Here is a 72,089-nt window from a genome sequence, read left to right as displayed (position 1 = left end):
CCATTTTGAGAATGTACTTTGCTGGCCCCAAGTCTTTCATTTCAAATTTCAAGGACAACTGAGATTTCAAATCTGGGATCATACCTTTACCATTTTCAATGAATAACATGTCGTCTACGTATAAAGCAATGATAAGAATCCTATCACCTTCATTTTTGTAGTACACACAATGATCAACTTTAGATCTCACAAATCCTAAAGATAATACATAGGTATCATATTTCTGATACCACATTCTGGGAGACTGTTTCAAACCATAAAGAGACTTTTTGAGTTTACATACCAAATGTTCTTTACCTTTTTCCACAAAGTGCTCTGGCTGGAGCATATATATTTCTTCTTCAAGATCACCATGAAGAAAGGTTGTCTTCACATCCATCTGCTCAACTTCCCAATCATACGCTGTTGCGAGTGACAAAAGAAATATAATAGATGTCAACTTAGCTACAGCAGAGAATATTTCTCCATAGTCAATACCTTCCTTTTGAGAGTATCCCTTCGCAACCAGTCTCGTCTTGTACTTATCAATGCTACCACCTAGACCATACTTCTTCTTAAATACCCACTTACAGCTCACAAGCTTCCTGCCTTTAGGAAATGGTACCAGATCCCAGGTTCCATTCTTTTCCAGTGACGTCATTTCATCATTCATGGCTTCCAACCAAGAATCTGAATCAGACATGTTGATAGCCTCTTTCACAATCCTAGGCTCATCAGCATCCGTAAGCAAAGCATAGGCACAATTAACATTCAGCATTGAGTAGTTAAACCTTTCTGGTGAATAACTGTACCTAGTGGTTTGCCGTCTCTCCCATGTGGGTCTCCTTTCTACCTGTGGTGAGACTTCATGAGGTTCAATAGGAGGTTCATCATCATGTTCTTCTTCTGAATTTTCAGAGCTGCTTGAACTCTCTACATTTTCAAGTACATTTGGAGTTTGTACTTCCTCTCCTAGTGGAATTTCAACCACATCTTTTTCTTTCTTTTCTATTTGTCAATCTATTGGCATAGGTTTTAGCTCACAAAAGATTACACTTCTACTGTACACAACCTTTCCAGTCACATGATTTCAAAGCTTGTATCCTTTCACACCAATGCCATAGTCAATGAAGATACATTTGACATCTTTGTTATCCATCTTAGATCTATTTACTTCAGGCACATGTGCATATGCCTCTGAACCAAAAGCACAAATGTGTCTTAAAGAAGGCTTCTTACCAGATGATGCTCCCATAGGTGTCTTGTCAACCAATGTTGAAGTAGGGAAACAATTTAATAGGTAACATGTTATAGCAACCGCTTCAGCCCAAAAATTTTGTTCTAGACCAACACTACTCACCATGCTTCTTACTTTCTCCATCAGAGACCGATTCAACCTTTCAGCAACTCCTTTTTGTTGCGGAGTGTAAGATGTAGTCATATGCCTCTTTATTCCATGATCTTTGCAATACTGTTCAAATTCTGCAGAATAGAACTCACCACCATTATCAGTCCTTAAGCATTTAATTTTCCTGCCAGTCTGATTTTCAACCAAGTTTTTAAACTGCTTAAACCGACCAAACACTTCTGATTTACTTTTCAAAAAATATAAAAATGCCCTTCTCGAATAATCATCTATGAAAAAAACATAATATGTAGACTTTGATAATGAAGGAACATTTATTGGACCAAATACATCAGAGTGAATATAATCCAACAAACCAGAAGATCTATGAGGACTAGAATAAAAAGTGACACGGTGTTGCTTTCCATATATGCAGTGTTCACAAAATTCGAACTCAAAATTACAATCATCAAGCCCCTCTACCAAATTCTTATTTTTCAGAGCTTTTAAACCCTTCTTTCCAATGTGTCTGAGCCTATGATGCCATAACATTTTTTTCTCTACAGGAAGTTTAATTTCCATAAAATTTACATCATGTGTTAACATAGTAGTTTTTTCATATTTTACAAAGATATTATAATAGCACACAGGTTTAGCATTTAACTTATATAGAGTTCCAATGCGTTCACCCTTAACCAATACAATAGACTCTCTAGTCATCTTACAGCCACAAGACATAAAAGTTACCTAAACTCCAACATCATTCAGCTTACTAATAGAGAGTAGATTTCTAGTTAGACATGGTATATGAAGAACTCCATCAATTCCCTTCATTCTGCCATTAGGAAACTGGATTCTCACTCTACCTCTTCCTACGATCTCTAGTGTTGAATCACTTCCTAGGAACACCTTTCCACCAACATATGGTTCATACTTTGAGAACCACTCTTTGCGAGATGTCATATGAAATGATGGCTCTGAATCAACCAACCATACATCATTAGATGCAGGCACTGCTAGAGCTTCTACAAAGGTGTCTGCATCACTCTGAGAAGATTCTATTTATGGAGTATTCTTCTTCTTGTTTTTATTCTCCTCTTTGCAATCCTTTTGAATATGGCCTTTCTGTCCACAGCTCCAACACTTCACCTTGGACTTCTTTCCAGGAGACTTTAACCTCTCTTGTGACTTGGATTTGAACTTTTTGTCTTTCTTTTTGTCTTTCTCCCTTGACATGCCTCGAACAGAGAGAGCCTCTTTAGCCACCTCAGAAGATTTCCTTCTCATCTCTTCTGACAGAAGAGAAGCAACCACCTCATTCATTTTAAACTTGGCAGTAGTACTCCCAATGGCCATTATCAAGTGGTCCCACCTATCAGGTAGGGAACACAACAACAACATACAACGGTCTTCTTCCGTAATTGTATCTCCCACAGAAGTTAACTGTGCAAGGACCATGTTGAAAGCATTCAAATGATCTGCTATAGATGTCCCTCCATCCATCTTCAAAGAGTATAACTTCTTTCTCAAGAAATATTTATTCACCAAGGATTTGCCCTGATAAATATCTCGCAATTTCTTCCACAGAAGATAAGCAGTCTTCTCCTCATGAACGTTCAATAGAACTGAATCTACAAGGCTTAATCTTATCAGTCCTCTGTCCTTTCGGTCTTCTAAGTCCCAATCCTCTTGCTTCATGCCTGAAGGATTTTGTCCAGACACAACAACCCAAAAATCACGGTCAACTAGCAAATCTTCAACTTTAAGTTTCCACAACTCAAAGTTTGAGCCATTGAACTTCTCAATGTACATTCGCCCAGAAGTGCTCGCCATCTCAATTTGCAAATAGAACAAGTAGACTCTCTGCTAGACTCCCACTAAAACAAAACTGACACAGAAAACTAACCCTACGCAACAAGGATAACACAACTGGCCAAGCTCTGATACCACTTGTAAGGAAAGCACAGTGCGGAAGACGCTCTCCTAATGTCAATTTGCAGGGAAATAAAGCAAGTATGTATCAAATTCAATCTACATAACTTAAAGATGTGCACAGACAAATGAATAAAAAACCAAAATAGACAACAAGACAGAGAAAGAACACAAGAGTTACGTGGGAAAACCCTTACAGGAAAAAACCCACCACCTAAAAGAGATCACTTTATTTCAGTAAACATATGATTACAATAAAGTTTCAGATCTTTCATTCTAGACATTTACTCTCACAACTCTTTCCACAAACTAATAGAACAAAACTAGTATGCCATTCAAAAATGCAGAATGCAGCAAATAGCCCATACTATTTCGGTTCCCTCTGGGAACATATACTTCTGAAATGACCCCTATCTGTTCAACTGTCTGTTCGTTCAACCGTTGGGAAGCTCAACCGTCTATTCGTTCATAAACTCATGAGAACATATTATCCCACATTCACTAGGAGGCGAGTCGGTTCGTATTCTTATACACCAGTGCAACCACATTAACTATCCGCATGATAAAATTTTTGACCATTGACCCATGTGGACACTTGTGGTAAGTTAGGCAAACCTTAACAATAATCAAAGAAAGAAATCATGAATGTGAAATATAGAGATTTCTATATTCAGATTTAAATAACAAATAACCTTAGTATAATAGATTTGATTTTATAATGATGTCATGACGTGCCTTTAAAATTAAATAAAATGTATTTATTATAGTCCAAACAATCTGATTTTGATTGATTTAGTTACCAGTAAACATGAATATATAAATATGATAAAATATAAATTTAACTGTGTAAAGTTATTTTTCATTTAATTTTTATATGATTAATTGCAAACTAACTGATACAAAACAAATTTATATGATTAATTCCAAAAATATTAACATATAAATTTATAAATGTTTGTCTCCATCTTTAGACAATCTAACGACACAAGAAATATGCAAAAGCCAATAAGAATAGTAATACTGCAAAGAGTTTCCCGAACGATTTTTAGCAGTTTAAAAATGGTCTCAAAGGAGTCTGTATGGCCCAATTATAGCCAATGAAATCTATGTTTGGTAATAAGTAGAGATCAATCTCGCCTTAAAAAATATTGTATTCCCACGAAGAAATATTGGTATTGAAATCTCGGGCTTAAAAGAACTGGTCTAGGAAGATAAAAATAACTGGAACTGGTCTAGGAAGATAAAAAATATAGTTACTAGGAAATTAAAATGTGCAATGTGCATTCTGCTAAACAGAATTTATCAAACACAAGACACAAACTTTTGTTATTTTGTTGCTATTCCTTCTCTGATCGTACCGAACTATTCGATATAAGTGCATTCTATAGAAAAATATTAGTGAGTTCATATTTGTGTACTAGTTTTTGTTCAAGTGCTTAAGATTTGATTTGATTTTCATCCCCTTCTATGTTGAATTGAGCCGAGGCCTCGTCTAGTATTTGATTACAAATTTTTGGTCTTCTGTCATTACTTTTCAGGAAAAATAACGGCAATTTTCTGAAATTGGGTGCCACTATAAATAAAGTTTAATTGTTTTCTGAACCATTTTTCAATTCAAGTTCAACATTCAGGCAGGCAATGTACCCTACCAACATGTATAGACAAATTTTGAAATAGAAGGAATCAAAGAATGTTCACTCTGTCAGTAGAAAACGAAAATATAGAGTTGTTTCACATTTACTCCAGCAAAACAGTTGTGCTTTCCCTATTTCAATGTCCAGATTTTGCCCTTTAAACTTGAGCAAAATTTTCTGCCAAAAAGTATGCAGAGACCTGGCAAAACCAGGTGACACTGATATCACCTGATATAAGTCCTGGAAGGGTGGGTGAGAGCTTAAAGACAATTTTTGAATTTTTCCCTCAACCGGGGGTCAATTTCATTGACTCAGTCTCCAAAACGATTACAAGCTCAAGTAACCTACGCATTATGACACTTTTCTAAATATCTCATGAGAAATTGGTATAGAATCCAAATGAACCAATATGTGGCTAAAAGTTTGGGAATATGGGCCTGAAGCAGACTGAACAATTGATTGACTGTTACGCTATAAAAGCAACAATTCATCCTACTAAGGACGTTACGCTATGTGAATAGCACAACCATACTCTGAACTTTCCCATGACAACATCTGAGCTTACTAACCATTACATAAAAGTAATAATGGTAGGCATTACAAAAATACAAAGTGTGCAGTTTTAATCGACAGTCACAAGTGGAAGATGGAAGCTTTCGCAACCGTCAATCTGACTGTCATCAGCAATTAGCAATTTGTTATCTTTGTTTTGCAATACATTACATCAATGATAGACTCTAATCAAATGAAGAACTCATTGGACAACTGGTAACTTTGGATTGTGTTTTGATCTCTATATAATTCTCTATTTCTCCGCATCTATCTCTTTTTTCCTTTCTCTGAATCTCTACTTTTCCTTGTTCATCTCTCTTTTCTCTCTTTGTTCCTTTTATTTTTTTTTCTGTGTAAATACTATCTAATCAATATAGAGATATGAAGAAATCAAATCTGCAATGGTTTCCATGGAAGTAGTGGGAGTTATTTGTCAGATGACATTTATGATGGAGAAGTTTAAGTGATTGATTATCTTGAAATTCAAACATTGATTGAATCTCGTTTTTTTAAGAATGTATTAGTTTTGTGAAATATGTAGCACCTTTCACTCTCTTGAATACTCTACTTCAGATAAGACAAAGTCTTAACTAGTGTTATGTAAAATTGTTACATTGTTTAGTTTGTTTATTATATTTATTTATATATCTGTTTTCCACAGTTCATATAGCAATAGCATATAAGTCTATAATTAAAAATTGATTTTTTAATATTATTTATTTTTTATTTTTTCAAAATAAAATATAATCTATTTAAATTAGTTTATTTTATGTTGAAACTTAAATCCAAATTCTTCTATATATTATACAAAATCTCACCAACATCACCTACGGATAAAAGATCTCATTTCATACTTTTATCCCATTTAAAATTAATATATAAAATAGAACTTACATGATAATCACATTAATAAAAGAAATCTCTGAAAACCTAGATTTTAAAATATAATATATTATTCATAATTGATAAATTTCGTGAATGTCACTTGTTTGCAGCATATTTGTCACTTCATGACATGCGTATTCCTAGTAAGTCTAGGCATTCTACATACTATTCTTGGCAATGCATAAATGTTTGAAATAGACAATTTAATTCAAAGACGATATGAGAGCAGGTAACTTGATGTAGTTTGAGTGCACAAACAATAATCTCTCTAAAGATGGTTGGGACATATTTTGAGATGTTACTAGAGCCATTTATGAGCTTCACATGCCCGCTCGAGACCCTCACCCCTAGAGCCATTTTTAAGCTCCTTCCATATGTTCAAAGGATCAAAGAATGCATTTCAATTAATGTATGAGTCAGTACTCCACATAGAGCTTTTGATCTTGCACTGAAAGAGTTGAGCACAGATATTTTAGTATAAAAATGCAGGCATTTGGTTTAGAGAAGGATGTAAAGCCTTCAGCGAAGGCTAGGGCATTTTTGTTCTCGTGCAAACTGGTTTTTTTTTCTTCTCAATTTTCTTTAAAAAGAAAATAAGATGGTTGTGGTTTGGAGTTTTGAAATTTTTATTATCATCTATAAAAGATTAATAAGTGTAAAATTATGCAGCTATAGCTTCATAGCACAAGATAGATCTAGCTAAGAGAAAAAAAGACAAACTTGCAGATCCAATGCACAAAAGATAAAATAGAGCAGCTAAGAAAGGAACTGTAATAACCATCTTTTTCTTAGCTGCTCTGTTTTATCTTTTGTGCATTGGATCTGCAAGTTTGTCTTTTTTTCTCTTAGCTAGATCTATCTTGTGCTATGCAGCTATAGCTGCATAATTTTACATGGTATCAAAGCAGGTTGCTAAGAAAAATAATCGAAACACTTTTATTTGCAGGCACTGAAGATTGAGTTGTTTTCAAGTGAAATATTCATTGTATTGAAGGTTTTGTTTTTTGTACTTTTTTGGAGATAATTTAAAGAGTGAATCATGTATATGTATAAGGGTTGCAGATGTAGGTATTGTGGGAGCAATCAACATGGGCATGAATGGTGTCCTCATTTCTCACTTTCAACTCTTTTTTGGGAATGCATCAAAATCTCAAACTGCTCCTTTTCCACCTACGAAAATAGTTGATGTACCTTCACCTTTACCTGCGAGTTTGATAGAGATCTTGGCTTCTTTGAATGCTACTTCAGATTATTTTCAGCAGGGTCATTCTTCTCCTCTTGACGAGCGAGATATCATCCTATCAGACATTTATCATTTGTTTGTTGAATCTCTCTTTGATCATGATGACAATTTTGAAGACACGTGTCTTCTCTCTGATGTTGGCTCACATCAAGTTGCATCTTCTTTTGGTTTGGATTCTCTTATTTTCTCTCAACCTCTTCATGCTACTATCTTGACACATCCTGATTCTTATCCGAACAAATATCACACTTTAGTGGTCACTGTTTGGAATCTTGTATTGCAGAGTTGCAGTTCAGCATTGGATTGGAGAAACATGAGTATTTTTCAGAACCATTCATCTTGATTCCTTCATACATTTCACTTGAGTGGGAATCCAACAGTTTGACAGCTCGAGGTTTCTATCTTCCAAAAGGAAGAGGCATCATTTGTTGCAAGGGAACCTACTATAGTATTCGTTTTGCTACATTTTGTATTGACATTCTTTCTCTTCTTTGTGAAGGCACAAATAGCCACTTTCTGCGAGACCTTTTTTGGTTGCAAGACATTGTAGCATATTAAGTGTCATGTAGAGTTAGTGTTTATTGTGAGAGGGGGTTTTGTTCCCACTGGGTTTTCCTTCTTTCCTCTTTCCTTTCATTAGGCTTGTCTCCTTAGTTAGACTTAAGCGAGGGTGTTAGCACAAATCTTCCTGTTTGACCATATAACACTTTGTTTGCTACTGTAATCCACAAAGAACTCATGTTACATGATAGTCAAGGGCGCAGTTTGCTCTGCCTTGCATAAGCTAACTAATACGAACATGGTGTTAGGCTTGGTTTATCCGCCTCTTTCATTGCCAGTGGTTGCCTTTATTTCCACCATAATTTTAGCATGGAGTAGTTGTTATGAATTTGTTTCCTCCATTGCTAATGTGATGGTTCTCTATATTAATATGCATTTTTGCATAATGTAATTGACAAGATGGTTATTACAATTCCTTTCTTAGCTGCTTTGTTTTATCTTTTGTGCATTGGATTTGCAAGTTTGTGTTTTTTTCTCTTAGCCAGATCTATCTTGTGCTATGTAGCTATAGCTGCATAATTTTACAATAAGACTGAAAGAGAAAAAAAAGTTTCATTCTAATTTTTTCTAAAATAAAATAATGATTGTGATTTGGAATTTTGAAATTTCTATTATCATCTATAAAAATTAATGAGACTGAGAAAAATTATTTATTTTAAAAGAAAGAAAATGAAAAGAAAAGAAACATGAAGAAAAAATGTGATAAAAGTTGTTCTCTTGCTGTGCTTGACAAACTGTGATTACTTTATTTAAAAAAAGCTTCTCTCAAATTAAGGCTAAACTTTGGTCATACATGTTAACTTATTTTGATAAATATCGAAAAAAGACTGGGAGCTTATACTTAAATGGCATAAGCTTTCAACAATTCATGTAGTTTGATTAATAAGATTGTTTTTTAATTTATTTATATATATTTTTGTATTGAATGATTTTTTATGACACTCAATAATCTATGATTAGGAAAAAAAACGTCTTGACCTTTGACTTTGTTTTTATATATATATAGTCTGATCTTATTTATATTTTTTATGTATTTAAGTAGTGGTGTTTTATCACTATACAAAATTCTATTGACATTGTTCTTTCAATAGTGTAAGAGTTTTAAATGGTAGTTTAGTTTCTCTTTTTCAGATGGTTTCATACTACTGTAATTTGTTGCCAATTTCTATGAATTGAGACAGGAATCCCTTTCAAACTACTTTCTTACATGATGTCATGCTTCTGTAATTTGCTTTGTCAATACAATTTGATTTATTTATTTTCTACTTCTATTACATTAAAAAAAATATATAATATTTTATAAAAAAATATATATCCTTTCTTTTCCCTTATTATCTCATTCTGAATGTGAAATTAAGATTAAAAATTATCTTGTATGACATTTTTGAAATTGATCCAGGTATAGTGAATTGCCAAAAAGAATGTGATACAAGGTGTGCTTTAGTAGGGCGGGCAGACAGATGTATTCAATACTGTATGATATGCTGCGATAGATGCAAGTGTGTATCTTCTGGGAGCGTTGGATATTTCACTGGGGATTGCGACTGCTACGCAAACTTGAAGAACTCCAATGGAGGTCACAAATGTCCTTGATTTTTAAGGTATTTTATAATAAATTTACTTTAATGATTTAATGTTAAATTTTAATTATATATTAGTTGGCAGTTAATTTTTGAAAGATCGTTTAGGAAGTTGATGTTTTATAAGCATTTGAATAATTCATTATAAAATCTGAACAGTTCAATAATATATATTTTTTTTATTGTTTTGTCTATTACAATGGTTTGATCTTTCAATTAGTGTTTTCATTAAGTAAGTTGAGAAGGGTACGGACATGTCTGGTGTTTTCATTAAGTAAGTTGAGAAGGGTACGGACATGTCTACTTAACAGCCTTCAAGACGTTAGAGAGGGGTTTCACAAGGAATGAAACAACAAAAAAATAGAATTTTTTTATTGGAGCTAGGAACCCACGGGAAACAAATGTCCCGACCTTAGAAGAAGAACTACTCTTTCAGAATAGATGAAAGGGGGGAGATGAGGTACTAGGACCTTTCCTCTGTCTACTAACAATAGTCCATGCTATATAATATTCTGAACTCCCACAAGGGGGGAAGAGGAGGAGGAGGTCCCCCCTTGGGAGACAAACAAGCAATGAAGGGGGAACAAAAGAAAAGGGTGGGATGAGGCCAGCTACAATTGAAGAAAAAGTGATAGGCTAGGAGAAGAGACCGGTCAGAAGAAGGAACCACATAGAAGGGATAGTAAGCTCTCCATCAAAGCAATCCTTATAATCTTGGAAGAGACATCCATTAAAGAGGTCAAATCCACAATTGTCAAGTAATCATCAAAAGAATTATTCCACCAAGTAGCATGCCCCTTCCAATGGCCTAGAGAGAAATTTGAAGCCAAATGACAATTTTCAAAGTAATGGTGATAGAAAAATAGGATACCCCCATAGTCTAAAGTTTGAGACTAGGGCTGGTCTCCAACCATCAAAACCAACTCTCCATAATGAGGTAAAGAGAGATCAACATCCACCTAAAAGTGATCATAGTTAGAGTACCCCATAAAACAAGTTGACTCATCAACCTCTGATGATTGGTCAATAGAATATCAATGGCTTCACAACAAGTCATCTCTTAGAATTGGAGGGGAAGATTAGGAAGTTGCACCTATACTAGATGCACAAATTCTGTCCAAAAACAAGCTCCTCTCTTTGAAGGAAGAAAATGAAGTAGCTAAGAAGCCTTTGGCACAAGGATAAAGCTCAATCTTACCCACTCCAAGTGGTTACCAAGAATCCACCACCCAAACATGGACATTCCATAGGGATGACCAAAAACTAGAAAATCTATAGACCAAGGCCAAATCTGGTAGAACTCTTCATTTTCCACTTCGTCCTACCCACAGGCCACTAGAGCAGGGGTCTTAGCACAAGTAAGAGGTCATAATTCATATTCTAATTATTTGTGCTCCAATTTTCAACATGATATTAGAACAATTATATTCTTGTACTTGTGAGTTAAAATGCAGAGGTTGAAAGATGAATTATCATTTCAATGTCAAGACACTTTCTAAGCATGAGAAAAGGTATTTTTATTAATGCTCACAATTTGAAAATTATTATCTGAAGTAAAATTAATGCTTGAAGTAAAATATTGTTGTTTCTCAAAGTGTTTATTTATTTAACACATACAAATAAAATATTGATTTTACTATTGGACATGATTATCTATTATATATGTAATAAAATCAAATGAAACCTATTCTTTATCATCTTCTATGTGAGAATTGTGTGAAAGATAATCACACCAAAATTGTCAGTGCAAGAGGCATGGTGTGAAAGAGGAAAAGACACAGTTCTTGAGAAATGAAATGATTTCAAAGCCAATGAATGGAGTGCAATGCGTGGGGATTCAAAGTGAAAATTTAAAATATATTGAAGGAATTTGTTCAAAGTTTTAGTTTCCCGATAATCCAAAATGATAGATTAACGAAGTAAATGTAACCGAAGTGTGAATGCCTGCAAGTTCTTCATTATATTGTTGGGTGAAGTTTACAGTTATGTATTGATTTTTTGGACCAGTTTTATAGTTTGGAAAATGTGAATAAAAGAAATTAAATTTGTGATTTGAATTTTGTCATGTTGAATTTTGCAATGACCTGAGTCTCATTTAAATAAACAGAAAAAAAAATTTATATGCTTTCGAACAATTTCTGTGTATTTTATATTCTTCAAGCACATGGTCAAAGCAAACAATACGACATGTTCCCCAACTTCCATCACCAGAAAGATCTAGTGTGTCATACTCTAATATTAAGGTTGTTTTAAATTTTATTGTGTATGTTTTTTTATTTCAGGCCGGTATTCCCAAAATCTTAGCCACATATTGGTTCATTGGGTTCTGTACCAATTCCTCATGATGCATTTGGAAAGGTATCATAATGTGTAGGTTACTTAATCTTGTAATAGATTTGGAGACCGAGTCAATGAAATCGACTGCCAGTTGAGAGGAAAATTCAAAATTGTCTTATATATCAGGTGATATCAATGTCACCGGGACTGCTAGGTCCCTTTTGGCAGAAAAAGTTGCTAAGTTTGAATGGCAAAAATCGGTGGACACTGACATAGAGAAAAGACAACTGTTTGGCTGGAGTAAATGTGAAATAACTCTATATTGTCACCTTTTACTGATAGAGTGCACATTCTTTGTTTCCTTATATTTCAAATTTTGTCTATACATGTTGGTAGGGTAGGGTACATTGCCTAAAGTTGAACTTAATTGAAAAATGGTCCAGAAAAACAATTAACTCAATTTACAATGGAACCAAATCTCACAAAATTGCAGTGTTTTACTTTTCTGAACAAGAATGATTGAAGACCAAAAAGATTTCAATCAAATACTGGATGAGGCCTCTGCTTAATTCAACATGCAGAAGGGGATGAAAATAAAATAAAATCTTAAACACCTGAAAAAAACAAATGGTACACAAACATAAACTCTAATAAATTTCTGTAGAATGCACTGACAATTAGTTCTATTCCGTCTGCCTTCATTGTGAAGAGTTTTCCAATCTTAAAAATATCTTCAGCTCCTTTGATGATTAAAAAAAAACTAGATTAATCACTACCTTTCTCTTGTTCATCCTGATATACACCATCATACTAATTCAAAGCTCAAAAATTTTCCAATGTTGGATGACAGGTGCTCTTCTGAAGTGTTTTCCCAAATGTTTGATTAGCTCGCTCGGGATGTTGAAAATAATTCTCTCGCTCGGTTAAGGAGCCCCAGAATCATGTCTCTCCTTGTTAAGAATCTCTTGCAGTTAGAGCAAGATGTCATCAGAAAATAGTCTTATGGTGAGGGTCCAAACTACTTGTTTGTCAAGCTTTAGAGTTTTGTACTGAAAATTTGGGACAATATTTTAGTGGTCTGATACTTTGCATTGATACTATGGTGTTCTATTAGGGTGTGTTGTTATATGGTACCGATGTAATTTTTTGATTAATACAGTGAAATTCAAAAATTTTATGCTAATGGTATTTATTTTTTTTCCATAATGAATGGAAATGAGTAAGAGAGTTTTGGAATTAATCATATAAATTTTTTGTATCAATTAGTTTGTTCACACAAAAAATTAAGTGTAAAGTATCTTTACATGGTGAAATTTAAAAAAAACATATTTATATACTCTGTTTACTAGTGACTAAATCAACCAAAAATAGATTATTTGGATGATAAGAAATACTTTGTAAGAAAATTACGTTTTAACACTGCAAAAAATAGAACGATGAACATGTTATAACCTCATTTAGACATAATGATTAAACATGTTAGCCAACTCATGTTTTATCTTATTTTTGGATATAACTTAGAATATATTTAGAATTTTTAGTTGGATACATATAATCAGATGTATGTGTAATTTTCATTCTACATAGTTTTGATTTTAAAAATGCCATGACTTTATAACAAAATCAAGTACATTATACTAAGATTTAAATCTGAATATAGAAATCTATTTCACATTCCAAGATAACATCTTGAAAAATATTTTGTTTCTCTTAAAATATAAAATAAGGAAATTCCTTTTTCTATCTCATTAATCTATAATAGATGATAATAGAAATTTCAAACTTCATATCAATCTTTGAGTTATTTTTAAAAAAATGAAAAATAAAATAAAACAAAATTATTTCAACTGAAAAAAGCACCTATGAGAAGAACGCAACACAGGTTTGCAATGTCCTTGGTTGAAGAATTAATCCTTCTCTACAACAAGTGTCTACACCTACAAAAGGCAATAAACTTTAAGCAAATCCACAATAAAACAAACTTTAGCATTCCATCTAGTCTTTGTAGAAAGAAATTTCGTGCATGATTATGATGTAGAGGACCATCAAAGACATTATTTTATGGGATGCTTCCATTCTATAGTTAAATATCTCTACAAAAAGCCTATTTATATATGTTCATTCTATTTTATATGGGTGACAATATCCCCATTCATTGAAGAATCTCAACACCTATTTGAATGGTTGATGCTTCATATCTTAGATCTAACATGCCATTGGTCCCTTCTAGTTCTACATTGAAACCTTTGGTATTAAAGGTGAAATCAATAGTAAAGGCATTTGATATTTATATTCTAGATGCTCTGATCATATGTTAGGAAATGAGAAGTTATTTTCAACAAAGGATGAAAGTTTTAAATCCAAGATCCAACTTCGTGATGACAAAATCATCGAAGGTTGTTGCAAAAGGAACTAACGAAGTCCACGCAAAATAAGGTATGAATATTTTTTGAGACATTTATTACACTACACAGTTGAAGCATAATTTGTAAGTGTTGTGAAATTACATGAGAAAAACTATTAAATTATCTTTGAAAATAAGAAATGTACAAATTATGATAAAAATTAAGGAAATGGGGTGGTTATAGTTATTCCTTTAACCAAAAATATAGGATGTTTCCATTGAAGTTTGGTGAACATAACAATAGTCTTACCAATATGGCATATGAGGATACAAGTTGGTTGTGGCATCTCAAGTATGGATATTTTTTGTTTTTAGGATACAAGAAGGTTTTGGCCTTACAAGCATTAATTTCTCGTTTGCCCAAGGTTGAAAAACACAAGAATATTTTTGAAGAATGTGCTAAAGGAAAACACACAAGGGAGAATTTTTCAAAGGACAATGCATGGAGGGCCCATCGTCCACTTCAGTTTGTTCATTTAGATATTTTTGGTCCTATGCAAACAAAGAGTTTGGGTAAGTTATCATATTTTATCATTTTTATTGATGATTACTCACAAAAATGGTAGGTGTATTTTTTGAAGACTAAGGATGAAGCCCTTGATATGTTTCAAGAGGTTTAAAGCCCTTGTAAAAAATAAAAAAACCAAATGCTTAAGAATTTATCGTGGAGGAGAATTTTGTTCAAGAGATTTTTTAGAGATATTATGAAGTGAATGGCATCAAGAGGCAACTCACCACTACATACACACCTCAACAAAATGAAGTGGATGAAAGGAAAAATCGTAAAATGGTGTAAATGTGAGGGCTTCACTTAGTGAACCTAGGTTATATATCATGTGCATTCATGACATACTAAAAAATCCCCTTATTTTCAAAAAATATTGCCCTAAAATACTTTTTATTTACCCCCTCCCAATACATAGCTTGAATTAAAAGCTCCCCAATTTTGTCAAATATTATAATTTTTCATAGCCTAAATTGAAAACCCCCTTATTTTCACTAATAGGCAATATATTGTATCCTCATTTTTGGGATATTAAAGCTCCCAATATGAATGCATGTGATATAATATTGCCTAGCTAGTGAAGCCCCCATGGGTGAAAATGACAAGGAGCATGTTGCAAACCAAGGGCTTAAACAATATTTTTTGGGGAGATGCAGTTGCTACAATAGTGTGCATCCTCAATTGAAGACCCACAAGAACACTTGACAAGATGACTCCTTATGGATTCTAATATGAGAAAAAATCTGATGTCAATCAATTAAAATTTTATGGTTATTTAGCCTATGATAATGTATTTGATTTAAATAGACAAAATTTAGATAAAAAGTGAACCATGCATTTTTTTTGGATATAATGAGGAAAGTAAGTCTTATAGATTGTATAATCCTCTCACTAATCATCTTATTGTGTCAAAATATGTAATTTTTTATGAAGGGGGAGTGTATGGCCATCAAAAAGGATGCTGAGAAGGTAAAATCTATTTTGAATAAAGTTATTATTGATTAGATCATGAGCAACCCACTAATGTTTTTGTTTCAAGTGTTACAAATCCACCAAAAATCCCCTCATCTAGTTCTTCAATTCCAAGTGCAATTCTAGCTTCAACTCCAAGTTCTACAAGGAAGGTAAGAAGATTGAGTGATGTTTATCAAAGGAGAGAAAATCAAGCACATGATAAAAATCTAATAGGTGTGAAAGTAAATTTTTATTTATTTACCAAGGCTGATTTTGAACAATCATGTTTTGAAGATGCATGCACTAATGAGGCTTGGATGCAAGCAATGCAAGAAGAGATGGATTCTATTAATAGGAATGATGCTTGAGAGCTTAAAGATATTCCACATGATAAGAAGAAGATTTAGACCAAATGGGTCTATAAAATTGTTTAACAATGATGAGAGTGTTAAAAGGCATAAGGGAATTGTTTAAAATTGTTTGCCTCAAATCTGCAACTCAACATCTTTCATGTCTTGGGAATTCTTATCATCCTGATGATGAATCACGGAGTGTGATTCGAAACATTTTTAGATGGAAAAATATACACACAATCGAATCCAGAAAAAAAATACACTAGAAATGCAAAATGGATTGTGGAAATCTCATAGCTTTAATGATGAGAGTGTTAAAAGGCATAAGGGAAGACTAGTTGCTAAAGGTTTCACACAGAAGTATGGCATTTATTACGAAGACAATTTCACCAGTAGTAAGACAAGAGACTATCATAATGTTGATTTCATTAGAATCTCTGAAGAATTGGAGCATACATTATATGGATATAAAAAGTGCCTTCTTGAATGGGTACTTAGAAGAGGAAGTATATGTGGAATAGCCACAAGGTTTTGAAGTGAAAGGAAAAGAGAATCATGTCTACGAGTTGAAGAAGGTTTTATATGGCCTCAAACAACACCAAGAGCATTGTATGCTATGATTGATGGATACTTTCAAGAGAATGGATTGAAGAGAAGTAAGAGTGAACCTACCCTTTATTACAAACAATAAGGTAATGATATTCTTATTATAAGTTTGTATTTCGATGGTTTGTTGTATATGGGTAGCAATTCTAAGATGATAGTTGAGTTCAAAATTGCTATGATAAATGAATTTGAGATGAATTATCTAGGTCTCAAGAAATATTTCCTTGGAATGAAGGTTTATCAAAGTAAGGATGAAATTTTCATTTGTCTAATGAAGTATGCAAATAATACATTGAAGAAATTTGATATGGTTGATTGTAACCCATCCTCCACTCCAAGTAGTCACAAATTGGTGTTGTGTAGAGATGATTGTGTTGAAACAATTTATGAGACTACTTACATAAGTTATGTTGGGAGTTTAATGTTTCTAACCCACACAAAGCTTGATATTGCATATTCAGTTTCACTTGTTTCATGGTACATGACAAATCCATTAGAAATACACATGAAGGTAGTGAAGAGAATTTTGAGGTATGTGAAAGAAAATCTAAATTTTTGTATTCATTACTACCTTTCTAAAAGGTTCAATCTTGTTGGCTTTAATTATTTAGATTGGGGAGGTAGTTTTCTATGACCATAAGTCCACATCTATAAATTGTTTCTCTTTTAGTTTTGGTTTGATTACTTGGAGCTCAAAAAAGAAAAGTATAGTTTCTCTCTCATCCACATAAGTAGAGTATGTTTCTATAACCTTAGTAGGTGCACAAGCTCTTTTCCATAGAATTTTTTTGAAATAAATTGGAGAGAAGAAAATTCAACCTACAATCATTTTTGTGAGATCATGAGCGCCATCAAGTTAACAAAGAATCCTTTGTCCATCATAGAAGGAAAAGTAATTTTGATATGAAGTATCACTTCATCTGATATTTGGTGCAAAGGAACACATTAGAATCAAAACACATCATCACTAAGGATAAACTAGTAGATATATTCACTAAAGTAGTTGCAAAAATCTAGCTTTTGACTCTTTGAGATAAGATTGTGAGACCCCTTAGCATCCATCCCATATGAAGACAACTTATGCTTCTATTTCATGTCAAAATGGATTCAAGTAGGATTAGGACCTAAATCCACTTTCACACAAACATTGAAATATGAAAGCACCTAAAGGAGTGACCGTACTTGACTCTCTTGTGAAAGAGAGTTGAGTGGCACTTATGGGGTTTGTATTTCTTCACTATTATGGAAGTGAATATGTAAATTTTGAGAGAGTGAAAGACTATATTAAAGGATGAAAGAAAGTGAATGTAAAGGTACTATAACAAATTGGTAATCAGCCAAAACTAAAATAGAAAAAATAAAAATGAAAGGAGGATCTTACTATGCACATGTAGTTGAAATCGAAGACCAAGATGCCAAAATGCCTTTGTCTTTTGAGATTGAGTTGTGGTTAGGAAGTTTGAATCTCGAAATAGATTAGGTGCCAACCATGAAATCTAGAGAAAAAATGGGAGGACCAAGGTTCTTTGGCACCTTGGTCCTAGGATAAGGATGCCCTAGCACCCTAGTCTTTGAAAACTAGGCTGAAATTCTGATGGCAAACTTGTACCAACTCCCTAAATCATTTTGAAGTCTTCCCGCTTTGTCAGATACTTGTAACTACACTTGTAAAAAATATAATGGTAGGGTTGTGGCTATATAGGGGTTTGCCTTGGTCAACCCCAATGTGGTGATTTCTACCTCCACAAATAGCTGATATTACAATTGGAAAAGTGTGTGTTCTTGAATCTTAAGCATGTCTAAGATTGCTATGAACTAAGATACAACTAGAGTCCTACTGAAATTTGTTAGAGAAAACCCTAAATTATTGTAAATGAAAATTCTTTAAATCACAATTAGGATATGTGAATCTAAATAAATAATGTGAATATGAAAACTAATATGATGGATATTTGAAGCTCAAGGAAGAGCACAACAATAAGATGAAATTATACGCAATATCTTAGGAAGAGGTACAAGGTAATCATCAGTTAGTGATTCCCTTATTATCCTCCAATGTATCTTGAAGCTTCCATGGTTGATGAAGATGTTGATGAAGAATTGATAATTGATGAATTTACAGGTTTGAGACTTCACCTAAAAGCAATACTTTCACTTCGCAAGGGTCTCCTCTGGAATGCTAGAATTAGATCCCCAAATGAGGAAAATACTTGCCTTATATATGAATTCCTAGATTTAAATTTGATCAAAAGCCTACCTAGAATTGATTTATTTTTACATAGAGTAGGATTTTAATTCAATAATACCTCCAAATTATCCTCCCAAAATTTGGGGAAAAAAGAGTGGGACCATGGTGGTGGGTCTCCTTGGTCTTGATAATATCTTGTCGATAATATTTTTTGACTTTTGGGGAATGAAAGATAATATGGTTCTAATGATGAATATAGCTTGATGGCTCAGACTATAATGCATAAATATGCATGATGTACTTTTCATGTTGAAATTAGGGCAAGATTATGATTAAATCGAGATGAAATAATAAAAGGGGTACACCTAAGGTCAAGGGACCAATTTTATGATATGTGAATTGATAAGAAATGACCTAGATTTGAATAAATTATTAATTAAATGCCTAAGGAAGTCCTATATTACATAATGCAATGACATAGACTAAGGTGAGTGCCAGCTAATCATAGGTTTGGACAACCTAATTAAGAGTGTACAATTTACAATCCTACATTTAGCCCCCACTTTAGCTGTCATATGACACTACGTACATATGCAAGGTAAAGTATAAAAAGGTAAACATTCATGTAAAAGGGATATGTCCATAAATGTCGAACAAAACCCCTGACAATGCCTAAACTACAATGTTAGGAACCACATCCTACAAAACTACATTATTATTCAAAAACACAAAATTTCCTAGAATTCTTACTAAGAGTGATGAAATTTGAAGGTAGCTATATGCCCCCCCTATTTCAGCTTGCTAATGAGGATGTTGAAATAGGGTACCATGTTTACCACTTCAAATTGTGAAAGATAATTGATGAAAAATGCTTGCAATGAGGCTTGATACCATACTAAAACTAAACAAGGGTCATTTGGTAAGAGAAAGAACTGCATCACAATTCCAATGCAAACAATGATGTGGAAATCAAATCTCTCTAGCTCGAGATATGTAATATTAAGTGCAACATAGAAAATTAGGGTTTGAGGAAGAATTAGATTTTAAATAGTAACAAGGACACTATTCATTTTTTTTATTCACCTTTTTGTCTTGAAGTTTAGCTTGAGAGCCCACAAAGTGAAGAATTTCATGTTGATGACTAGATGTGTCCATGAGGATAAAGAACTCGAGGCAATCAGTCAAAGAGGATTTTCCATTGGGTGATATAGGTCTATCAACTTTATTGTGTTGATGTATTTCTCTTTTATTTGTTAATTTTTTGCTATTAAACCTAGGTTTTCACATGGTCTAGCCATAATGGGTGCATTTGTCTCATTTGGGTTCCATGGTCCCCTCTAGGTGCCATGGTCACCTTAGGGAACCATGGTCCCATAGGGATGCTATGGTTAGAGAAAGGGCACAACGTGACACACTTGAGGGTAGAATAGCTTTGAGATGATGACATTGATGCATGAATTTTATTATTGTAAGAATTACCCTACATGTGAGAGCATATTGTGGGTGGGTGTGTGCACCAAGATGGTGTGCAAAAAAGTGGACACACCCCCAAAAAAACATGAAAAAATACAAAACGTGTATGGTGTATTTCAACTTTAAAAAACCCCATACACGTTTAGGCTCGTTTTGCCAAGCTTAAATGAAGCTAAACTACATACAAGATTTAAAGTATAATAACCATATACACGGTTTAGAAACTAAAACCCTATACGTGCTTTAGAAACTAAAACCCTATACGTGGTTTAGAAACTAAAACCTCATATGTGGTTTTAGTTTGTAAAGAACGTACGCATTTGTCTTGCAATAAAATTTAAATTAGTAATATGGACTTGTATGCAATTCATTTAGCATTCCATTAGGTTTTTCGGCAAGATATATACATAAAATATAACATTTACTCTTTGTCTTTTATTTTTCTTATACTTTAAGCTATATTATATATATATATATATATATATATATATATTGTCAGGATGTTTGATAGTAGTTCCAGATCTCTAAGAGTTATAATGTAGATTCTAGTTTTTTGAGTATTCTTTTAAATTTCAGACTTAGTCAAATTTTAGTAATCAGCATGCTCGTATCAACATTATCTTTCTCATCTCTTCCCTACATTCCACCCTCTCTTCCTCAACCCCTACCTTTTTGTCTCTTAGGCCTCTCCCTCTCTCAGGTATGTCTCCCTCTCTTTCTCATCTCCCTCACCCTCTTTCTCTCTTTTGTCTATCCCTCTATTTCTCTCCCTCTCTCAAATATCTCTATCTCTCACTCTATCCCCCTCTCTTTGGTGTCTCTCTCTCTCCCATTCTCTCCCTCTCCCTCCCCTTCCCTTTATCTTACTCTATCAAGTGTTTCTTTCCCTATAACTCTCTTTCTCTCTCCCCCTCTCACTCCATTTCTCTATCAAGTCTTTGGCTATCAACCTCTATCTATCTATCTCTCTCTCCTCTTCTATCAGGTGTCTCTCTCTTTCATTATTTCTCTGTCTCTGTCTTTGTCTGTGTCTCTATCTCTGTCTCTCTCTATCTCTGTCTCTATCTCTATCTCTGTCTCTCTCTTACTCTCTTTCCCTCACTTTCTCTCCCATTATTTCTCTCTTAAGTCTCTCTCATTCTTTGCCTCTATCTCTCCATCTCACTCTCCTCCTCTGTCAAGTTTATCTCTTTCCCTCTCTCTCTCTCTCTCTCTCTCTCTCTCTCTCTCTCTCTCTCTCTCTCTCTCTCTCTCTCTCTCTCTCTCTCTCTCTCTCTCTCTCTCTCTCTCTCTCTCTCTCTCTCTCTCTCTCTCTCTCTCATTCTTTATCTTTGAAGTCTCTCCCTCTCATCCTCTATCTCTCTATTACTCTCTCCCCTTCTCTCATGTGTATCTCTCTATCATTCTCTCCCTCTATCTCTTAGGTCTCTATCTCACCATCCCTTTCTCCACCTCTTAGGTCTCTCTTTCTCTCTCAATCTCTCCATCCACCTCTTATATCTCTCTATATCTATCCCACTCCCTATCTCTCTCTCCCCCTCTCTTAGGTGTCTCTATATCATTCTCTCTCTCTCTCTGAGTCCCCTTCTTCGTGTCACCCTCTATCTCTATCTCTCCCTATATTGTCCTCTTTCCCTCTCTCCCTCTCTCCATCTCTCTCTCTCCCTCTCCCTTTCCCTTTCTCTATCTCAGTCCCCCCTCTCTCTCAAGTGTCTCTCTCCCAATCTCTCTCTCTCTCTCTCTCTCATTTATATTGTCTTTCCCTCTCCGTCTCTATCTCTCTATCTTACTCTCCTCCTCTCTTAGTCGTATCTCTCTCTCATTCCCTCCCTCTCCTCCCCCTCCCTCCCTCTCTAGGGTCAGATAATATTCTTAGGGTTCATATGGTATCCTAAGGATCCATGCATGTGTCCTAAGGGGTCATAGGACACCATATGACCCATAACAATATATAAGGGGTCATAGGACACCATATGATGCCTTAGCAAACTGTATGACCCATAATAACACCAAATGGTGTCCTAAGGGGTCATAGAACATGATATGACCTCTTAGGACACCATACAACCAATAACGACACCACATGGAGTCCTAAGGGGTCGTAGGAGACCATATGACCCCTTAGGACACTATACGACCCCTAACGATACCATATGGTGTCCTAAGGGGTCATATGGTGTTCTAGAGATCATAGGACACCATACGACACCATATGGTGTCCTAAAGGGTCATATGGTGTCCTAAGGGGTCATAGGGTGTGAGGCCCTACCACGAGCCATCATAGCATTTCAATTATTTTCATGTTGGACTTATTATTGATGCTATATTTTGATGCATTATGGACATAGATTCTCTATGATCGAATGATTGGATAACATTGATATGGTTATGTCATTTATTTTGATTTGCAGAACTGTATTTTGATGCTAGAAATTATGGATGCATGCTCTATAAATGATTAAATTTCATGATGATTATGATGATGCCATTCAATAGATTATTTCATGTAGATTTTACTAGATAATTGGAAACTTGATTATTATAATTGAAATTGTATGCAAATCTCTAAATTCTATTCTTTTCATATGATAATATTATATGTGATTTTGTGAATTACTAATGTGCAAAGTGAGATGTGCAAGAAAACTGATCCATGTGACCATGAAAACTATTCGAAGAATCAAGCCTAAGCCTATGTGCGTTTCTGAAGCCAAGGGTTGTCTATTTGGAAAGACAACACCTCGTGTGTAATTTTTTTTAATTTGTAAATGTTTATGCTTGGATGTGTGTTTAAATTGAATTTTTTTAATTTATTAATTCCAAAAAAAGCGGCATTGCCATGTTTATTTAGGTAATATGTAATTTTGTGGTGTCACTTGACACATGTGTTGCAAAGAGAGTTGGTAGTGACATGTCCCTTGGAAGGAATTTGTTTTACCAATGCATTTTTCAAATATCGTAGTATGGTCCCAAGAAAGTCTTGGATAGGGAGCCATTAGAAAGGTCAACTTAGGGTTGACCCATGGGTAAACTTTGGGTGAGTTTCTAGAGGGTTAAACTAACTCCTAAGGTCAAGTTAGGGGCATTTTTTATGGGCCAAATGATGTAACTATGGATGAAGGCCAATTTTAGCCATGTGTCCACTCCCTAGGGACTATTTAGTCAACCCAAAAGTTGAATTTTTCAAGATGACCGAATTTCAACTTTTGAGGATCTTACCTAGGTTAGACAACCTTCTTCTTGAGTGATATTACTCTTCCCCATTCTTTTTACCTATTTCAGGTGCATTGGCTATAGAGCTTGTACGATGTTAGGAAGACCAATCTATGGACATCCCTCACCCTTCCCAAGAGGATTGGAAAGAGTGAGGAGTGTCTTCTTAGGGAATGGTTTGGGAGGAAGAATTTTGATCACCCACTCTCCATTTTTGGAGACATAGATTTTAAAAAGTTTGGTTTTTGGATATGAAAGTTTTGGCTAAGTCTTGAGAAGGAAAAGATAGTGGATTTTGGCAGCTCTCCTATAACTTTTATTCATCCCATTTACAGTTTTAAGGTTGGTTGAATACTTCCTCATGTATTTTATTTTGTAAATTTGAAAAGATTGTTTGTTGTTTTCCATTGTTGTTTTCTTAGTAAGCTTAAGAAGATGTTGCATTATTCCTTGTGTATTTTTATTGCATGTATTTAAGTTATTATTTTGGGTGTTTTGAGGACATCCTCACCCTTGGGAGGGTAGAGTAGCCTTGGGGTGAAGGGTTGTTTGACAACCTAAGAGTGTCGAGGCTCTCTTTGGAAGAGAGTGATACACAAGGGATTATACGACCCTTGCTGCATAGTGTTTTACTTATGCAATGGGGGTGATAAGAGGAGTTTGTTGGCTTGTATGCCTTGGGGTACATAAGGATTTATTGGGACAAGTTTGGAACTTGTGGTTATTCTACTTGGTAGCCTTGTAATGGCATTATGTTCTCCTACTTGTAGATTTCTCCTCTAGGCATTTGGTCCACCTTCACCCCACAAGTTATAGTCACTAAGTGACTTTGTTCATCCTTATGTTGGGAGTGTTTGTCTTGTGTTCTCCTCTTGCTCATGTGTTTATGCTTGAGTGTAACTCATTTAGCTAAGAGGCATGATTTAGTTATCTTCCTATTTTAGTAAAAGAAACTATGATGTACTAAATGTAACTATTGAGATAGTTTTTACCATGTAATAAAGATGTATTTATTTTGAAGTATATATTCTTGAAAGGAGAAGAATGCATTTTTTGGATTATTTCTTTAAGTGATACAATTACTTGAAAAAAGATTGAGAATGATATTATATTCTGTTTCTAATTATTATTGGAAAAGAAATGCAAAGTTAAACCTTACATCTAAACTGTTGTATTTATCTTTAGAAGAAAAAAAATAATACATATGTTGCATCTATGTTTAAAATATACATTTGAGAAACTATGAATCAACTAGAAATAAAAAGAAGTGTCTATTACCTTAGTATTTTGATTTTATTATATTTTAATCTTGAAATAGACTGTTGTCAAAACCCATGTATATATATATTAATATATACATATATTAACATATATATATATATATATATATATTCTTATATGTATATACATACATATATACGTATATACATACATATATACATATATACATACACACACACACACACACATATATTTATTTATTAAAATATACATATATTTCCTGCATATCGAATTAAAACTTTTTAAGCTTTTAAAAAAAAAGAGAAAAAAAAAATACCAATGTTGAAGATCGGGATGGGGGAGCCGAGAGCTCTACCCCACCTTGCTTCCTCTAGGGTAGCCATAGTGTAGTGCGGTTGCCACTGCAAGTTAACTACAGTGGATGGCTTGACTGCCAATGTGGTTAAACCACAGTAGATGGCTACGACCGCTACTGTGGTTAACCATAGTTGACGACCATGGTCACCATCGTGGTAGGACGGCTCGGTCACCACCGCACCCCCCGCTCGCTGTTAAACAATTCGGCCGCCGCTTCTACCGCCTCCCTTGGCCACCTTTGGCCCTCTATGAAATGCATTTCCCCTCCCATTTGTCATGCCATTGCCATGCCCACTTGCGTGCACACACACACACACCAAAAAGAAAATGTTAGGTTTTCTCCATAAAACCCTAACCCAATTTCGGGTTAGGGTAAAATGCAGAGAAGAGAAGATAAAAGTATGAGTTAGAAGATTTAAAATCAAAACCCTAGTTTGGGTTAAAATTAAGAGTAAAAGATATATGAGGGGGGAAAACCATTTTCAAAATTTGAAAAGGTTAACCTCCCATTTGCATTTAGTCAGTGTGTTAGAATTGTTTAATATTCTATTATTGATTAAAAGGTAATTGTTCTTAATGTAAATTTTATTATAGATAGATATTTTTAAGTATGCATATATATATATATATATATATATATATATATATAGGTTAAATTTCTTTTGAAAAATTTATTATTGGAAAACTATTAAAAGTAAAGGGTTGTTTTTTTTACCTATAGGGCCAATATTAGCTGAATATTAAATACATGATATTTAATATTTGAAGGGATTCAAATTTCACCTTATTGGGAAATGAATTTTTAGGCAATTGTGTATTATTGTTTTAGTCAATATTATAGTCGAATCTAATCGCATAATTTACATTTGCTCATTTAATTGTCGTAAATTCAATAAACTAAGTGATAGCATTATTTTTAATTATTCCTAGAGCAGTTCAATACTATTGGAGATAATTAATACCTCTTGTTTAATTATTTAAGGATTATTTGATTAAATCAATTTATTCATTTTATTTTTTTAATAAAAGTGGCCAAGCCACTAAACTTTTTTATTAATTTTAGAAATTTTTACAATGGGTTCAAAAGGCATACCGGCAGGAAAGGACCCATTCATTTAAAAGTTAACACTTGTGTGGTTGAGGTATTTAAATTTACTTTAGGAACCCATTCGTTTAACACATGAATTAACCCTTAGCTTAAATAATTTTATTTATCTCATTTTTATCCTTGAGTAATTAGTATTTTAAGTTGTAATAAAAAAAAATTGTTGTTGCGTTTTTGCCCAAAAGTTTGGGCATGACATTTTGGTATTAGAGCAAGGTTTTTAACACTAGGAACCTTTCTCCATTATGTTTCACTTTTAATATTATTTTCTTTAAGAATTGTTATCTATTTATTTATTTAATTTATTTTATTTTATTGATCATTAAGGATGCCTCCAATTACGTGACAAGCTAGTAAGAGCGGTAGGGGTCTTAGACGTACTCGCATGGCACACAAGGACATTGTGCAGGACGAGCCGGATCTAGAAGGGGATCAGGAAGCTCCTCCTGAACAACCGAATGACCCCAACCGAGACATTTTGGTTGCACTTTAGAACCTGATAGGAATAGTTCAGGATAGATTCCCAGTAGTAGATCATTAGGTAGAGCACTAGAATTCTGAGAGTCATAGATCTACAACTAGAGAGTGGAGTAGGAGTCCACATCCTAACCGTATAGAGGCCCAGACTAAGCATGAGCCTAAGTCGGTCCATCTACCTAAGGCACCTCTAGTAGTGGAATGAGTAATATTCGAGAGAGAACCCCATGATCCCAGGGATCAGATCAGAGAGATTTTACCTCTTGAACCACCATCATTTGCAGGATCTACTAATGGGGTAGAAGTTGAGGCTTGGCTATTGAGTCTTAAGAGGTGCTTCAGATTGCATCCCTATGAGAGCAATCTGAAGGCTTGAATTTCTATTCACCTTTTGAGAGGGACAACTTCCACATGGTGGAGGCATGAGGAGTACAAGAATGACATAGTTTCTTACACCATCACTTGGGACATCTTCACAAAGAGATTCAGAGAGATACCTATCAGAGAATTTTAGGCAGTGCAGGATTGGTGAGTTTCATGACCTTCAGTAGAAGGGTCTCTCCGTGTCCTTGTATGAAGGCAAGTTCTTTGAGCTCTTAACCTATGTTGACTACTTGAAGGATGAGAAGCTACTCATCAATCAGTTTAATAGAGGATTGAATGTCGGTATAGCAGGAGCAGTTAGGATGGCAGCTCCAGGAAGCCTTCAGGTTTTTGTGGAGAAGGCCTTGATATCAGAGGAGACTCAGGGTAGACCTCAGGACATGCGGGATTGGTATCATAACTGAAACCCTACACCTTAGTCTTTTGGGTTCCAGAAACCCCACTAGAAAGGTAATCACAGGCATTCATCAGGGTCCTTCAAACCCTCTCTTCCTAAGCAACCACAACAGAATCAAAGGGAGAGCCCTCTGCAGGATTAGCGGGGCTTTAAGCCCAAGCAGTGGAAAACATAGGGTCCTAGGCACGATCAATGACCATAGGTTCCATACACACCTCCGACATGGACTGAGGAGTCCTCTAGGGGTGGTTTCAGTGGATCGAGCAAGATAGGAGGACAAGGATACTCTAGGCCACAAAGTGTTCAGTTTCAAATATGTGGTGCTTGTTTCACTTGTGGGGCCATGGGACACATGGCAAGAGAGTGTCCATAGAGTCAAATGGTAGGCAGTCAGCGGATGGCAGGTTCAGAGCCTACAGTTGGGGACATGGGTAAGTCCCATTGAGTTTTTGCAGTGGTTGACAACTGCTAGATAGAGCATTAGGCCACAGTCATAGAGGTCGCAGGTATGATAAGAGGTAGCAGTGTTTCTATCTTGTTTGATTCAAGAGCTATAAATTCTTTTATATCTCCATTGGTTGTGGAGCGTTGCGGGCTAGTGGAAACTAGGCAAGGTGTTAGTTGAGAAGTGGAGTTGGCTTCAGGAGATAGAGTGTCTATTGAGTCAGTGGTTATAGACTGTCATCTTTAGATTGGGAGTACAACCACCTTAGTAGACCTTCGAGTCACACCTCTAGGATCTTATGGCATTGTTCTTGGCATGGATTGGCTATATGCCCATAGAGCCAAAATGGATTGTCGCTAGAAAAAGATTGAGTGTGTGGATGATCATGGTACCTCCATAGTAATTTTAGGGATTCAGATGCCCATATCACTTTGTATGATTTCCACTATCTAGCTTAAGCAGAGCATGCGGAAGGGATGCCTGTTGTTTGCCATTACCATTAGTGATAGAGAGAAAAAGAATGAGAAGGATCCTTTCCTAGATGATCATCCTATCCTTGAGGAATTTGCAGACGTGTTTCCTTGAGATCTACCTAGTATGCTACCTAGCAGAGAGATTGATTTTCACATAGATCTTGTACTAGGAGCTGAGCCGATTTCAAGAGAACCATATAGGATGACTACTAATGAGCTCAATGAGCCTAAGATGAAGCTTGAGGAACTCTTAGAGAATGGTCACATTCATCCTAGGGTATCCCCTTGGGGCACACCAGTCATCTTCATGAAGAAGGATGGATCCCTTTGGTTATGTATGGATTATAGGTAGTTGAACAAAGTAACCATAAAAAACCGACATCCCTTGCCTAGGATCGATGACTTATTTGATTAGCTTCAGGGTGCCAAAGTATTTTCTAAGATAGATCTAAAGTCAGGGTACGATCAGTTGAGGATTGTAGAGATGGATATTGATAAGACTTCTTTTCTTACTAGGTATGGCCACTATGAGTTCACCATGGTTCCATTTGGTCTTACGAATGCTCCAACTATATTCATGAGTCTCATGAATGGGGTATTTTGAACTTTCCTTGATTGATTTGAGATTGTGTTCCTCAACAACATATTGATATATTCTCTAAATGAGAAGGAGCACAAGGAGCACTTGAGGCGGGTATTGCGGTGCTTGAGAGACAATCAGTTGTATAGAAGTTTGTCGAAGTGTGCATTCTTTAGATCAGAGGTTAGATATCTAGGGCATGTTATATCCAGTGATGGGATATCAGTTGAACCATCAAAGATCAGAGCTATTATGGATTGGCCAGTGCCAACTTGTGTGATAGAAGTTAGGAGTTTCATGGTTCTAGTAGGGTACTACAGACGCTTCATTGAGGGGTTCTCTAGGGTTGCACATCCTATTAGACAAATAGGTGTGAGAGGGCCTTTTAAAATCTCAAAAGGGCACTCACTAGGGCACCTATTCTTGTTGTGGCAGACCCCTCAACTGATTTCATGATATGCATAGATGCTTCCTTGGATGGTTTAGGAGCAGTCCTTATACAAGCAGATCGAGTTATAGCGTATGAGCCTAGGAAAAATAAGTATCATGAGCTTAACTACCCTACTCATGAACTTGTGCTTGTAGCAGTGGTGCATGGAGTTGTGAGGTGGAGACATTTTCTTTTGGGTCATCATTTTGAAGTTCATTCAGATCATCAGAGCTTGGAGTACATATTCACTCAGCCAAATCTTAATGCTCGTCAAAGAAGATGGATGGATTTTTTATGTGAGTATGATTTTGATGTTCACTACATCAAGGGGAAAGAGAACATTGTTTCAGATGCCTTGAGTAGGAGACGTCATGGGATATGCTCCATGTCTATGGACACAAATTGGAGAGGTCATATATTGCAGCAGCTACTAGAGGATGAGTGGTATTTAGAAGTATGTTAGGTAGTACGATCTCAAGAGGCCTTGGAAGGGAAGTATGCAAAATATTCATTAGAGTCCGATGGACTACTACGCCATAGAGGGTGCATATATGTACCTTCTTCCAGAGGATTGTGTGAATTCATTGTGTTGGAGGCTCATAGAGCTCCTTATGCAGTGTATCCTGGAGTTAAGAAAATGCATGCAAATTTGAGACAGTTATATCATTGGCTAGGTGTATGGAAATTCATTGCTATACTAGTAGCCTGATGCCTTGAGTGCCGGAGGGTCAAGGCGGAGCACCACCATCCAAATGGGTTGCTCTAGTCTCATGCGATACCAAAGTGGAAGTGGGATACTATATCGACGGATTTTGTCATTGGTCTTCCTATATCATCGTGTCATCATGATGCCATCATGGTGACAGTTGACAAGTTGACCAAAGTAGCCCACTTCTCACCAGTTTGGACTACCTTCACAACACCAGCAGTGGCACAAGTATTCTTGTGGGATATTGTCACACATCATGGCATTCCATGCAAGATTATTTCAAACAGAGATTCCCTCTTCACTTATTCCTTTTGGAAGGCGTTACAGGTAGCAATGGGTACTAGACTCAACTTTAGTAAAACCTATCATCCAGAAATAGATGGACAGATAGAGAGGGTAAACTAGGTGTTAGAAGACATGCTTCGTATCTAGGTCATGGATCATCAAACTAGATGGGTAGAGTACCTTCCTTTGGTACAATTTGCCTATAATAATGGGCATCACACTTCCTTGAGGATGCCACCTTTTCAGGCTTTGTATGGAAGACCTTGCAGGACACCTTTGAGTTGGGACCGCATTGAGGATAGAGTAGCTATTGGTCCTAAGATAGTTTTTGATATGGACCAGTAGGTGGATTTCATTAGACAACACCTTAGAGAGGCACAAGATAGACATAAGAAGGATGCAAATGCGAAGAGGATAGATTGTAGCTTCATGGTAGGGGACAGAGTTTTCTTGAGAGGGTGTCTGCATAAGAGTCCAATCCATTATGGAAAGGGTTCTAAGCTCGCACCTCGCTTTGTCAGACCATTTAAGATCCTTGAGAGGATAGGACCAATTGCATATCATCTAGCTTTGCCACCTAGCCTATCATGCATCCACAATGTCTTTCATGTATCAGTTATGAGGAAATATATTTATGATTAGTCTCATATTTTGGATTGGGATGCCTTGCAGGTGGAGTCAGACAAGCAGCTAGCTTTGGAACCCATAAACATTTTGGCTCATTGGACGCTGTCTCTTTGAGGTCGAGAGCTGGACTAGGTTAGGGTCCAGTGGGATTGTTATGATGAGGTTACGACATCATGGGAGGATGAAGCGGGGATGATATCTTTGTACCCACATATTTTTGATGAACACAAGGAGGAATTTCATGCCTAGACGGGCAGGGTGTGAGGCCCTACCCCGAGCCGTCATAGAATTTTAGTTATTTTCATGTTGGGCCTATTATTGATACTATATTTTGATGCATTATGGACATAGATTTTGTATGATCTAGTGATTGGATAACATTGATACGGTTATGTCATTTATTTTGATTTGTAGAATTTTATTTTGATGCTAGAAATTATGGATGCATGCTCTATAAATGATTAAATTTCATGATGATTATGATGATGCCATTTAGTAGATTATTTTATGTGGATTTTATTAGATAATTGAAAACTTGATTATTATACTTGAAATTATATGCAAATGTCTAAATTGTATTCTTTTCATATGATAATATTATATGTGATTTTTTGAATTACTAATGTGCAAAGTGAGATGTGCAGGAAAACTGATCCATGTGACCATGGAAACTATTTGGAGAATCAAGCCTAAACCTATGTGCATTTGTGAAGCCAAGGATTTGGAGAGGCAACACCTCATGTGTAAATGTGTTTTAATTTGTAAATTTTTATGCTTCAATGTGTGTTTAATTTGAATTTTTTTTAATTTATTAATTCCAGAAAAAGGGACATTGCCATGTGTATTTAAGTGATGTGTAATTTTGTGGTGTCACTTGACATATTTGTTGCAAAGTGAGTTGGTAGTGACATGTCCCTTGGAAGGAATTTGTTTTACCAATGCATTTTTCAAATATCCTAGTATGGTCTCAAGAAAGTCTTGGATAGGGAGTCATTAGAAAGGTCAACTTAGGGTTGACCCGTGGGTAAACTTTGGGTGAGTTTCTAGAGGGTTGAACTAACTCCTAAGGTCAAGTTAAGGGCATTTTTAATGGGCCATATGATGTACCTATGGATGAAGACCAATTTTGGCCATGTGTCCACTCCCTAGGGACTGTTTAGTCACCCCAAAAGTTGAGTTTTTCAAGATGACCGAATTTCAACTTTTGAGGATCTTACCTAGGTTAGACAACCTTCCTCATGAGTGATATTACTCTTCTCCATTCTTTTTACCTTTTTCAGGTGCATTGGCTAGAGAGCTTGTACGATTTTAGGGAGACTAACCTATGAACATCCCTCACCCTTCCCAAGAGGATTGGAAAGAGTGAGGAGTGTCTTCTTACGAAATGGTTTTGGAGGAAGAAGTTTTATCACCCACTCTCCATTTTTGGAGACATAGATTTTGAAAAGTTTGGTTTTTCGATATGAAAGTTTTGGCTAAGTCTTGAGAAGGAAAAGATACTGGATGTATGCAGCTCTCCTACAACTTTTATTCATCCCATTTGCAGTTTTAAGGTTGGTTGAATACTTCCTCATGTATGTTATTTTCTTAGTAAGCTTAGGAAGATGTTGAGTTCTTCCTTGTGTATTTTTATTGCATGTATTTATGTTATTGTTTTGGGTGTTTCAAGGCCATACTCACCCTTGGGAGGGTAGAGTAGCCTTGGGGTGATGGGTTCTTTGACAACCTAAGAGTATAGAGGCTCTTTTTGGAAGAGAGTGATACACAAGGGATTATGGGACCCTTGTTGCATAGTGTTTTGTTTATGCAATTGGTGTCATAAGGGGAGTTTTTTGGTTTGTATGCCTTAGGGGACATAAGGGTTTGTTGGGACAAGTTTGGAACTTGTGGTTCTTCTACTTGGTAGCCTTGCAATGACATTATGTTCTCTTACTTGCAAATTTCTCCTCTACGTATTTGGTCCACCTTCACCCCACAAGTTATAGTCACTAAGTGACTTTGTTCATCCTTGGGTTGGGAGTATTTGTGTTGTGTTTTCCTATTTCTTATGTGTTTATGCTTGAGTGTAACCATTTTAGCCTTGGTTCTCTTAGCTTGGGGGTGGCTTCTTGTAAGCCTAGGTTGGGAGGTGAGCCTCCATGGTCACAAACTACAAGCTTTTATTATAGGTTTGCTTGGGGAAAATATTGGAAGGAAAGCTTTTGAATGATCCTAATTTTTATTGTATTTAGTTGCAAAAAAAAAATGTATTTGCTAAGCCCTCATTTAGTAGAAATGAGAGGCATGATTTAGTTATCTTCCTATGTTAGTAAAAGAAACTATGATGTACTAAATGTAACTATTGAGATGGTTTTTACCATGTAATAAAGATGTATTTATTTTGAAGTATATATTCTTGCAAGGAGAAGAATACATTTTTGGATTATTTCTTTAAGTGATATTGTTACTTGAAAAAAGATTGAGAATGATATTATATTCTGTTTCTAATTGAACTATTGAAAAAGAAATGCAAAGTGAGAAGTTAATAGAGTACTCACTTTTAAATAGAAATGAAATATTTTCTTAAGTCTATAATTTAGATACAAAGGAAAAATAAATAGATATTTTAGAGTTATCATCAATAATGCATTTCATCTTGTTGTATATTGATTTAAAGGATTTTAGAAAAAGTTAGTTGCAGCTGTAAATAAGATTATTACTGTCATATTTCCTATCCTGTAAATGCATGTATAGTAGAAAGTAAATAAATCTAGATATTGTCATTTTTAATTTTTTTTTAAAAAGGGGGTTAGCTGCTACTTGTTTCCATTTTTTTTAATCATTCAGTATTAATCATCATCCCTTTTCATTGTCTCTTATTAGTATTTTTCCTTTGTGCATATGTATTGGGAAAGGGTATATGTTGTGATTCTCCTCATTACAATGTCACAAACACGCTGCGAAAATACTATATATAAGTTGAACAAAACCAATACACACTAGCTTTTTTACTGACAATATCCACTGGACTTTCTAAGGGAAGCTAAATATGGCTCGATTCATAAATCTTTTCTTCCTTACATATGATATAATCTATGTAAGTTCATTTTCTTGTTTCTTTAAGACTTGTAATTCTTGTTAAAACATAGATGTTTTAGTAAATTCCACAAAGATATCGACCCCTCTCTTCTAGACATAGTCCTCTTTTCTAATTGGTTAAGTTCAATGATTTTAATATCATATTTTGGGAAGGTGTTCCCATCAATAATTCAATTAAGAAGCTTAGCCAAAGTATATTTGATATCACACCAGTCTGTTAGAGGGAGTTAATCTTCATCGTTATATGATTAGTAGATTAATCTAAGCACAAAAGATGCCTCTTAAGGGACCAAGGACTATGCAATGCATTGCTTACAAACTGAATGAAATCAATTTATATGGTGTAGGAAATCTCTGTACATAATGTACTGGATTTTCTCAAATGCTTATATGTTTTTTTCCTTTAAGATATGTGTCATCTACAATGTCCTCTTTGCAGCACAAAATATTAAAATGAACAAACTAACATTGCATAAAGCATATATTGTGTTTGCAACAAATAATTAGCTGCTCTGGAAATATAATATCCAGTGTTGCTTTTGTTGGATTATGTGCAGTTTGCTTGCAACGCTCATACTATCTGTGATAGTGAATTAAGGCCTAAAGGGATAGGTCTTTATCCCATTATCTCCATCATAAACCATAGGTAATTGACTTTTCTTGATTGGATTTAATATCTGAAACATGGCTCTTATGACATATAGATAGGATAATTGATCTTCAACCTGACATACACAATAAAAATTAAAAAGGCTTACAGACATTTTTTTGCAAGTGTGTTTGGGAGTAGTGAGATAATTTTTCTTCTATTATAGTCATTAACTGTTTATTTTCTTAGTTTTGTTTGATCTGGTTTGATATTCTGTTTGTGATTTCATCCAAGCTTTTAAAATGCTCTATGGAAAACTATAGTTGCTTTCCAAATGCTGTTCTTTTGTTCGAAGGAAAGAATGGCTCTTTTCAATGCTTTTTAATGAGAATTATCTCTCATGGACTACTAAGTTTTGAATCACAGGTGCATGTTTTCTATGTCATATCAGATGAGTATTGATATTGCTCTATTGGAATTTTTCTCTATAATAAAGGGTATTAATTAGGAAACGTTTAGGCCTAATGTTTTAAACCGTACATCTAAACTGTTGTATTTATCTTTAGAAGAAAAAAAAAAATACATATGTTGCATCTATGTTAAAAAATATATATTTGAGAAATTATGAATCAACTGGAAATAAAAAGAAATGTCTATTACTTCAGTATTCTGATTTTATTATATTTTAATCTTGGAATAGATTGCTATCAAAACCCATGTATATATATTAACATATGAGAATATATATATATATATATATATATATATATATATATATATATATATATATATATATATATATATATATATATATATATATATTTCTTGCATATCGATTTAAAATTTTTTTAAGTATTTAAAAAAAAAAGAAAAAAAAAAATACCAATGTAGAAGATCGGGATGGGGGAGCCGAGAGCTCTACCCCATCCCGCCTCCTCTAGGGTCTCCTCAATACAGCGCAACCGTAGTGGATGGCCATGGTCGTCACTATGGTAGGACGACTCGACTACCACCGTGCCCCCCACTCCCCCCCCCCCCCCCCCCCCACGTTGTTAAACACTTCAGCTGCCACTTCCTCCGCCTCCCTCGGCCATCTTCAGCCCTTTGTGAAATGCATTTCACCTCCCATTTGGCATGTTGCCGCCATGCTCACCTGTGCACACATACACACACACCAAAATAAAAATGTTAGGTTTTCTCCATAAAACCCTAACCCAATTTTGTGTTAGGGTAAAATGGAGAGAAGAGAAGATAAAAGTATGAGTTAGAAGATTTAAAATCAAAACCCTAGTTAGGGTTAAAATTAGGAGTAAAATATATAAGAAGGGGGAAAACCCTTCTCAAAATTTGAAAAGGTTAACCTACCACTTGCATTTACTCAGTGTCTTAGAATTGTTTTATATTCTATTATTGATTAAAAGGTAATTGTTCTTAATGTAAAATTTATTATAGATAACTATTTTGAAGTATGCACACACATATATATATGTATACTAATAAACATATATATATATATATATATATATTTGTGTGTGTGTGTGTGTGTGTGTGGATGTTTAGGTTAAATTTATTTTGAAAATTTAAAGGGTTATTTTTTTAACCTATAGGGCCAATATTGGTCAAATTTAAATACTTGATATTTAATATTTGAAGGGAATCAAATTTGATCTTATTGGGAAATGAATTTTTAGGCAATTGTGTATTATTGTTGTAGTCAAATTTATAGTCAAATCTAATCACATAGTTTACATTTGCTCATTTAATTATCGTAAATTCAATAAACTAAGTGATAGCCTTATTTTTAATTATTCCTAGAGAAATTAAATACTATTGGAGATAATTAATACCTCTTGTTTACTAATTTAAGGATTATTTGATTAATTCAATTTATTAATTAATATAGTAGCAATAACACTTTTTGTGCATTTAAAAGTTAATGCTTGCGTGGTTGAGTTATTTAAATTAACTTTAGGAACCCATCCATTTAACAGATGAGTTAACCCTTAGATGGGTTGGGAATCTTCTCGAGGAAAGACATTAGTTTTATCTTTCAAAGGAAGAACTTCCTTCTCAAGAATGATAGGAATATCAAGTTTGGGTGTTCAAGGTTCACTTAGAGATAGGATCATATCTTTTTTCCAATTTTGATAAGATTTGAAAAGATGATCACTTCGTGGTGGAAGAGATTGGAATTGTTTAGGCCAAAAATAATCAATAGGAACACTAGAAGTTCTTTCAGCTGGTTTAAAGAGACTATGATTGACAGTAACAACTTCACCATTATGGGGAAATTTCAAACACTTGTGAATAGGAGAAGCAATAGCTTTCATGGAAGATAGCCAAGGATAGCCTAGCTTCACATGAAATTGTTCAGATGATGGAATAATAGCAAAGCTCACATAAAGGGATTTGTTATGGACCTCAATAGGTAATGTAATAGAACCAATTGTAGGAGAAGAAAATGCATCAAATAATTTCACAACCACATTTGTTTTGTCATAGATCACTTGATTCAATTGCAAAGTAAAAAGAAATTCTTCAGTAATAACATTAACCATGCAAGAAGGATCAATAAGCACTCCACGAAAAGGTGTATTCTTGACTTTTGGAACTATATATAAAGGACCATCAGGTGCCCTGATAGTTTCACTGGAATCAAATGTGATGAAAGGTTCTTTAGGGATTTTCTGCTACTCTACAAAGTTAATCACATTCGGAGTCATAGACATAAGACCATCAGGTGAGAAAGAGGAATCATTAGTCTCAATCACATTAGAGGTATGAGAAGGTAATGGATCAGTAAAAATCTTAAGATTTTGGTAAGGAAGAGCTACAGATGTGTTGCCTTTATCATTCACACCTGAAACAGAGATAGTATTATTATCAATCAAATCTTGAATTTTATCCTTTAAAGCAAAACATTTTTCAGTATCATGCCCAGGTTGACGATGAAATTGACAAAAAGATTTGTTATCAAAATAGGGTGAATTAATCTTTACAGGATCTATTTGCTTTATGGGAGGGAGAGTAAGCACATTTAGTTCCAATAACTTATTCATAATACTATGCAATGATTCATTCAAAGGAGTAAACTCTCTTTCTTTCTTGAAAAACTTAGAAATAGGAGGCACACCTGATGCTGCATTCACATTGTTGTTGATGATGTTTTCATTGAACTTAACGAACCCTCTGTTCGGTTTAAACTTCCCAAATGGTTGTTGACTACTATCACCCTTATCACTCGGAGCCATAGGATTTGCTTGTTCCATTTGACTCACAGTCAGTTGATAATTGTGAAGAGTTGCACACAACTGTTGGAAAGAAGTAAACTCAGAAAATAGAAGTTTTTCTCTAGTATCTTTTTGTAAATTAGAAATAAAGATTCTTTGAATATCATTGTCAGGTATTGGAAAAGAAATTTGAGCACACAAATGCTTATATCTACCAATGAAATCAATCACTTTTTCTTTAACACCTTGTTTACAATGCATTAAATCAATCAAAGTAACTTTAGGACTTATATTGTTTTGAAATTGTTGAATAAAAGCATTTGCAAGTTGTTGGAAAGAAGTAATAGAATAGGAAGGCAATGAGCAATACCATTGTAGAGCCTTATCTCTTAATGTTCTAGTAAACAGTTTTGCAAGCAACCTTTGGTCATGAGCAAAATCGGTACATATTGTTTGAAAGGTCTTAACATGTGTTAGAGGATCACCTTTACCATTATAAAGCTCCAACTGTGGGATTTCAACATGCTTAGGGGGGATAGCTCGAACAATGTCTAGAGAAAGTGGGCTCGCAACATCAAATGTGGGCACACTAAACTTAGATTGATTCATAGAGGCAATTTGATGCTGTAAAGAAGAGACAGTTTGTGCAAGATTGTTAATGGTCACTTCAGTCGAAGAGTTCATATTAGACATGTTAGATTGTGATGGAGGTATTATGTTATTGAAAGAAGGTATTGATTGAGAGTAAGGTGGCAGGACACTATGATAGTTAGTCATAGGAGATGATTGGAAAAAAAGAGCACTAAAAGGAGGAATGGAATGGTTGAATGAATTGCCCCCTTGTGTCATGTTCATTTGTGGAGATGTAATAGGGACACTCATTGAAGGAATGATTGAAGAAGTCGGATTGAATGAAGGAAGAGGGTTGATTGAAGAGGAAGGATTGCCCCCATGACTGGTGATCATAGGTGGAATGTTTTGTATTGAAGCAGTCATTATGTTTGATTTAAAAGTAGGTATACTAGCAATAGAAGTTGTCAAAGGGATAGAATGATTGACTTGAGTAGGAGGTTGTGTATAACCTAAAGTTTCAGCACAACTCTTCATAGGCATCACATTCGAATCCATGATGTGTGCAATACTATGCAAAATATCAATTCCATTCTTATCACTTTGAACCATACGTTTTAGACCCTCAATTAATGAAAGGGCTTGACTATCGGGGTATTCTTGAGACATCCATTGCTGAAAATCATCAAATTGGTTATCCAATTTCGAAAGTTGTTCTATAGAAACCTCATGGGGAGCTTCTCCATCATTAAGAGGATTAGAGGAATTACCCATGTCCTTGTTAAAAAGGCCATTCAAATTAGGTTCCATCTCCTCAGTAATTAAACCTTGGAAAGACTTAATTCTAAGGCTTCGTCTAACGGGAATAGTGTAAGTAGGGCTTATTGTTGTAAAACTCATGCACTAGAGAGGGAGAGAAGATTTTGAATTTTGAAAAATAAAGTTGGCAAAATTGAACAATGAGATAATGATTATCCAATTTGAACTTTGTGAAAGAAAAGGGAAACACAACTTCCAAGAAAGGTAGGCACCATTGAAAAATTAGGGCCAAGGGGGGTAGCTCTTAATTTTAATTGTTATCTTGAAAATTGAAATCTTGAATTTTGAATTTATTTTCAAATTTAGAGGTAGCAAATTTCAATAAAATCAGCCAATCTCCTGGATTTAAGCTGTTAAATGCAATCATGACAATCTCTCGAAATTTCAAAAAAAATGTCGGGGACCGTGGTGAACGGAGTGCACACGGTCCTTGCAACTTTTTTCAAAATTTTCAGGGATGAAGGTTATGATGATTTTAAAGCTAATCTGAAAAAATTGAGTGATTTTACGATCTGTAGATAGGCCAAATTAAAGTTGCAATCTCAAAATTGAATCCTACCAAGATTGTTGAAAAATGCAAAATTTTAATTTTGAAAAAGAGAGGGAAACTGAAATTTTGAATTTTATGATTTTAGAGGGAATACTAAAAGCAATGCAAGCTTTGAAATTTAAAAGTTGACTCAATTTCATGCAAAATTCAATTTTGAAAGCGGAAATCAAAGTTGTTGCAATTAAACACTTAATTTCAAAAGTCACAAATTGCAAAAATTTGAATAAAGCACTGAAACTTTGAATGAATGCCAACACACTTTTCAGATTTAGGACAGTAAGAAACACAATTTTAACACAAAATTTCAATTTCAACAATTTTTGAATGATTAGAAGCCTTAATCCAAGCAATCACTAGACCAACTTTGACTTTAATTTTGAAAGTGTTAGAATTGATGAAATCAGCCAAGATTCTGGATTCTAGCAGAAAAATATAGTAAGATCTAGCTCTCGAAATTTTGAAAAAAATGTCGAGGACAATGATGCTTGAGGTGCACATGGTCCTCACAAATTTTTTCAAAATTTTCAGGGATGAGAGATATTATGATTTTGTTGCAGAATCCAAAGTTACAGCCGATTTGGAGGTGTTCTGATCAGTGAAATCATCGGTCAAAGGTTGAATCAAAAGGGTTTTAAAAATTAAGGTTTTGACACTTAACCACTTAATTTTCAGAATCAAGGCACAAATATGAATTGATAATTTGTAATAGAAGGGTAGATCTGAAACAAGCATTAACAATTAAACATTTCACAAGCTCAATTACTAAAAAGAAAATTTAGGGTTTTTATGCAATTAACCTCTAAAATTTGCAAAAGATCAAACATGGAAATGTAATTAAGGAAGCAAAATTTTTCAGATCTAACCATGAATAATCAGAATTAGGATGTTCACATCAGGTTCACCAAAATGTAAAGTGAAAAATCGAACCCTAGGTGTTCCCCCACTCCAAGGAGAGAGAAAGGAGGTCACTAGGATTGACGGTTTTCACTTAGGAGAGACTTTACATTCAAAAGAGGGGTTGAAACTCACAAGATCCAATCCCACACAATGCAAGATTGAATTCTAAATGAGTTTCAAGGGTTGAGATAGCAAGGATACCCTCTTTTGTAAAGAATGTAGATAGAAGGATTGAACTAGGAATGTATGTGAAAGTAAGAAAGATTCACTTGTAGATGGAGATAGAAACACGGGATGAAGCTACGGACCTGAAATTAGTAGTAAAATGTTGAGATGATGTTGTCCTGCAAGTTTGAGTGAAAGTTGACGGGACGATGGCACCCGGAGTGCACACAGTCCTCCGAAAAATCTGCGAAACGAAGGGGGATTTGTTCGTCTCTACACAAGGATTCCAGATCTTCAATTACAGTCGCGTACTTGCAACCTACACACAAAAAAGAGATGACGATTGGGGGGTTAGGGATTAGGGGTTTGCCTTCAGGTCAAACCCTGGTTTTGGAATTAACCAAGAAATGAGAATGTTGTAAATGTAAATATTTGTAATGTAATCAAGTACTGATACCTTGTTGTAAGAATGTTTGTATTCTTACATGCGAAGGTGTAATGATGTTGTATGTTGTGTGTTGTAGGTGATCTCCTCTTCAATGGTTGAATCCTTGTGTTGAATGCAACACCTAGCCTTGAATGGAGACCTAGAATGCTCAATTGCTTGAAGGAATGCTTGAATGTTTGAATGTCTGAATGTTTTAATGTTTGCCTATCGCTTCTGCCTCTTGCACACATATGTTTTTCCTCCCTCCTCTGGGAGGGGAAATGTAGTTTATATACTTGTCAATTAGGGTTAGGAGACTAATTTTTCTGACCTTAGGCCGACCTACGAGCATTATTTTCCAAATTGCAAACTTGAAGACCCGATGCCCAACAAGAGATCGGGCCCAAAATAGGGCAAGGGACTAGGGCGCTGGGCGCCATGGTCCCACCTCTCGGGACAACAGGGTGCAAGGAGGACTAGGCCAAGGTGTAGAAAGATGCAGTTTTTGATGTCGTAAATAGGTTTCGGGGTCTCTATTCAGGTTCAATGTTGCGCCGCCATCGTGAAGACCCAAATGCAATTGAAATTGCAAGTGTCACAATTTTACGATGCTACACTTCCTGATTTGCTGCTTCTAATTCAGCTTTCTCTAGTTCCATTTCGAGATCCTCCTTTTCTTTCCTCATTCTTTCCATTTCTTTCTCATGTGCTGACAACCTATGAGAAATCTCCTCTGCAGTTTTAGATTCAATTCCATCATCTACCCATTTCTGTTTTCCTTTATCCATATTTATCCTAGGAAGCAGAGAATCACTAAATACTTCCCTGTTTGGTTGGACTACTGGCCTATATGCTTGCTTAGCTTTGGGGATCAGGATTTCTCTGATCACATGGCCTTCTTCATCACTCTTTTCTTTTTCCTTAGCTAGCACTTCAAGGTCAGCTATTTGTCTAAGAAGCCTATCTCTCTCCAATAATTTAGCTTTAACCTCTTTCTCCTTATTTGCTTCCTTTTGGGCTCTTAGAGAGATTAAATGGTGAACTCTTCTATTCAAGTCTTCAATCTCTTGGGACACTTTATCTTCATCAGGGAAATTTTCCTCAGAATCCGATATATTGACTTGGTCTATGTCAATCAAACTAATGTTTCCATCTATTGTTCTAGGCACGGAGTGTCTAATTGCATTTGACCTGGTCCTATCTCTTGTAGAAACACTAACATGGGATAAATCTTGAATTAAAACAGGTGCATTATCAATATTTCCAAACAATCCTGAATGGAAACCTAATATATCATGTTCTGAATCTCTGGAAGAAGAATTAGACTTTGCATAAATAGGTCGATCAGGCATCTTACTAGTATTATTGTTCTTTTGTACCCAAGTAGCATTTGATGGCTCATGTAGCACAAATCTCTTCTGACCTCTCCGTGACTTCTCTGGCAAACCTTCTTGTAAAGTTTCACGAGGATGCTTCTTCATGAATGACCTGGTGTTTTTTCCTCCTTGCATTACGCTTGTCTTCTTTTCTTTTTGTAATTCACAAGAACTGGTTCCAAGATAACAGAGTCGCCACCCACAAGAATATGGGAATTATTAAAATAAGCTATTAGACTAATACGTAGGAATTCCACAAACAAAATGCTTTTCTTTAAAAACTTAAGCACAAATCTGCGTCTGGATCCTTAATGTGACTCTCCCCAGTAGAGTCACCACATTTGTTGTCTTCAAAATCTGATTCACTCCAAAATCCTTATAAAAAGATGATTAAACTCTATGCAGGAGAGATGTTAAAGGGAAGGAAACTCTTAGGACAACATATGACAAGGTTTGATTTAACCTTCTACAGTTTGGACTTACTCAAAGTCCAAGTGGGTATACCTTTGTGAACTAAATCCACACTTTCAAAAGATAAATCCACAGCAAACCAGTCCAGAAAACTAGTGGATCTAATCACCTTGAAACTAACTGAAACAAAGGAATGAAAATTATACTCATATTCAATATTTTGATCTACAAAACATGCAATAGATAACCTTGATCTATACCAGTGCCTTATCCAAGGTCACAGAGTCATCTAAATTCAAACAATACTCCCGAAAAAAAATATCTCTACACATCCCATTGGCTCGACTTCTATTGATCCCTATATATGCCTGACACATATAAGAATTTATGCATACTAAAGTAAACTATGCTCAACAAGATTTAAGATGTCTCACAAGGAATTTACTGGTAGAAGTGATCCCCACATATTTAATTTCCCCCCTAAAGAGAAAAGCTAGCAAACACGTCTACTGAAAGTTGCCTTACAACCCCTATTAAAATAAAATAACCCTGGATTATTCAGAATGAAACAGTAAATAATTGCAAATACATTTTAAGACGACATAAAGTTTTTACTCAAAACCGATGGTCTGTATATTGATATTATCTTCAAGAAATTATTACAAAAACTTTTGAATATTCTCCATTAAACTTAGAAAAGGTCAGATAAATTTCTGCAGTGTTTACTTACAATTCTTTGCAATCCCTCTTTCACTAGTCCTAGTATCCATTTATAACAATATGGATGCACATAGCTTCGGACTTTCCTAGGAGAATTTGTTACAATTATTGGTTTTCAAGAAGAAGTTACAAATTTTTTTGCAAAAAAGGTTATAAGTCCTTTTCGAGCTCTGCAGCTTCTTCTACTTGTTGTTCAGTTGCAACCTCTTCTAACTGTTCAGGAGCACCCTCTAACTGCTCTGCATCCTAGATGACATATTTTCTTGTCCACTCATTGTACACATAATCAGTTGGCCACATGAAATTAATCACTTTTGTCTTAGCCTTGGTCAACCTTTTCCAAGAATTTCTCATCTTGTTGACTTCTGAATTGAGAAAACCATAATGAGATTTGATTTTCTCTATCTCCTGAATTGTCACAACAAAGAAGGAAGCATCATCTAAATCAACAATTCCTTTAATTCTGGCTGATAGTTTGGCCTCTAATTCCTTGAGCCACACTTGTTTGTCCTTTAGTTGATCTAGGCTAGCAAAAACTCCTAGGAGCAACTCAAAAACCTAATCAGCATGCTCCTTTTTCTACAAGTTAATTTTCCTATCAGCATTATCGACCCCTTCTACTAATTTTACTAGGTCTTTGGTGGTGTCACAAGTGGATTTGATGATAGGATTGGCCCCTGCTTCATCATAAGATGCACAAATAAGCTCCAAGTCCTGCTCTCTAGGCCTCCACTTGTCAAAAATAGGTGTCAAAATGGCCTTATCTCCATTGAGCTCATTCAACATATCCAAAACCTTACTTATATTATTATATAATGGTGAGGCATTCATTGTATCTGCAAAACTCGAAACAGTAACCCTTACTCTTTCCTCATATTTCTTTGCATATAGGGCCTGGGCCTGTTTCAAATTCTCTAGCTCTTGAGGAGTAATCTCAATCATTTGGGAGTTGGAAGGTGCTAGAGATGGTGGGAACTCAATGATGGGGCTGCTAGGTGGAGGTCTTGTAGGAGAGGAGGAAATCATCAGTGTTGAAAACTCACCTTGATGGTACTGTCCTGTCAACTGGCTCTGCAACTTAGCAATGATGTTATCCTTACCTCTTACATCCTCCTTAGCACTATTATAGGCCTTCAGAATTGTCTCCAACTTGACTTGGAGCTCTGGTTTTTCCTTGGCCTCCTTTTCTGCTACTGCAACACTAAATTTTGTAGTCTCTAGCACAATGCTAGTAGCTTCTACCACCCCTGTGTTATGCACTCTCTTCACTATCATTCCACCAAGGTAACTTGACCCTAGGGTATCTTTGCTTCTCTTATTTTCATCTCTCTTGAGAGACCACATGACGAGTGCAACATTATCTTTGTTGAAAGTAATTCCCTCCATGGGCTTAGTTTGTTTCCTCACTGCCTCCAAAACCAGGGCATTTTCTATGTCCCACTCAGGGAGAATAAGCACTCCAGCTTGTGCCACCATATATCTTCCTTGCTCAGGAGTGATGGTCTTAAATTCTTCCATCATTTCTTGTTTTATTTCCTCCTCCACTAGAGCTAGATCTTTGTTAGGCTACTCACCTTTTCTCTTCTCACATCTTGCATTGTATTTATCTATATTTTGTTTTCATACAAACTGCAGAAATGCTTCTGATGTAACAAAATTGTTGTCAGCCAAGAAGTCATCATTGGCCTACTTTATCTCAGGATTCTACTCCTGGCCTTTAAGTTCAGTGGTAGTAATGTTCATTTCAGTGGCAAGGGGCTCTTCTGGTATTCCTTCCTCTACTTCATCATATGTATAGGCAATTTCTTCTAGACTGCCTAACTGTATCAGCTGCTGCTTGCTCATCTCCTATGTGAATAGGGGATTGGGATGGAGAGTACAAAGGTGTATCAGATTGTATTTCTTTTCCTACTCTCTGCTTCTTAGGGCTCTCTTAGATGTCAATGACATCTTGTATCTTCCTCTTTCCTTTGGAGGTAGAGGGCTCCCCTATTGTAGGCATCAGCACACTATAACTAGATTTCTTGTGCAGTGTATAGTCACCAGGAGGGATTGCTTTGGTGGAGGCAGACCTACTTAGAATCATTCTTGCCTTTTTAGAGTTTCTTTTAATCATAGCTTCCCTCTTTTGCTTAAGCATCGGCATCACATCCTCAAAGCAAATAATTAAAAACTTTATTTTCTCCTCAAAAGGGAAAAAGCTAGACAATGGGTCATAGTTGGCATCAAACTGATGTACAATGTCTAAGGATTTCTTATAAGCCACCCATTTTTCTTTCCTCATTTCCTACTCATCCAAATCAAACTCATTTCTAATGAGGTCTTCAGGAAACTGAAATTGATGGGGTCTACCTCTGCACACTGCTCTCTTTCTAAACATGCCATTGAAGAAGTCTTCTGGATCGGCACACCTGGATACTGTAGTTGACAAATGATAAGGTTTGGGAAAGTCTTCAAAACAATTCCAACCTCCCTTGGTTATTATAAATTGATGGGCTATGGTAACAGTAGGGAAAATAGTCCCTTTACCCCTACCTATCAACTTTGCCTCTTGTATACTACCAATCTGTCTAAGGACTTCTGCAATTCCCACTTTGAGAGGGACCTGATAGGGTAGGAAGAATGGAGTGCCTTTGAAACCAAAAATTCTAAAAACTGTTGAGACTGGGTATAGGTATATATAACCCTAATTATGAAAGATCTTTATACTCTCTACAAATTCTTTTGGTCTAACAAACTCCAAAAGAACCTTAGGGATTCTTGGGTTTTTTGAGCAGAGGAAAGTCCTAATCTTTGATGCAAAATATTTATCAAATTTTAAGAAGCTAGCATCCTCCCTGCCCCATGACAACATAGTACTCCATAGTTGCATTGGCATCTTTTCTCCCTCTTTCTCTTTTATGAGGTCCAATCCACCGGTAAAGTAATCACCACCTTTGAACATAAATAGATGCATGAGGAGTGAATACCATCCAAAAGGCCTATCCACCTTCCCATTTTTTATTCCTACTAACCCTCCGTGGATAGCATTAGTAATGAAAGAAGCATAGTCAAATGTTACTGCAAGGGAAGGATTCAGAATCTGAGCAATCATTAGCAAGTAGTGATTAGGCATATTTGCTTCAGCATCTTCTCCCAAAACCTAGCAAAGTGACTAATACATTCCTTTAGCCCTGAGGGTAAACAGATTTAATGAGAAGGGCTCTTCAGTGTTGGGTCCTACAACTGTCAACCCACCTATCTTCACAAAAAATTCCTTAAGAGGCCCACTCCTAAGGTGATTCCTCTGTGCACCATATACTTGAGCTAATGATTTGAAGTTAATGGGTTCCAGAAAATTTGTAAACTCATTGAGCCCAAAAGCACTTCTTAACTCTTCATTATTGATTTCAATAAGGACTTTCCCATTTATATCTCTAATGCTTCTTGTGACTGGATCATAATTATGTGCAATTTGAGTCAATAGATCCATGTCCATGAATACCCCTGGAACTACCAGCTTCCCTACATCTAACTCCCAGATGCTATTCTGTGGGGTTGGAGAATTTCTCATTCCGAATCCAACTTAACAGTCTTGCCTCTGCACTGGGCCCCACCTCCTTTTTGCCATTTCGCAGACTTTATCTTTCAAGCACTTCTCCTTCGTGAAACTGCACTAGACGTTAGATGGAATTCTAACTGCTCGACATTTAGCTCTCACCGAGACTACTGACATCTTCATTAACCATGCCTTTACCTTGACTACTAGCGGTCTTTTGCTCTTTCGTGAAGCTTAAACATCTTTTAGCTTTGGGTCACGAAACAATGCGAGGTGTTGTATCATATTGGAGATCACCATCCTTTAAGGGAAACCCTTTATGCCTGCTTTGCTTACGCCACTTTTTCACTGGTTACTGACTACCACGTGGCACTCAACCATTGGTTTTAGAAAACCGTTCAAGCCCAGTTCAATGTTAGCCATGTGTCTCTCCCTTTTACCACCAGTTACACCTTGGTGGGCCCTCAGCTTCTTCTAAAACCACATGTCAATAGACATGTCACTATCTAGCTTGACACCTGGACAAACCCTTTTTAATTTTGCTATTTCGTGAAGCATATCCTTCAAGCATCTCGCAACTGCAAAATAACGCTAGCCATTGGATCAAAACAAAGTTGATCATCCTTGAACCTTATGTTTTATCTGCCTTTGGGGACGAAAAACCTTTTTGCCATTTCGCAGAGCATAAAGCATGAGCACTTTACCTTTGCAAATTCATGCAGGCCATTAGATTATTTTTTACTTGCTCGATGCTTAACCATCTGAACTAACTCTAGCAGACGTGGGCTCTTCGACTCAACCTCAAACACCTAGCATCTAGTCACTTTCAAAGCTGACATGTTAGTCTTTCATTTGCTTAGAGAAAACACTAGGTTCCAACTCATCCTTGCCACCTGTATCTGCCAGGTCACCTCTTATCTTGCAGCATGACTCACTTCTAGGACCCACCTTCTTTTAACCCTTAGACTTGCCTCGCTGACTATTGTGGCCTCTGCCACATGCCACCATCTACTTGGAGTGCCATGTCATTTTGCCACTTCACGAAAGATAACTGTCGAGCATTTTCATCCTACAAAACAACGTGAACCATTGGATCAGATTGGACTTGATCACCTTTTAGTCACTTAGAAAATCCTCCCATGCAGGGTCCCACCAAACGCTTTTGCCATTTTGTGAAAGGTATTTCACTTGCAATTTTAGGTTGCGAAATAACGCCAGCCCTTGGATCTTGGACAAGTTGAGACCTCTTTAAACCAAACCAAAATCGCCATTTAGAATGCATTTCCTTTTCGCCATTTCATGGGTCTTAAAGTACATGCAACTTCGCCTAACGAAATAGTGAAAACCATAGATCTTCCTGAGAGATGCGCACAACTTACTAGGCCCGACAACATTACGAGGAAAATATATAAGGTGTAAAATTTTACAATTAATTCAAATGACTGCCTAGGCAAATGACAAGTGGGGACACCTCTTACGACCCCAAGACCCATTACTTAAGTGGATAAAGTAATGAAGGAATAGAAAACAGAGGGTTTTTTATCAGACATTAAGCAATTTAAAATCAAAACTCTAAACCCCTAGGACCTAACACAGAGCTGAAGCAATTGATAATGTGTCTAACTCAAAATTTCAAAAACTTAGCCAATTATGGGAAAGGAAATGCCATTTTTTAGATAGTGATAACACCAGGGACTCATCAAGAAAGGAAAGGATAAAACTCCATATGAGTATTGGACCGGTAAAACCCTAGTGGTAAGCTACTCGAGAGTTTTTGGTAGCAAGTGTTATATCAAGAGAAGTGAACACCAGAGCAAGTTTGAGGCAAAATGTGATGAAGGAATATTCTTAGGGTATTCCACCAAGAGCAAAGCTCTCAAGTGTTTTAACAATAGGACTCAAAGAATTATGGAAAGTATCAATGTTAGAGTTGATGAAACCTCTGACAATGAGCGAACGGTAGATGAACTAGTTGTAACCTTCTGGGAACCGGTTGCAAAACAACCAAGTACTAGTAACAGTGCTCCTACACTGGTAGATGTTGATGCTGATGAAGATGAGGATGAAGAGGAAAAGCACGAGGAATCAGTTAAGATCATTCCTAGGTATGTAAAGCTAAATCATGATCCAAAGCAGATCATAGGAGATAAGGATGTAAGAATTCTTACAAGAAGAAATGTCAGAGAAAATTCTTGCATGATCTCTGAATTTGAGCCTAAAATATTTAAAGAGGCACATAAAGATGAAGACTGGATCAAGGCTATGGAAGAGGAACTTGACCAGATAGAAAAGAATGGTACATTGTCATTGGTACCCAGACGTGATCACAAAAATGTTATTGGCACCAAATGGGTTTTCAAAAACAAGTTGAATGAAGATGGCTCAATGGTAAGAAACAAAGCAAGATTGGTATGTAAAGGATATGCTCAAGAGGAAGGAGAAGACTATGGAGAAACCTTTTCTCCAGTAGCTAGATTGGAAGGAGTTCGAATGCTACTTGCATATGCAGCCTTCAAGGGATTCAAAGTGTATCAGATGGATGTGAAATCTGCGTTCCTGAATGGAATACTTGAAGAGGAAGTGTATATAGAGCAACTAGATGGGTTTGCCCTATTTGAAGACAGTGATATGGTATGCAGGCTACATAAAGCCTTGTATGGCTTGAAGCAAGCACCTAGAGCATGGTATGAATGTCTACACTCCCATCTTGTGAAGATTGGATTTGAAAGAACAAGTGAAGATAGCAATATCTATCTAAAGTCAGAAGGAGACCAGATTCTGATCTGTGAAGTGTTTGTTGATGACATAATTTTTGGTGGAGATGATAAGATGAGCCATGTGTTTGCAGATGAAATGAAGAAGGAATTTGAGATGTCATTAATCAGAGAGATTAAGTTCTTCATTGGACTACATATTCAAAAAATGAAAGATGGTATCTTTATCACTTAGTCCAACTATGTCAAAGAGGTGTTGAAGACCTTTGGCTTGGAAGAAAGCAAACTGGTTGGTACACCAATGATGATCGGTTATAAATTATCAAAAGAAGATGACTCAGCGTTGGTGAATGAGAAGGAATACCGATCAATGATTGGTAAGTTGCACTATGTAGTACACAATAGATCGAACATTGCACATGTAGTGGGCATTGCTGCACATTTTCAGAAAAGTCCAAGAGAATCCCACTTGGTAGCAGTCAAGCAGATTCTTAGATATCTGAAGGGAACTATAGATTATGGATTGTGGTATCCATATAGTAATAATTTCAATCTCAAAGTGTTTAGCGATGTTGATTGGGCTGGTAATGTGGACGACTGGAAGAGCACAACCGGTGGTGCATTCTTTCTCGGTGGTAGACTAGTCTCATGGATGAGAAAGAAGCAGAGTTATATCTCTCAGTCCACAGTAGAAGCAGAATATGTAGCTACTTTTATGAACTGCACTCGGACAATTTGGATAAAGCATGTGTTAAGTGGTTTTAAAGTCCCTGTATTTGAACTGGTGAGTATCTTTTGTGATAACACCAGTGCAATTCACATTTCCAAGAATCTGGTATTGCATGCTAGAACCAAGCACTTCGAGCTCAAGTATCATTTCTTGAAGGAGAAAGTTCAAAACAAAGAGATTGTATTGGAACATGTTTCCCGTAAGGAGCAGTTAGCAGACATATTCACTAAGCCTCTACCGAAGGCTACATTTACCTATTTAAGAGGTGAATTAGGGGTGTTGCCCCTTCAAGAGGTGAACTAAAGGTATGTGCTCCACATCAGTCAGGTATTGCATTGTCAAAACTTTTCATGATTGGTGTATTGAAGGATGCTACTCCTCAAGGGGAGCAGCGCAGTGGAAAATTGATGTCTATGCCTCCACTTTGGAATTATTGTCAAAGGGGCAGAAGGTGTGAAGTGAAGAAGATATCTGCAGTATTGAAGACTTCTAATATGGAAGAAGAGGTAGAGATATCTTTGTATATTTCCATCAATGCCAAAGGGGGAGATTGTTGGCATATTTGCGGAGTTTGATGACATGATGATAATGTATGTTGTCATTGATGTCAATATGCTGAAGTATGAACTAGTATATTGAAGTAAGTGAAATGATAAGTGAACCAGTATTGTGATACAAGTGAAGCGGTATGTTGAAGAGTGAACCGGTATGATTGTATGAACTAGTATATGCAAAAAGTGAAGTGGTATGGTGGAATGTGAACCGGTATATGCAAAGTCTGTATTGGGGTTTCATTTGATATGACTATCGGTTGGTAGCCTTATCTTCAGGGTTTCCGATTGATGCAATCCAAGTCTATGTGATTCAACCGATGACATTCTGTAGTACCCCTGCCCTAATCAATCTCTAACCTTGGTTTAATCTTGATTAGTTTATCGTAATATTATGTTATAGTCAGATGTTGATTTTACGCATAGCTATTGATGTGGTTTTCACACTAGTTGTATGCAAGTTGTTAGTGTACCTATTTCGTGGTATTAACATCGGGCTAACGCTTTCTTTCAATTTTATATATGTATGCATGTGTGATCTTGGTTGCAGGAAATTTCAGGTACAACGCCACATGAGTGCGAGGTTCGGCTTCACCTGGATCTGCAGGTTTGAGTGTACCTTTTTATCCCTAGAGTCGGATTAGGTGGTCGTAAGACCCTAGTTGACCTTAGTCGTGCTCCAGCGAGCATCGCCAGTCATCGTCGGTAATCCCTTCTTGTTTGGGTTTGCGAGTCGTCTGTTTGGTTGACTTTCTCGATTTGCGTGCTTGGTGTGTTTGGTTAATTTGATTAATCAGTCCTTAGTAATTATCTTGTTTAAATATGCGTTTGTGCATTGAAGATTAATGGGCTAGATTAATCGGATTTTCGTTATGCGATTTTCGTTGATATTGGATTGCTTATTTTAAATTGGGAGTGAATTCGATTAAATGATTGATTTGGAATATTAAATGCATTTTATATATGCTGATGAAAAGAAGTTTTATATTTTATCGCCATAGACTTAAATTTTATTCTGTTGGATTATTAAATTTGAAAGGTTAAATTGAATTGATTAAGGAGAAATCGATTTTGGAATTGATAAAGCAAGTTAATTTGTTGCTAGCTAAAAAAGAATTAAATTTTGAGTATTATTTGTAAATAAAACTTTTAATTCCAAAAATAGAATTTTTTTTGGGTCAACTCTTCCATATAACCCAAATTTGGGGAAATTTGGAGAGGATGGACAAATTTGGAAAATCTTTGGTTGGAGAGAATTTTGGAAGGAAATTTGGGGGTTTTTGGAGAAGAGGCAGTTTTGCTGGATCTAGAAGGTGGGCTCTCCTTCAGCTATGCCAGGATTGCGTGTTAAGGTAGGATCCAACTCTCTCAATTTTAGTTTTTTGTTTGAAATGGAAATGGGGTTTTTATCTGGTTTTAGATTCCCCATTGTCTGCCATGCTTATGAACTGATTTAGTAAATTAACCAGCTTGGCTAGAAGTGTTTTTTGAGATGTTGTTATTCCTCATATGGTTTGGGTGTTAAAACCTGTTTGTGTTTGGGAAAGAAATGTTTATCATCAAATATCTTGTTACCCAATACACAGTTCGTTTAAAACGAACTTGTTAATTTTTGAACCTGTGTGTTTTAAAAAAAAAATATATATATATATATATATTTTATTGCGAACTGGGCGTTGCTTCTTTTCGGCCTGGGCGTTTGTTTTCGTTCGGCCTGGGCGTATGTGTTTTAACATTGGTTGGGGTTGGAGAGCGGGGAGCAGAGCTCCACCCGCTCCTTCTCCCCTTCTCCCCCCGTTCGCTCCCCCTTCTCCTCCTTTTCCGCCCGCAGTGGGTTGCGAATGTGCAGGCCTGCGGCTCATGGCGGTGGCCGCAGGGCGCCACGGCACCTGCGGGCACCACCGCGAGCGCCGCTGCCCCTTTCCCTCGGCTAGGGTTAGGGCACGGCCGCCTCGCCTCGTGTTTTATTGCATTTTTTTTTTGTTCTAAACGAAGTTTATTAAATCATTTTTTTTAGTAATTTTAAAAAAAATAAAAAAATGCATATGAGATAAGTATCATGTATAATGAAAGATGTTTTTTTTTAATGTATTTTTTTAACTCAAAAAAAAAAATATTTATATAACGTTTTTAATACTATGTAATGTAGATTCTGATGTAAGGATTAATATCAATTTGTGAATATGTTGGGTAGATCAAATGTGTTATATTGGAAAAATCCTTTTTAGTTTAAACGTACTTATTGCCTATATATATTGTTTGAAGATTTTAAGGGTATAAGTCATCTGGAAGGGTCCGAAATGAATATTGAACCATTGATCATTAGAAATTTAACGATGTGCTTTTGGAAATGATTAGCTTCATTAGATTCTCTTTCTATATTTTTATATTCCGTGATCCGTGTTATGCATCTGGGATTGAAAATTATGAATCTGTAGAGAATAATTTCGAACCAGTTTGTCTATGACATTTTGATTGGAGATTAAATATCTTATTTTAGTTGATTAATGGTTGTCGGAATTTTATTAATATAAATTGGTTTAAAAACTCTTTATGGCTTAATCTCCCTGTTCGATGCTTGGAACCTTAGGAGTTAGAAAACCAAGAACAACTTATCCCTTGATGAGGTAGATAACTGTAATCTGATTTGGATCTTGTAGAAAACTTGATCCATTTTAATGTTTAAATCAATTTGAGGAAATATTGTCTTTTCTGATTATTGCCTTGCGAGTTTAATTTCTGTATTCGCCCTTAATTATGAAATGGCATGTTTTGCTTTGTTTAGTAGGACCCTGTCGTATGGATTGACTTGGGGTACCTGTTTCAGTCCTCGATTCTGAGTTGGCTGTTGTATTGTGGTAGTGTCATTTTGATCATATCCTCCTTGTGTGTGAGTCGAATGATGATTGTGGTTGACTGTTGTTGGTTGGGTCTCTAGTTAGAGTACCGTCAGTAAGTGATTACTTTTGAGTCATGTATGACCTGATGATTGTGTATCTCTTCTTGAACTCCGTTTGTCAGACCATGTGTATTCCTTGGTTTTGAGTTCGTCCGAGTATAGTCTAGTGTCGTATGGGAAAGTGGCTTTCGATTGGGGGCTGCGCCCAAAGTGGCTGCTGGGTAACCCGTCGAAAGTGAGTCTAATAAGTGATAACCTTTAAGTAGATTAGAATGTAATCTCTAAATAAGATAATTGTGCCTCACACATGGGATGAGTGCTATCATAGATTCGACATGCTGTGAGAAGGCCTGAAATGGCAAACCGCCATCCTTGTCTTCACGAGAGGATGTGTGGGTCCACACGAGGCTTGGATGGGCCAGAAGTTCGGATTAGGGTGCCAGGGTCACCCAGTGTATGGGGCCGGGACCTATGAAGACTTGCCATGGTATCCATACCAGGTTGTGTGATGACACTTGTCCCTACGTTCGCTAGTGTGTTGTCATTTTGTCCTGTTAAGAGTACCCTTGTGGGTCGTCCTTTTGTCTCTGCCCTTGAGAGTCTCGGTTTCATGTTAGACCTTGGGTGGTGATGGCTCAGTTTTATGGATGCTCTCATGGACCTCTTGTTTTAGCTTTGATTATGTTCAGCTGGATCCTGTTCTTTTCAAGGATCGTTTATGTATTAATTGACCAGTGCGGTCGCTTGTATATTGTTTATGTATCGCCTTGATGGCTGGATTGTATGGTGTAACCTCTTGTATTCTTATCTTTATTAATTATCAGAGGGGTCTTGCAGTTGCGTAGACCCGGAGATGTAGCCCTTTAGGGGTGAACTCCGAGATCATTATGGTGTTATGTGATGTATTCTCTTATGTTTCCTTTATTCAGCTTTATCATGTATGGTTAACTTATGTTAGAATGGTTAAGTGGATAATTGGAATTAACTATAAATGCTTATATTCAGTTCTTTCTTGAATGCCATGTTGATCGAATGCGTAAGTGGTTTAGATGAGATTTATCGTAGATGCTAGTATGTAATCGTCTTTTAAAATGCAATAAGTTGGAATATGAAAGAATGTAACTTAGAGCAAAGAATTATACTTAGTTGTTGTTAAAGAATTTAAATATGCTTGGAAAGATCTCTTATGTTTTGATGAAATCCTAGTGTATTAGAATATTAGATGTATGGTTTGTAATTTTAAATGAAAAGTTGAATGAAGATTATGAATGGATCTTAATGGATGAATCTTAGCTTGTGATTTATATTTCCATCTTTTGAAAGAAATTATTCTGTTTATGAATTATCTAGTTATTAAGATATTCAGCTTTTGGATTAATTGTGTGAGTTAAGTGAATTGTGAAATTTAAGTAATCTCGTTGGGAAACTCTTTAGGTGTTAGTTGATGTCTTCCGCTATGTAATCTGAATCTTTGATATCTTGTTGCATCTTATGTGGTGTAGTTTTTTAAAAAAAAATTAGTGCACTCTATTCTTGTGTTTTTGGCTTATCCCTTCGGGGTTTCCTGGCGGGGCATTACATTTGGTATCAGAGCCCATGTTGCAAACATTGGGATCTCTGGTGTCGCGTGTGCCCTCTATTGTGTGAGGTGTATCGACCTTATGTGTATGCTTGTCCTCCTTTTGCATGTGAGTGATTGAGCAGACCTTGTCGGGTGTGTAACGTGTGTGTTCACACCTTGTTGTCGCCTTCTTGATGTTGGTGTTTGAGTGCTTATATGTGCATTGTGTGCTTATTGATGTCTTGGTCTACGATTACTCTTATTCTGAAAGAGAGTCGTATGTACCTCCCCTTATTGAGTGTTGTACTCTTTAGACTAATCCATTTGGGTTGGTCCGTGCTTGTCTTGAATCTGAAAGTGCGAGTTGTGTTTGCTAAAAGTTTATTATCTAGCTTAATGTTGTCCATTTGAAGGACTAGTATGGCAATTATTGAATGCTTATTTTGTAGAAAATTAAATGATCATCACCATTCTTCTTTCTCTCTCTTTCTGGAAATTAAAATGACTAGGATATGTGTAATTATCTTTGATTTGAGTTTCTTGTTTGCAAGAGAGAAAAGGGCGTGACTTCTTGAACCCTTGTGTGAGTCTTATGACGCTTATGTTTTAGATTATTAAAAGGGCTTTGGGTTTAAAAATTTATTTTGGTTATTGGGAGAAAACTGTATGTGTACGTTTAAAGAATGCTCCATGTGTATTTTGTAGGAGTAGCTTGATTAAATTCTATCTTAGTAAGGTGCATTGCTATGTGAATAGTGGAATTATGTGAAACTGCTTGGTCTGTAGAAGAAGTGTTAAAAGGAGCATGTTATTGTAGCTTCGAGAGAGTATTAATGTGTTCCATGAAAGATTGTTTTATGTGTTTTCCGAAAGATTGTCTCATGTGTTTCATTAAACCAGTTTGATTGAAGATTTATTTTAGCAAGTGCTCCATTGAACTCACTTTTGGGTATATATAATTACCTTAATGTGTTTAGAAAGTGCGAATGGAAAGCTTGTTTGATGTGTGTGCATTAATATGTTTTATTTGGGTAATAGCTCATTGCTTATCTTTGATCGTAATGTGATCTTTTCTAATAGGTTGCAAATTACGACATGTGTCTATATTGTATTATTTATGTGAGTGTTCTTAAGAGGTCTTGCATTATTGAAAAGATTGCCTCTCTTGATCTCTGTTTTGGTTGGGAAACTAGAACCTCCTGTGCAACCATAACTATTGGAAATGTTTTGTTAAGCTGATTGTCATCCTTCTAAATGGTAGCAAAATGAAAACCATGCAATTAAATGATAGGCTTATAGTGAGAAAATGTATAATGTAGCGTGATCTTGTTTGATCTTGTGTGTTTTGTAGGAAATAGTTTGGTTATCAAACTCTCTTTCCCTTCTCTTTGCCTAATCATAAGATTTTTAGAAATGGTATTGAAAAGTGCATTGATTTAAATAGAATGTTTATAAAACATGTGAAATTGTATGTTGCTTTTGGCTTCATAGTGATAGATGAAAGTCTTAAGCTTTAGAAATGAATTTGCTTAGCTAGTAATTTAATTATGAATGCTTAGTGAGATTCGAGAAAGCTATAGGAATGATGTTAATTCCTTATATAATTGTGAATTGTTAATAATTTCAGTATTTGAATCTAGAGTAAACTTGATTCAATTATTTCTATAGAAAGCATAATTGGAATCTTCCTTGTATAGATGTTAGCGTACTGAAAAGTACTCCCTGTAAATGTGACTAAACCAGTATTGGTGTATTTGTGTGTGTTGTAAGAAACCAGTGCTTATTATATGTGCCCATGGATTGGTGAGGTAATCAACCATGGAGGATATGTTGCTTATGAGTATGGAAAACCATACTGTTTATGTGATGTTGCTTATTTGTTTCCCTGCTGAGTACCAAACCTCGGGTTGTGGGTAACTCGGTATGTTAAGGAGTAGTATTCGAAGTAACCGTTCCTTGAATAGTATGGATTGGCGTACGAGTAATGTCAGCGTGAAGAGACTTTAGCTTCTCTACTTCGAGGAATGATATAGTTGTACTACTAAACTGTATCAAGGTGTACTCAATACTTTCCCATGAGATGAACCTATTTACGAGGTTCATGAGTGCCAGCCTTGTTCCTATCCTTTATTTGAGCATATAGATGGCAGTTTTTGAGCATATTGTTGGATTCTATTGGAGCATTTGTTGCCTTGTCTTCATGAGAGGCGTGTTATTGTTCTTACATAAGTTGCCAACTGACTAGTGTTGGTAGACTTGTGGGTAGACCTTAGCCATGTATACCTCTGGCTTACAGCGAGTATCCTGAGAGGAACATCGCTATGCGGGGTGTGACCAGCACGTGCCTTATCCGCGGGGTACACTACCATGCGGGATACGTCCATTGCGTGCTTTGTCCGCTTGGAGTATTGCCATGCCGTGCTGAGACACGATGCGGGATTTAGTAGAGATTTCCATGCGGCCTACCGCTAGGTATTGGGTAGAGCCATGCCACGTGACGACGTGATGCGGGGTGATGTCGAGGTGCACACTGCCATGCCATGTGGATGTGTGACTTGGCCACACCACATGATGAGCTACTAGGATAGCTAGACGATTGTTCCTTCCTTCCTCGTTGGTGGCTAGCTATTAGTCATGCAGTGATGTTATGTGCAATTGTGCTATTCTTTATATTTCTTTGGGGATCAGCAGTTTATTTTACTTTGACTGTGAAGGTTTAGCCACGATCTTGTGATCTTTTGCACTTTTGATTTGGTGTTGAGATTCTGGATTATTTTCTTGCCTTACTGTTGGAATTGATGATTTATTATCTTTATTCATCTGTACTTTGGTGGCTAAACCGGTTTATCATTATTGTTTTCGTATGCTGGTCTTGTGTTGCAATGTGAATTCCTCTCCAAGAACGTAGGAGACGGGCTTGGATGAGTGTATACGAGGAAGTAGACGCAAGGAACCTTGAGGATGGAGGTATGTGAGGCTGTGATGCAGCTAGTACCCACTACCTACCTATGTGTGGTGACTATCTCTTGGAGGCTAAACACCTTACACAACAAGGGATATTCACAAAGGTCTTGTATGGAAGGTAGCACCGCTATGGTGTGCCTAGCACCATCAAGCCTTTGAGTGAGATATTGGATTTTTATGATCATATTGTTGTTATGAGATCAGGCATAGAGATGCTGATCGTGCATGTTATCCTTGACCGAGCATTAGACATGCTCACATGTGGCCTTTTCTGTTATGCATTCCAGTTATGTGGATGGTTATTATTTGTATCATGGAGTAAATTGTGTTAGCTTGTCACTATGTTATGGGACATAGTCATTGGAAAGGTTTTCTTATACCTGGCAAGTGTAAACAATTGAGTTATTTATGTTGCTCTTATTTCATGAAAGTTAATTTGGCTGTAGAAATTGATATTTTGAGCTAGTTCTATGTTATTAAATTTTATGATAAAGATGGATTGGTAAAGGAAATTGATCATGATGGCACGTTTCCTTGTCATTTTTGGTCGATGATTATGGTAATTGTTGTTTACCTCCTTGTAATGTTTTAATTTGGTGTAATGAAAGGAAGAAAATTTCTTGTTTCTTTGCTATGATTGTGGATAATTCCTAGAATATTTTAGGGAATGTATGGTTTTAGATGTATCTTGCCAATGGATAATGGCGTTTGTAAAGAATTTTGCAATAATATTTCATTTATTTATGGAAAGATTTCTATGTGCAATTTGACCTTTGTTGAATGAGTTTCAGGGCTGATGCGTACGTCATGTTCTCCATCTAGCCTCACGACTTCCAGGAGTAAGTCGGAACCTAGGGGGGGAGAATGTAGTACCCCTACCCTAATCAATCTCTAACCTTGGTTTAATCTTGATTAGTTTATCGTAATATTATGTTATAGTCAGATGTTGATTTTACGCATAGCTATTGATGTGGTTTTCACACTAGTTGTATGCAAGTTGTAAGTGTACCTATTTCGTGGTATTAACATCGGGCTAACGCTTTCATTCAATTTTATATATGTATGCATGTGTGATTTTGGTTGCAGGAAATTTCAGGTACAACGCCACATGAGTGCGAGGTTCGGCTTCACCTGGATGTGCAGGTTTGAGTGTACCTTTTTATCCCTAGAGTCAGATTAGGTGGTCGTAAGACCCTAGTTGACCTTAGTCGTGCTCCAGCGAGCATCGCCAATCGTCGTCGGTAATCTCTTCTTGTTTGGGTTTGCAAGTCATCTGTTTGATTGACTTTCTCGATTTGCGTGCTTGCTGTGTTTGGTTAATTTGATTAATCAGTCCTTAGTAATTATCTTGTTTAAATATGCGTTTGTGCATTGAAGATTAATGGGCTAGATTAATTGGATTTTCGTTATGCGATTTTCGTTGATATTGGATTGCTTATTTTAAATTTGGAGTGAATTCGATTAAATGATTGATTTGGAATATTAAATGCATTTTATATATGCTAATGAAAAGAAGTTTTATATTTTATCGCCATAGACTTAAATTGTATTCTGTTGGATTATTAAATTTGAAAGGTTAAATTGAATTGATTAAGGAGAAATCGATTTTGGAATTGATAAAGCAAGTTAATTTGTTGCTAGCTAAAAAAGAATTAAATTTTGAGTATTATTTGTAAATAAAACTTTTAATTCCAAAAATAGAATTTTTTTTGGGTCAACTCTTCCATATAACCCAAATTTGGGGAAATTTGGAGAGGATGGACAAATTTGGAAAATCTTTGGTTGGAGAGAATTTTGGAAGGAAATTTGGGGGTTTTTGGAGAAGAGGCAGTTTTGCTGGATCTGGAAGGTGGGCTCTCCTTCAGCTATGCCAGGATTGCGTGTTAAGGTAGGATCCAACTCTCTCAATTTTAGTTTTTTGTTTGAAATGGAAATGGGGGTTTTATCTGGTTTTAGATTCTCCATTGTCTGCCATGCTTATGAACTGATTTAGTAAATTAACCAGCTTGGCTGGAAGTGTTTTTTGAGATGTTGTTATTCCTCATATGGTTTGGGTGTTAAAACCTGTTTGTGTTTGGGAAAGAAATGTTTATCATCAAATATCTTGTTACCCAATACACAGTTCGTTTAAAATGAACTTGTTAATTTTTGAACCTATGTGTTTTAAAAAAAATATATATATATATTTTATTGCGAACTGGGCGTTGCTTCTTTTCGGCCTGGGCGTTTGTTTTTGTTCGGCCTGGGCATATGTGTTTTAACATTGGTTGGGGTTGGAGAGCGGGGAGCGGAGCTCCACCCGCTCCTTCTCCCCTTCTCCCCCCGTTCGCTCCCCCTTCTCCTCCTTTTCCGCCCACAGTGGGTTGCGAATGTGCAGGCCTACGGCTCACGGGGGTGGCCGCAGGGGCTGCGGTGGCCGCAGGGCGCCGCGGCACCTACGGGCACCACCGCGAGCACCGCCGCCCCTTTCCCTCGGCTAGGGTTAGGGCACAGCCACCTCGCCTCGTGTTTTATTGTGTTTTTTTTTTGTTCTAAACGAAGTTTATTAAATCATTTTTTAATGTATTTTTTTTAGTAATTTAAAAAAAAAAAAAAATGCATATGAGATAAGTATCATGTATAATGAAAGATGTTTTTTTTTAATGTATTTTTTTAACTCAAAAAAAAATATATATATATAACGTTTTTAATACTATGTAATGTAGATTCTGATGTAAGGATTAATATCAATTTCTGAATATGTTGGGTAGATCAAATGTGTTATATTGGAAAAATGCTTTTTAGTTTAAACGTACTTATTGCCTATATATATTGTTTGAAGATTTTAAAGGTATAAGTCATCTGGAAGGGTCCGAAATGAATATTGAACCATTGATCATTAGAAATTTAACGATGTGCTTTTGGAAATGATTAGCTTCATTAGATTCTCTTTCTATATTTTTATATTCCGTGATCCGTATTATGCATCTGGGATTGAAAATTATGAATCTGTAGAGAATAATTTCGAACCAGTTTGTCTATGACGTTTTGATTGGAGATTAAATATCTTATTTTAGTTGATTAATGGTTGTCGGAATTTTAATAATATAAATTGGTTTAAAAACTCTTTATGGCTTAATCTGCCTGTTCGATGCTTGGAACCTTAGGAGTTAGAAAACCAAGAACAACTTATCCCTTGATGAGGTAGATAACTGTAATCTGATTTGGATCTTGTAGAAAACTTGATCCATTTTAATGTTTAAATCAATTTGAGGAAATATTGTCTTTTCTGATTATTGCCTTGCGAGTTTAATTTCTGTATTCGCCCTTAATTATGAAATGGCATGTTTTGCTTTGTTTAGTAGGACCCTGTCGTATGGATTGACTTGGGGTACCTGTTTCAGTCCTCGATTCCGAGTTGACTGTTGTATTGTGGTAGTGTCGTTTTGATCATATCCTCCTTGTGTGTGAGTCGAATGATGATTGTGGTTGACCGTTGTTGGTCGGGTCTCTAGTTAGAGTACCGTCAGTAAGTGATTACTTTTGAGTCATGTATGACCTGATGATTGTGTATCTCTTCTTGAACTCCGTTTGTCAGACCATGCGTATTCCTTGGTTTTGAGTTCGTCCGAGTATAGTCTAGTGTCATATGGGAAAGTGGCTTTCGATTGGGGGCCGCGCCCAAAGTGGCTGCTGGGTAACCCGTCGAAAGTGAGTCTAATAAGTGATAACCTTTAAGTAGATTAGAATGTAATCTCTAAATAAGATAATTGTGCCTCACACATGGGACGAGTGCTATCATAGATTCGACATGCTGTGAGAAGGCCTGAAATGGCAAACCGCCATCCTTGTCTTCACGAGAGGATGTGTGGGTCCACACGAGGCTTGGATTTGCCGGAAGTTCGGATTAGGGTGCTAGGGTCACCCAGTGTATGGGGCCGGGACCTATGAAGACTTGCCATGGTATCCATACCAGGTTGTGTGATGACACTTGTCCCTACGTTTGCTAGTGTGTTGTCGTTTTGTCCTGTTAAGAGTACCCTTGTGGGTCGTCCTTTTGTCTCTGCCCTTGAGAGTCACGGTTTCATGTTAGACCTTGGGTGGTGATGGCTCAGTTTTATGGATGCTCTCATGGACCTCTTGTTTTAGCTTTGATTATGTTCAGCTGGATCCTGTTCTTTTCAAGGATCGTTTATGTATTAATTGACCAGTGCGGTCGCTTGTATATTGTTTATGTATCGCCTTGATGGCTAGATTGTATGGTGTAACCTCTTGTATTCTTATCTTTATTAATTATCAAAGGGGTCTTGCAGTTGCGCAGACCCGGAGATGTAGCCCTTTAGGGGTGAACTCCGAGATCATTATGGTGTTATGTGATGTATTCTCTTATGTTTCCTTTATTCAGCTTTATCATGTATGGTTAACTTATGTTAGAATGGTTAAGTGGATAATTGGAATTAACTATAAATGCTTATATTTAGTTCTTTCTTGAATGCCATGTTGATCGAATGCGTAAGTGGTTTAGATGAGATTTATCGTAGATGCTAGTATGTAATCGTCTTTTAAAATGCAATAAGTTGGAATATGAAAGAATGTAACTTAGAGTAAAGAATTATACTTAGTTGTTGTTAAAGAATTTAAATATGCTTGGAAGGATCTCTTATGTTATGATGAAATCCTAGTGTATTAGAATAGTAGATGTATGGTTTGTAATTTTAAATGAAAAGTTGAATGAAGATTATGAATGGATCTTAATGGATGAATCTTCGCTTGTGATTTATATTTCCATCTTTTGAAAGAAATTATTCTGTTTATGAATTATCTAGTTATTAAGATATTCAGCTTTTGGATTAATTGTGTGAGTTAAGTGAATTGTGAAATTTAAGTAATCTCGTTGGGAAACTCTTTAGGTGTTAGTTGATGTCTTCCGCTATGTAATCTGAATCTTTGATATCTTGTTGCATCTTATGTGGTGTAGTTTTAAAAAAAAAAATTATTGCACTCTATTCTTGTGTTTTTGGCTTATCCCTTCGGGGTTTCCTGGCGAGGCATTACACATTCTGTGTTGAGTTAGCATTGAAATGAAGATCAGATCGTGTTGCCACGTCAGCCTTGGGTGTGTGAGGAATCTCCTTGAGGATATTGCATGAAGAAGATTGATCCTATCTACCTCGAGAATGTGTGAAGTCTCAGTAAATGGTGGAGAGCATGTGATGGGTTACCAGCTTCCAGAAGCGGCAAAGAATGAACGATGGAGAACGTCTTGAGATTTGTTCAAGATCCTTTTACATTATGAAATGTGATTGAACGGTCAAGATTGGACCAACTGTATTGATAACCTAAATGTTTAGGGTTTAAGGTTTATGCCACTGACCTATCTGTTATCTATAAGGTTGATGATGTTTTTCATTTGAAGTTGTTGGCAAATGTTGTGTGTGTATCCGAGTGAAGAGATACTTGATTCTTGCCAGACCAAAGAAGTGTGTTGATACCTGCAGAGTGTGATTACAGAAGTAAAAGAGCTAAAGTGGATCTGCATTGGCATGGAGTGTTGTTATCAAATCAGTGTATTACCTGTTGACTTCTAACCATTTCAGCAATTGGAAAATCCCTTAACCGGGTAGCTTTAACAGGATTTCTATAAATCCTTTAACAGGGTGACTTAGATTCATTGAGTTTTTTAAATCCTCTTGCGAGGTAACCTTTAATAGGGTTTTAACCTTTAACCGGGTATTTAGCCATTCCTTAATCGAGTGGTCCCTAGCAGGATCGGTTCCTAGCAGAACCTATTGTAAAGTCTTTAACTGGACTAGGCTCCTAACAGAGCGAACTTCAGAAGAGTTCAAGAACAGCTTGTGGATATTCATCCCCACCGTGGTTTTTCCCAGTTGGGTTTCCATGTGAAAAAGCAGTGTGTTATGTGTGATGCTTTTTCATTGCAAGTCTTGGTGTTTTCTGTCAAGTGGTAAAGCATGTTGATCCCGTGGTCATTATATTTCTGATGATGTATTACTTGCTTATGCATATGGGTGAAGTGGAAATGAGGTATTAGGTTGTGTGAAGATCTAAGTGTTTCTAGTTTATGTGTTTCACAATTTCATTGTGTTTTACTGGTAGTACCCTGATTTAGATCAATGATGTTGTTTACTAGTTAGTGCAGTCTTTGCAGTTTGAGTTGAGAAGAAAGTTTTTGTCCATACTGATTCACCCCCCCCTCTTAGTATCTGTTGAGTAGTTATTGTTCATTATTATTCATCAAAGCCTCACTTTGATAGACATGTGGAACCATCTCAACCTTGGAGCCATTCAAGGGAGATTGGTTTACCACTCCAATGGTCTTCCCAAGCTCATCTCGAGTGCGCACGCTTCTAGGGCTATGAGGTGAGGCCACAAAACTAATTATTATCTTGTTTAGTGAATTCCTAAATACCCAAACCCACTAATTGATTATTGAGATTATCACTTGTAATTACAAGAAAACTCTTCATGTGGTTCCAACAAGTCTATACCCCTCCAAGAGGCCTAACGCTCAAGACCCTGGTCCACATGCAAGAGCTCACTCTCCCAACCATGGACCATAAATATAGGGTAAAAAACAACAAAATACAACACAATAACAATATGAAGCTCAACATGGAAAGCATCCAAAATTCATTACAAAACTGATACAACTGAATCATAAAGATAGCCTTCAACATAAAACCAAGAGCCATTTAACAAGGATCAAGCCATAAGATCATAATGCCAAAATGCAACAATAAAGAGAGCCTCAAAAATGTTAAATATACAAAAATAGGGGCAATACATGAATCCAATAACATAGAATGATCCTCCATAGCTAGACACAACATAACCTCTCGTTGGAGTTACAATTAACCATCCTCAATAGCAAGGAATCACTCGACTTGATGGAGCAACACATCAAAACCTCAATGAACAAGCACAAAACCACTTGCCAAAGCCCAAATGGATTCACACACATCACAAATGAATGACATAGTGCCCCGAAACCATCAAACATAATAAAACAATCCTCTGGAATAAAGACCAAGCAGAGAAATCAATTGAGGGACTCAAAAACCAACCTAGAAATATGCTGACACTACTTTGGCACTATTGTAGCCCAGAGTAGTGTTATTATTCTTTGTTTTAGTTCTATTGTAACAGGGGACCAACTCACGAAAAATGAGATACAAAGATACTCAAATTTGCCCAGCTTCGGGCACGGGCCTTACAATGGCATAAATACGACCTAGAAGTCACTAAAAGCCAATAATAAACCAAAACATAACCTTGTCAAGGCCAACAATACTGTTAATTTCAAGCAATCAGATGTTAATCTAACCAATAAATTATAATCAAACTATGAATAAAAAGTAACAGTAATAAAACACAAGATACAAGACGCCAATACCCTAGGAAAACCTCCCTCTTGGAGGTGAAAAACCCAGCCTTAAATATGATATGTATTATCTCAATTGTAGGCAATTACAATATAGCAAACTTATCTCAGATTGTTATCCAAACAATAAGTTGACAAGGTAATGAAGGATGTAGCCCTAATCAACAGTAGATGACCCAAAGAGGGATCAGCAGTAGATGACAACAATAGGTTGGAGTAGAATTGCAGAAGATCTTGACAACTTCGCCCAACAATATCCTTGACTGAAATCACACAAGTGAAGAGTTTGCTAAATGTAGGAGAGAGGATCGTATTTTCTAAGAATGATTGTGTAAATGACTTCATCTTCAAGTGGATTATATACCATCCTTTTTGGCGCTAAACATCCTCAAGTCGGCTTGCAAGATAAATAATTAATATTATACATTTTCTCATGTTATGTATTGGGTCCAACCCAATAGCCACCACGTTACAATTGAGCCCAGCCCAAAACATAGTTAATTGTTACATTTGGGTCTACCCTATCTACAAGTTACATCAGTATAGGACCACAAGTTACATCACCCAATTAGGGTCAGACCAAATAACAAGGTACATTTATAGGGCATGTCCTATCCACAAGTTACATTATATATAGGTCTTGCCCAAACAAGACATAATTATAAGTTACATGTATTTGGGCCCAGCCCTAAGTTTAATTTAAATAATAGATAATATATGTGTATTTTAATTGTCATTGACAATAGTAAAATACAATAGATAGGTATCCGAACTAGCTACTATTTCAAAAATACAACACATCCAAAAGTTCCAACATATACCGGTAATAACTTACACATAAAAGATTATAAACATAGCCACTCTAGATCTAATCAAACCAAATGGACACAAGACAAGGTATGCAACAACAAATAAACCTCACAAAACCAACAGTTACCACAATGCATCAACATACACAAATGCCCTATTCCAGCAATACCAGCAATAACTTACACATAAAAGATTATAGACATAGCCACTCCAGATCTAATCAAACCAAATGGACACAAGACAAGGTATGCAACAACAAATAAACCCCACAAAACCAATAGTTACCACAATGCATCAACATACACAAATGCCCTATTCCGGCAATACAACACACGGATTCATAAAATCTCATATAAATCTTTTTCCCAAAATATTACTCCCAATTACTGATAACAGAATAATCATTCATTCCCAAATCTTCCCAAACAATCTTTTAGTAGTCACGAAGAAAACATCTATTTTTAAAAATCAAAATGCAAGAATGGAAAAATATCTCCAACTTGGAAGTAAAGTGATGGTAATGCAGTCGTAGAAGAGAAAAAATACAAACCAACAAGCTTTCCAAAATCCAACCCAACCAAACAATTCTCACTTCAAGCAATTCTAAAATCCAAAATTCGCAAAAAGATATCCAAAAGCACACCCACAAAATGCTCACAAAGCCAATAAATAGAATCTCATTCAAAACTACAAAAGAATATCCGCCAATCAAAATATTCCAATAAAATATATTCTATACCAACCCCCCTCCCAAAAATTGAGGTAAGAATATAAAATAATATTATTTACTTACCCTCAAATATCAACCAATAAAATAATAGGGTAGGTGTAAACATAATATTTAATTACTCAATTAGTAACAAGAAAATGTAATAATAATATAATAAACAATAATAATAAACTAAAGCCCAATAAAATAAATCAAAGCCAATATAAATAAATGCTCCAATTAAATATAAAACCACAAGTAATATAAATAAATAAACAAACAATTAAATAATATTATCCTCACAATCACAACTCCCAAGAGGGCCAATCATAACAAGGGGTAGGTACATGAATAATAACAAATAAATAAAACAACAATGCAATTAAATAAATAAATATTCAAAACAATAAATAATTACATAAACAATAAATAATCTAAAAATAAATAAATAAATAAATAATCAATAAGGAAGATAAATAAATAAATGTACGGACATACATAAATACCCATCTAGTAATTAAAATAATAAATAAATAAATAAATAATCATATAAATCAAAAGCTCAAATAATAAATCAAAACCAATATAAATAAATCATAAATAACCAATAAATAGATGAGCGAAAAATAAATAAACAAATAATTAAATGTACAATACATATAAATGCTCCAGCCAATATAATTTAAACTCAATACTATGAATATCCCCCACATACATATAAAATAATCAAATAAATGATAAATAAATAAATGGATGTACTAATAAGCATAAATACTCAACTAATATAATTCCACCAATTAATTATTAATTAATTATAAACTCTCAGTAAATATATATGTATAAATATATTGTATTTGTACTAACCATTATTTAATAATTTACGTCAATGTGCTAAATGTAGTAATTGATTAATTACTTTCCAAATAACCAATTAAATATAAATCCGTAAAATAAACTAATAAATAATAATTCTCCAATAATAATAATAATCACACATTAATATTAAATATTAATGCCATCTATTGATTTAATATAATATTTATAAACTATATAAATCGATTAATTATTAATTAATTAATAATCACAAACTCACAAGGCAACCTAACATAAGGTTGAACAACATACCATATGACGCAGACCAACAATTCAAGCCGAGACACTAATTGACAAGGGTATCAACTTAAGCCTAGAGTATGAGAGGGAAACACATGCCATCTCCAACAACTCGCCATTGGGATAAAGACACGCTCAGACCTATGAGACCAGGTGGAGTCGATGTCTGGTACCTGCAATCGGACATCCACCACTAAATGCAACACAACATATATACAACACATATACATCATAAATGATCAGGCAAGTGATAGAGAATCAAAACGTCATATCGTGCTTGCATTGAGTGGTATGACATTGTCTCTAATCACAAAGACACTAGAAGACAATCACAAACATTGTAGCATCAACTCATTCATCATAATCATAGAGTAGGGTTAGCATTATCATAATGTCATCAAAATCCCATAAGCAATATGATTCATCATGAATAATGATCAAATATAGATCCATCATCATATCCAACACAATCATGAAATAGGGTTAGTACATAACATGATACCATCAAATCATCATAAAGTAGACTAAACTAGATCAATATATTCCTTTGATGTACAAAAGGACAAGATGAATCACAGAAGGGCACTACAGGCAATCACCCCTAACTTCTCTCTCAGATATACAAATGTATCTACAGACAAAAGATTAGTGAAAATATCTGCGATTTGTTCCTTTGTAGACACATGCTCCAATCTGACTTCTTTATCACCAACTTTCTCTCTCAGAAAATGAAACTTTATTGATATATGCTTTATTTTAGAGTGCAACACTAGATTCTTAGAAATATTGATAGCAATTGAATTGTCACAATATATAACAACAAGCTCATTATAAACAACTCTAATATCCTTCAGCATTTTCTTCATCCATACTACCTGAGAACAAATACCCGCAACAACAATGTATTCAACTTCAACTGTAGATAATGATATAGCATTATGCTTTTTGCTCATCCATGAAACCAACTTCTTCTCTAGAAAGAATGCACCACCACTTGTACTCTTTCGATCATCAACATCACTTGCCCAATCAACATCAGTATAATCTCTTAAAATGAAATCATCATTCTTTGGATACCACAAACCATAATCAACTTATCCCTTCATATATGAATATCATTTTCACAACAGTAACATGAATTTTCTTAAGATCAGTTTGGAATCTTGCAACAAGATATACAAAATTCATAATGTTTGGTCTAGTCTGAGTCAAATATAGTAGTCCACCAATCATAGATCTATACAAAGTCTGATTAACCTTCATAGATTCATTATCTTTTGTTATTTTGCATCCAATTACCATAAGAGTTCCAATAGGTTTGGATTCTCCTAACCCAAACTTCTTCAACAATTTCTTCACATACTATGATTGAGATATGAAAATGCCTTTACCAGTCTATGTAGTTTGCAATCCCAAAAATAATTTCATCTCACCTATCATAGACATCTCAAATTCTTTTTGCATATCATCAGAAAACTTCTTACTCAAATCATCATCTCCTCCAAAAACAATGTCATCAACAATAACTTCAACAATCAGAATATTATCATTATCAATCTTGAAGTATAAATTACTATTAGGGTAAAAGTACAAACTTGTGTCTCACTTTTATAAAGGAAAAGGCTAACAACAACAAAACAGTTCAACTTTAATGGCACAAAAGTGATATTTCTATTTGGTATTTGAAGATGATGTATACTGATGAAATGTGTAAAACTAGATGAAGTTTATGCCTATTATTTAAAAAAAAAATTGGAACAATAATTGATATGTTTTTTTAATTATTAAAGTCAATTTTTCAATTATTGAAAAATACTACAAATCATGGCTTTCACCTCCCACCACAAAACTATATGTAAATAATCTTGTTTTCCTCTGATTTTGAAATATGTTTTTAGATGACATCCATAAGCAGTGCAGAAAAAAAATCTGATTTCGATGTATATTTTTACCATTATAACAATTTGTAATGTTGAAAAATGGTGAATGATGGATCAAGAGGAAAACTACCCTTTCCCTCCAAGGAGAAATGAGAGTTTCACTATTGATTACCCTTCAAACACTTTTCACCATCTTACATTCAGAAGAGGAGAGGAAAATTCGCTAGATTCAACCTTCAGAGATGAAGATTAATTCTAAATGAAATGGGAATGATAAGTTGATCCCCTCTTCATTTAAAATGGAAAGGAACTGATTGAATTATGTAGTGTAAAAGTGACAAAGAATTGACTATAACTTGAGATCGAAGTATAGGATGAAGATGTGCACCTGGATCTGGCAATAATATGTCAAGATGTAGTTGCCCTGCGAATTTGAGGAAAATTTGTCTGGACTGTGGCGAGAATGTACATGGTCCTCCGAAAAATCTGTGATATGAAAAGGGTTTTTCCACCTCGGCAAATGGAGCCCGAATCTGAAATTACAACTACGTACCCACAACCTACACACAGAAAAGAGAGGAAAATGGGTTGGGATTGGGGGTTTGCCTTTAGGTCAAACCCCAATTTTGGAATTAACCAAGTAATGAAAGAAAGTACTTGCAAGTAGATGTAAATGGAAGACTAAATTGTAAATCACCTCAAGGGAGGTTGTGGCAGCAATGTTGATGGAAATGCTTGTGTGGAATTGAATGTTGGAATCAATCTCCTCTTCAATGGTTGAATCCTTGACTTGAATGCAACTCCTAGCCTTGAAGGGAGACTTGAGAATGCTCAATGCTAGAAAAGAATGCTCGACCTCTTATGCAACTTCAACTTATCTAACTTATTGAACTTATGCAAATGAGAGGACGAATGCCCCTTAAATACATGTTAGTGGATTTGATTTTTATCACAGGCCGACATCGACAAAGTTTTCCGCCCAATGCACAACCAACAATGCAACCCAACTTCCTCAAATACTTGTCCAATCTGGCATACCAAACTCTAGGGGCTTGTTTAAGTCCATACAATGCTTTCTTCAATCTACATACCATGTCTCCTTCATCTGCCAATGAAACCATCTGGTTGTTCAATGTAGACTTCTTCTTCCAACTCACAATTGAAAAAGGCTGACTTCACATCCATCTGATATACCTTGAAATTGTTATAGCA

The sequence above is a fragment of the Cryptomeria japonica genome, chromosome 11 (assembly GCF_030272615.1).
Source record: "Cryptomeria japonica chromosome 11, Sugi_1.0, whole genome shotgun sequence".
Taxonomy (NCBI): Eukaryota; Viridiplantae; Streptophyta; class Pinopsida; order Cupressales; family Cupressaceae; genus Cryptomeria; species Cryptomeria japonica.
This window is presented reverse-complemented; position numbering follows the sequence as displayed.